General features: G+C 47.8%; 1 protein-coding gene, 2 long non-coding RNA genes and 1 other non-coding gene across 4 annotated transcripts in view; 3 read left to right on the forward strand and 1 right to left on the reverse strand.

Annotated features, from left to right (window-relative positions):
- The window catches only part of LOC119566733, a 7,543-nt gene extending 6,972 nt beyond the window's left edge, over window positions 1-571 (forward strand). The window contains exon 4 of the long non-coding RNA XR_005225995.2: window positions 1-571. This exon is cut by the window's left edge and continues 514 nt beyond it. This is a non-coding gene — a long non-coding RNA (uncharacterized LOC119566733).
- A 22,513-nt stretch (window positions 572-23,084) lies between these two features.
- On the forward strand, window positions 23,085-59,892 carry LOC102929601 (tudor domain-containing protein 7-like). Its single transcript, XM_037902404.2, has 10 exons — window positions 23,085-23,172; window positions 23,739-23,779; window positions 36,329-36,921; window positions 44,527-44,713; window positions 46,545-46,656; window positions 55,410-55,612; window positions 55,732-55,893; window positions 58,311-58,394; window positions 58,855-58,989; window positions 59,740-59,892. The coding sequence occupies exons 1-10, from the start codon at window positions 23,085-23,087 to the stop codon at window positions 59,875-59,877; spliced, it is 1,743 nt and encodes a 580-aa protein (XP_037758332.2). The 3' UTR covers window positions 59,878-59,892.
- Window positions 24,348-27,945, forward strand: LOC122465918. The gene is made up of 2 exons (XR_006291062.1): window positions 24,348-26,204; window positions 27,685-27,945. It is a non-coding gene; the product is annotated as an uncharacterized LOC122465918 (long non-coding RNA).
- On the reverse strand, window positions 25,667-25,748 carry TRNAS-AGA. Its single transcript has one exon. It is a non-coding gene; the product is annotated as a tRNA-Ser (tRNA).
- Window positions 59,893-60,948: the final 1,056 nt, after the last annotated feature.

The raw sequence follows: 60,948 nt of genomic DNA on the forward strand, positions 1-60,948 counted from the left end.
ACCCTATAAATGCCCTGAGTGTGGGAAAAGCTTCAGTCAGCACTCAGGCCTTATTTGATGCAGGAGAATCCACGTGGGAGAGAGACCCTATAAATGCTTGGATGAAAGGAAAAGCTTCAGCCCAGCTCATAACTTCATAAACATCTGAGAATCCTCACCAGACAGAATCTATGAATGCTCTGACTTTGGAAAAAGTTTCATTTGAAGATCAAACCTTGCTTCACATCAGACAGTCCACATAAGAGAGAACCCATAAATGCTTGGATTGTGGGAAAAGCTTCAATAAATGCAGGAAAAGATTCAGTCCGAGTTCACACATTATTCCCTGTCAGGTAATTCAGAGAAGAAGGAGCTTGAATGTGGGGGAAGCTTCACTTGGTGTTCACACGGCATCAAGCATCAGCAGGTCCATAAAGCGAAGAGCCTCTCAGATGTCCTTAGCATGGAAAACGATTCATTTGTTCTCTCAGTGCCCTGACTAGGGCTGGCCATAGTAAAAACTCCATTAATTCCCACTAATTCCCACACACAGCAGTGGCATTTTGTTCCCAAGTATCCAGTTGCCCATGTCTAGGAGCAGGTTCCAGCAGGAGCTGACCCAGAACTGATCAGTGACCCTCTGGTTTTCCCTGGTCTAAGCAAAGCCCAGGCAGAGAAGTCCTGGTCAGCCCCTCTTCCCTGCTGCAGCCCTGGTTGCTGAACTGATGGGCCTTCCTGCCAACCTGCTGGGGGAAGGGAGAGAGAAACTACCTTTGACACTACACCCCATATTTGTCATAATTATGATGCATTTTGTACAAGATGGGTCGTGTAAGGTGTCATTGGAAAAGTTATGTTTTGCTGAATAGGAGTATCCTATTTGTATGCATGTATCAATTTAGTCGCTGAAGTTATGAATATTGACTATGCATCTTTCTTTCAAATGTAGTTACACCTGGGTGACACCCACTATCATAGAATATCAGGGTTGGAAGGGACCTCAGGAGGTCATCTAGTCCCACCCCCTGCTCAAAGCAGGACCAATCCCCAATCAAATCATCCCAGCCAGGGCTTTGTCAAGCCTGACCTTAAAAACTTCCAAGGAAGGAGATTCTACCACCTCCCTAGGTAACGCATTCCAGTGTTTCACCACCCTCCTAGTGAAAAAGTTTTTCCTAATATCCAACCTAAACCTCCCCCACTGCAACTTGAGACCATTACTCCTTGTCCTGTCCTCTTCTACCGCTGAGAATAGTCTAGAACCATCCTCTCTGGAACCACCTCTCAGGTAGTTGAAAGCAGCTATCAAATCCCCCCTCATTCTTCTCTTCCGCAGACTAAACAATCCCAGTTCCCTCAGCCTCTCCTCATAAGTCATGTGTTCCAGCCCCCTAATCATTTTTGTTGCCCTTCGCTGGACTCTCTCCAATTTATCCACGTCCTTCTTGTAGTGTGGGGCCCAGAACTGGACACAGTACTCCAGATGAGGCCTCACCAATGTCGAATAGAGGGGAACGATCACGTCCCTCGATCTGCTCGCTATGCCCCTACTTATACATCCCAAAATGCCATTGGCCTTCTTGGCAACAAGGGCACACTGCTGACTCATATCCAGCTTCTCGTCCACTGTAACCCCTAGGTCTTTTTCCGCAGAACTGCTGCCTAGCCATTCGGTCCCTAGTCTGTAGCTGTGCATTGGGTTCTTCCGTCCTAAGTGCAGGACCCTGCACTTATCCTTATTGAACCGCATCAGATTTCTTTTGGCCCAATCCTCCAATTTGTCTAGGTCCCTCTGTATCCTATCCCTCCCCTCCAGCGTATCTACCACTCCTCCCAGTTTAGTATCATCCGCAAATTTGCTGAGAGTGCAATCCACACCATCCTCCAGATCATTTATGAAGATATTGAACAAAACCGGCCCCAGGACCGACCCCTGGGGCACTCCACTTGACACCGGCTGCCAACTAGACATGGAGCCATTGATCACTACCCGTTGAGCCCGACAATCTAGCCAACTTTCTACCCACCTTATAGTGCATTCATCCAGCCCATACTTCTTTAACTTGCTGACAAGAATACTGTGGGAGACCGTGTCAAAAGCTTTGCTAAAGTCAAGAAACAATACATCCACTGCTTTCCCTTCATCCACAGAATCAGTAATCTCATCATAGAAGGCTATTAGATTAGTCAGGCATGACCTACCCTTGGTGAATCCATGCTGACTGTTCCTGATCACTTTCCTCTCGTGTAAGTGCTTCAGGATTGATTCCTTGAGGACCTGCTCCATGATTTTTCCAGGGACTGAGGTGAGGCTGACTGGCCTGTAGTTCCCAGGATCCTCCTTCTTCCCTTTTTTAAAGATTGGCACTACATTAGCCTTTTTCCAGTCATCTGGGACTTCCCCCGTTTGCCACGAGTTTTCAAAGATAATGGCCAATGGCTCTGCAATCACATCCGCCAATTCCTTTAGCACTCTCGGATGCAACTCGTCCGGCCCCATGGACTTGTGGACGTCCAGCTTTTCTAAATAGTCCCTAACCACCTCTATCTCTACAGAGGGCTGGCCATCTCTTCCCCATTTTGTGATGCCCAGCGCAGCAGTCTGGGAGCTGACCTTGTTAGTGAAAACAGAGGCAAAAAAAGCAGTGAGTACATTAGCTTTTTCCACATCCTCTGTCACTAGGTTGCCTCCCTCATTCAGTAAGGGGCCCACACTTTCCTTGGCTTTCTTCTTGTTGCCAACATACCTGAAGAAACCCTTCTTGTTACTCTTGACATCTCTAGCTAGCTGCAGCTCCAGGTGTGATTTGGCCCTCCTGATTTCATTCCTACATGCCCGAGCAATATTTTTATACTCTTCCCTGGTCATATGTCCAACCTTCCACTTCTTGTAAGCTTCTTTTTTATGTTTAAGATGCTTCCAGTGTAGACAGCTGGTTGCGAAGGCCATCAGGGGAAACAACAGGCCTTAGGAGAATCTTGTCCCCCACCTGGTGACCCTGCTTGAGAATGCTCCAGACAGCCTCTGAGTAATGGAGTCAGCAAGGTAGGCAAGGGCATGTGACCACATGACACGAATCTCCATTTGGGTACCTATGTTTTCCCACAACCTGGTCTGGGAACCGAGTTTGAAGGAAAGAGTTTCTGCCATATGGAACAGCTCTATATGGCAGGGAATGACATCACTGGTTCTTCTTTACTTTCACGTTGCTGAACACCTGAAAGAAGCTCCAAAAGAAAATGATTTGGAGCAGGAGTGGAGCTTGTGCCTTCAGCACCTGCAAGCCTGCTTGTGTCATCAGTCAGGGTGAGCAATTGCTAAATCATACCCAATCTTCCTAGTCTTTTAGACTTCGTTTGCGGTTTTGTTTATTTACTAGGTAATCTGCTTTGGTCTGTTTGATATCACTTCTATTTTTCTGTAGTTAGTAATCTTGTTTCATGTTTTAATCTGAACCAGTGTGCTTTGGAATAAAGTGTCTGGGGAAATGTGCAGCCAGAACCTGGGACAGGAGGATAAGGGGACAGATGGACAAACACGCACAAAATTTTTCTGACCCTTCCCCCAGTCACCAGGTCAGTCTGGGCAGAGTCTGGTGATAATGGTGATGTCATCAGTCCTTGATATGTCTTTCAAGGTGTAACCACAGTGTCTTTGTGGGTGCCAAATTCTGGACAAACTGCTGAGAAATAGGGCAGATTAGGATATACCAAACCAGCAACCAAAGCTAACTTCTGCTTCACCCCACTGGCTACGAGAAGTCATAAAAGCCGTTTCCTTAAGGCAGTCCAGTTTTTATATCACCACCAAAACCACTGGGTTCAGAGAGGAGAGGTTCTTTACAACCAGTCTCATCCAAAAAACAAAAAGGTTCTTCTGATCCCAAAGCTCAAATCACACACCCAGGTCACTATCTACCTTAGCTCTCACCCCAAAATCATGCGGATGCCCATCCCTTAGCACCTAAAATCTAAGGGTTTGTTCATAAAAATCAGGTGAACGGTAAAATTGGTTCACGGAATCAAATACGAGCAGTAACTGTAAAGTTCTTAGCTGAGGCTTGAAGCAGCGGTGGCAGTGTCTGCCCGCCCGCTCCCACTGCCCTGCCCTTTCTGCCTCTGCCCCCCCCCCCCCCCCCCCCCCCCCCCGTCTCCGCGCTCTCTCCTTTGGGGCAGGTCTTGGCTCCTGCGTCGGCTGCAGCTGCAGACCCTAGTATTGGCATCAGAGGCAGCGGGGGGTGCTCAGGCTGCTTGCCGGCTGGCTGGAGGGGCTCCCCTCCCCCTAAAAACCTCCGCTCGTTTGGGGTTGGTAGATCCCCCTTTACAATCCACAGGAGTGAAAGTGTTCCCTTTGTCAGGCCTGCTCTAAAATGCTCAGACTGTCTCTGAACACCCAGCCACTTTCTATTGGACACAACTGCCCAGACCCCCGTCTCCCTCCAGGTCTGTTTGCATTCCCTAGACTGGCTTCCCCACTGGGGACCTCCTGTTTCTGATCAGACCCCTTTGGAGGAAGGGATGAGAAACAGACACTCAAACCTCTCTCCCCTTCCCCCAGTCTCTGCCAGTCCCTGCTCCTTCTCTGGGGGGAACTAAAGTAAAACCAGCCACTGGGGCTGCAAGCAGCCTCCCGCACCAGCATACAGAGATTGAAAGTTGAGGGGCTGGGTTGGAATGTGCTGGGATCTCAGCCTGGGCCCTCGTGGGACAGGTGACCCCATCACACCCAACCATAGGTGCTGACTTCCCCTCTGGCCGGTGAGTGCTCTGCCCCACCCCATTCCACCCCTTCCCCCAAGGCCCCACCCCTGCCCCGACTCTTCCCGCCCTGGCTCTGCCCCAACCTGCCCCCATAAGTCCCCACCCCTCTCCTCCCCCTCTCTCCCAGAGCGACGCACCGCGAAACAGCTGTTTCATGGTGGGCGGGAAGCACTGGGAGGGAGAGGAGCAGGGACACAGTAGGATTGGGGGAGGGGGTGTGGGGGGGAACTGGGCTGTCGGTGGGTGTGGAGCACCCCCTAATTTTTCCCCGTGGGTGCTCCAGCCCCAGAGCACCCACGCAATCAATGCCTATGCACACAACCACACCCAGCAAGGTCTGCATTGATTGTGTCCCGTTCTGTCAGTCCCAGCAGAGAGACCAGGGACTCATTGGGAGACCAGGCTCCTTCCCACCCGCGGATGTGAGGGGAGCTCACACTAGGGGTCCTTCACTGTACAGAGTGTGGGATAAACAGAGAGCTCTAGGGGTTCCTGGTTTAGTGCTAGGTCTCTTGGCCAAGAGGGCAGCTGTTCTTAGCCTGGTGGCTGCTGCTTCTGTTTCCCTGCACAGTCTCCTCAGCTCTCATGGGCTCCTGGCTCTTTGCAGATGGCAGCAGGTGTTCAGGGAACTGGCCCTGGGGCTCCTGCGCTGTACAGTGGATGGGCTAACCAGAGAACTCCAGTCCCCAAGCTCTGAGGCCACTTGTCCAGTCTGGCTGCAGGAGGAGATCTGGAGACAGACGGGGGGGTCTGGGTGAGTCTGGGGAGCAGCCCCCTGGGACCAGCCATGGAACCCCAGCTGTGGTGAGAACGGAACGCTTGCCAGGGATGTGGCTGGTTACAGGGGCTGCCATACGGCTGGGTGCAATGTTGCAGCTATGTAATGCATTGCACTGGGAAATTTGTACATTCTTGCAGCTGGATGGTGTGAGCTGAAATTATTTTCTTTAAGGTGAAGGCTGGCTCTGCTCCCGTTTTGCTGGAGAATCCATGGCTGGAGCTTTGTAGCCACCAGTCACACGCCTTCATTCTGTGGCTGTTTCATGTGGCTGGACACTGCAGCCAGGAGTCTATTGCGACAGAGTGGATCTGAGATCAGATTCAACAGTGATTCTGGGGAGTGGCCGCCTGTGACCAGAACAGGAGCTGCAGCTGCGATGGGAAAGGCATGCTGGCCGGAGATGCTGCTGGGGAAGCAGCCGGTTACTTCCTGAGCAATCGGATACAGTATTGTCACAGATCCTGACTCATACAGGGATGAGATCCATTGTCACAAGTGTGTAAGGCAAACTGGTTCCACGGCTGTAAACTCCCTTCTAACCAGTCAGTCTTCCTGCTGCGTGGCCGCCCAAGGCTGTCAGCGCTGGGGGATGGCTCAGGCAGAGGATCTCTCTGCTGCTGGGGTTTTGCTGGTGAACGTATTGCTTGAGCATTGCAATCATCAGTCAGACACACGGGACAGGCAGTAACTTTTGGCCAACAGAAGTGGCCTCCGGGAGCTGTGAGGAGGAGGCTGGAGAGATGAATCCCTCAGCCCATGTCACTTGCAGCTGACTGTACCAACGGGACCATTCCCAGACTGCTGAGCGGAACAGCGGGACGGGGGAGTGGGGCCACTGTCCAATGACAAGGACAAAACACATGGGCTGGGGTGCAGTGAAACAAGCCAGAAGCATGAGTTCAAATCATCTCTCTGCTACTGAGCCTGTCTGTGTCTGCAGGCCCCTCCCAGCCCGTATGGCTGACCATGACTTCATCTCCACAGCCCTAGAAGGCGATCTAGCATTGGACACCTTGGCAGCCCCTTGTGCTAATGAATTAACAGAGAAGTTGCACAAGGTCAAAATGGGTCTAGAACTAGGGGCTCTAGTGTGGAAGCCCTGGGTCTTAGCTATTCACCCCACTGGCTTTAGTCTCAAAGTGTCAAATATCTGGTCTTTAGCTCTCCTGTTGCCAACCATTACGGCACACCAGGGGTACCAGAAAAGGCGGTTGGGGGGGGGGGCATGGCCCCATCTCTTTTCAGGGTTATGCCCTCCCACTTTTTACTGGCCAAGAGGGGGAGGGGCAGAGAGTGAGTGGGGGATGGGACCTTGTAGGGGAAGAGGTGGTACATGGGTGGGGCCTTCTGGGGAAAGGGCGGCGCAAGGATGGGAGCTTGGGGGAAAGGGGTGGCCCAGGGGCAGCAAGAAAGGGGCAGTGAGAGGGGTGGGACAATGGTTCAGGTGCCAGTGCCCCCCCCCCCACTTTTAGGGAGCTTCCATCGCCCCTGCACCACACCAGAGCCAGCAATAGGAACCCAGAGTCCTGATCCCAAATGTTCTGACTAGCAAACACGTCTAACCCTCTGGCGAAGTCGTTGTCACATCCCTGCTGGTGGCTGGTCCACACATAGCACAGCAATGATTCCCAGAGCTGAAGGCGGGGGGGTGGGATCTGAAGAGACATAATTCAAATCCTGCAGCAGAGCCCGGGAGGGGCACTCTGTAGTTCAGGGTGTGTTGTAATTGTTTCTCTTGTGTTGCTGTTGTCTAATGGTTTGTTTAGTTCACACAATCAGGAAAAACCCTTTAAAATGGGCTCATGGTTTCTGAACATTTTAGTGTAGGTTACGGAGTGATGTGCCGCCAGATGCAGCTGCTCCTCATCTCAGCCATTCAGCACATGCGTGGCTTGGGAGTGCCGCATCCTGGCAGGTTAGAAGATTGGTGGGCACCGTGACCAGCCAGCTCCCTCCAGAGCTCCCTGAACACTTCCTGAGTTACATGGGTACCTGCAGTGAGCCCACAGACAGCCTGGAAAGGAACATGTCACAGGCTGGCCAATGCACCCAGCCGGGTAGCTAAATGGGCCTCTCTCTTTCACATAAACAACAAGGAGTCCAATGGTACTTACCTACATGCCTCCAGCTTCCATCCAGGACACATCACATGATCCATTGTCTACAGCCAAGCCCTAAGATACAACCGCATTTGCTCCAATCCCTCAGACAGAGACAAACACCCAGAAGATCTTTATCAAGCATTCTTACAACTACAATACTCACCTGGGGAAGTGAGGAAACAGATTGACAGAGCCAGACGGGTCCCCAGAAATCACCTGCTATAGGACAGGCCCAACAAAGAAAATAACAGAATGCCACTGGCCATCACATACAGCCCCCAGCTCAAACCTCTCCAGCATGTTATCAACGATCTACAACCTATCCTGGAAAAAGATCCCTCACTCTCCCAGACCGTGGGAGACAGGCCAGTCCCCGCTTACAGACAGCCCCGCAATCTGAAGCAAATACTCACCAGCAACTACATACCACACCACAGAAACACAAACCCAGGAACCAATCCCTGTAGCAAACCTCATTGCGTACTCTGTCCCCATATCTACTCTAGTGACACCATCAGAGGACCCAACCACATCAGCCACACCATCAGAGGCTCGTTCACCTGCGCATCTACCAATGTGATATATGCCATCATGTGCCAGCAATGCCCCTCTGCCATGTACATTGGTCAAACTGGACAGTCCCTCTGGAAAAGAATAAATGGACACAAATCGGACATCAGGAGCGGTAACATACAAAAGCCAGTAGGAGAACACTTCAATCTTCCTGGACATTCGATAACAGATTTGAAAGTAGCCATACTTGAACAAAAAAATTTCAGAAACAGACTTCAAAGAGAAACAGCAGAACTAAAATTCATTTGCAAATTTAACACCATTAATTTGGGCTTGAATAGGGACTGGGAGTGGCTGGTTCATTACAAAAGTAACTTTGCCTCTCCTCAAATTGACACCTCATCTATTGTTGGGAGTGGACCACATCCACCCTGATCGAACTGGCCCTGTCAACACTGGTTCTCCACTTGTGAGGTAACTCCCTTCTCTTCATGTGCTAGTATATTTATGTCTGCATCTGTAATTTTCACTCCATGCATCTGAAGAAGTGGGGTTTTTACCCACGAAAGCTTATGCCCAAATAAATGGGTCAGTCTTTAAGGTGCCACCGGACTCCTTGTTGTTTTTGTGGATACAGACTAACATGGCTAGCCCCTGATACTCTCTTTCACATGTGAGTTAAGCAGTGCCAGGCAGCTCACTGGAAGTCCATTGGCATATGGAGCAAGCAGCAGTATGAGAAGATGCCTTGGGACCAGCACCCCAGGTAGACAAACACGGGGGATGGGGGGCAGAGTTCTGGAATGAGTTCTGGAAATATAAGAAGCAAAAAGACGTTTTGTCCCCCATTTCCTGAGGAAACCCCTGGCCGGGCCTGGGGTGTTCAGGAAAATGTGGATCCTGGTCATGACTGCAAAGACTGAGACCTGGGGAGAAACGCCAGGGAGCTGGAAGCGAAGGGCAGTGGGGAGTGGCCAGGCACAGGACGGCCTCGGTCTGTGGCATTTGCAGCTACTGATTCCAGGGAGACAATTCCCAGAATGCCCAGAGCAGGGCTGAGCCCTGACTTCATGCTGAACTGGGGGTGCTCAGCAGCTGCCAGGATTGGGCCCTAAGGATTTCCCTGTTTCCCAGCCTGGTTACTATGGGCCGAGGCAAAGGCTGTGTCCCTTAGATACTCACAGCTCGTTTCAGTGAAGGCGGGGATGGCTGGTCTCTGGGGGTTTAACCATCCCAATGATCATTAAAACTCCAATAGGTCTTAGTCATTTGTATGTTAAAATGACTGAGAAACCTTCATCAGGCAGTTCCCCAGAGACACCGACAACCTGAGTGTTAACAAACGTCTCTGGCAGGCTGGTCCCCCAAGGCACGGGAAGGTCCCATGAGCTGATCCGATGCTCCCTGAAATCAGTGGAAAGATTCGCAGCCATTTAAATGGCCCCTGGATCCACCCCCCCCCCCCCCCCCAGTGACTCGGTCAGTCACCACCAGCGCCATTCGCTGCACCCCAGTAACCGGGTTCTCTGCAGGTGACGTGCAGGGGGGTGAGGAGGTGACCCCCCCCCCCGGGGCCAGGACACAGGGCTCCAGCGCACTATGGCCTGTCCACCCTAAAGTCAGCCCCTCCCCCAGCCTGTGCACTTGGGGAGCTGGCTGCAGCCCCTCTGCACCGCTGGGATCCCCCTTCCGTGGGGCACTGGGGCTGCTTCCCCTCCAGCAGCGAGTCCGAGCTGCCCCCCACTGCCGTGGCCCCATTGCTGTCGGTAGAGTGCGGGCCCCAGCGGTGTCAGCGTGAGGACACGTACCCAGGCCAGGCCAGCACAGCAATTGGGGGCCCCAGGGCAGAATAGACAAGGGGCCCCCTACGAAACGGGTCCACCTGACATTTGGGCCGCATTGCGCCCATGCTGCTGGCACGTTCCCTCTGTTTTCATCCATGTGTGCAAGGCGTGTTCTGTGCACCCAGGCATGTGCAGATGTGCACCCCAGGAAAACCAAAAACCTCGATGTCACATGTATGTTCAACAAGTTACCGTAGGGCTAATGACTCCAGCCAGGACAGCTGGGCATTTTAGCACTCCCTGCTCAAAGAAGTAAATTTAAGTGTAAGAGAAAAAAATTATGAAATGCGTCGACCAGTCAAAACAGTAAAATTGCACCCTTTGAAAGAATAAAATTACTGAGGATATATGCACATTGCAGGAAGTACCACGTAGTAACAACAACAACAATAATACCGGTATGTGTTGGGAGGTGAATGTGACACAGAGACAGGACAGTGTGTGTGTGGGTGAGAGAGAGAGCGTGACAGACAGGACAGTGTTTGTGAGCGCGTGACTGACACAGAGAGAGAGAGGACAGTGTGTGTGCGTGTGTGACACAGAGACAGGAAAGAGTGTGTGTGTGTGTGTGTGAGAGAGACTGTGAGCTGGCTGCTGGGGCAATCTCAGAAACAGTGCACTGTCTCTTTAAGAAAGGCACCCCGTCTCCCACACCCCATCCAGAGGAGAATGGAGCAGCTCCGCCACTGAGTTCTCCGGCGCCAGGCTGTGTCCCCTCTCCCCTGCTCTGCGGAGATGGGTACAGGGGCAGGGGGACACCCTGACATCAGCACCCCCCAGTAGGGTGACCAGACGTCCCGACGTTATAGGGACAGTCCTGATATTTGGGGCTTTTTTTATACAGGCGCCTATTGCCCCCCACCCTCTGTCCTGATTGTTCACACTTGCTGTCTGGTCCCCCCACCCCCGGCTCTGCACACCTGGCAGGAGAGGCCCAGGCAGGAGCAGCAGGACAGAGCAACGTTGCGGGGAGGGGCACCAGCTGCCTCTGCAGCTAGGAGGCATGTGACTCTCCTATGCGGCAGGGTCCCCCCGGCCCTTTGAAATGGCCCAGGCCCTGGGCAATTGCCCCCTTTGCCCCACCCCCCCTGTCGGCGGGCCTGACCTGAGCTGGGACTCACACCTCCCTGGTGCTGTTGAGACCCTCTATTGAACTAGGCCATTCTTAATGCAAGCAGGGTGCGAAGGAGCTCTCCCCTGACACCCCTAGTGTGAGCTGGGAAACAGGACTTCAGGAGCTGACCTTGTTTGCATGGACACACCCACCCTGCCTCGGCGCTCAGCACGATGGGGCTGCTTTGCCCAAATGGTCACTTTTGGCTGGGGTTGGATCACAAGTCACTCTGTTATTGGGGCAGGGCACTAAAGGGTTGTTATCCTGGTTGTATGAATCAAGGGCAGCAGAACTGTGCTTGGCATAGCCTGATTGAGGGACTTGCCCTCAACTGAACTGCACGCCATTTGATGACTTCATAATTTTTCCTGCTATATGTAATTCATACTTAGGCTCTTCCCTCCCATTAGCCTTAGACCCTCTCATGACCTTAATCTGGCTCTGCTTGTGAAATGCAGAGAACCGTCTGGAGATGCTCTCAGCCCCTCAGCTTTGACTAGTGCTGTCTTGATTCCCATTGCAGCCAGTAGTAGCTGAAATCGTCTAGGATCCTGGTTAGAAGGTTAGATCCAGGTGCAAATGCAGCAGTTCCACTGGGTAGGGAAGCGGCCAGAGCAGAGAGAGTATCCCAGAGCGGGGACACCCTAGTCCCTGTTCTAAGTGACCACAACAAGACTGGAGGTCGAGCCCCCCAGACATCCTGGGCCCAGCTTTACCAGGGTTATGAGGACTCTGCCACACACAAGAGTAGAAGGAGAGTCCTTGAGGTCAGGCAGGCCTCTGGGTAAAGGGAGTGGGAGTGAGGACTCCCATCCTATTGCTAGCCCATTCCACCGGGGTCTGTGCCACAATATCAGGACCACTCGCCCTCTTTGCTTCTCTGCAGCTGCTCCCTCCCTCTCCTTTGCTGTCTCTGCTCCCTTTGACTGTCTCGGCACCTGGCCCCACAGGGCTTCCTTCCAGCTGGAGACTCTGTTTTCTAGGCCTGCTTCTGTGGATGGGAGCCTCTCTCCTGATTCCTAAGAACTCCACAGGAGAAAGGGGCTTCTCCAGGAAATTGCCACTGCTTCTGGGAATCTATGCTGCTCTAGACACCGTCAGAAATCTTTTGGCTCCTCGTGCACAAGGCCACTGGAAAGCTGAGTGCCCATCCAGGGGCTTGAATCCTGGACCCTCAGATTAAGAGCCTGATGCTCTACCAACTGAGCTAGTTGAAAGCATCTACCCTTCTCCCACAAGAGCAAGTAGGCAGGCAGGCAAAAGAGAAGCAAAAAAAAAAAAAGTCCCACCACCCCTTCGTCTTTTTCTCCTCAGCCACTGCCTATCAGCAGGATTCTTCCTCCTCTGCCACCAAATCTCTGCACCTCTACAGTCCGCTGCACCCCAGTCCCCCATGCTCCCTCCCCTGGAGTGGGAGTTCTGTTGGAGGAGAAGGTATTTGGTTTTGTATTTGTATTATGTGTATGTGTAGAGGTTGGTAGGGGCAGTGTGCCGAGAGAGAAGCTGAGCCCTGATTCGGGGCCGGGGCTTCTCTGACTGGGGTCCTATCAAGGGAGGCAGCCAGTCAGGCAGCGGCACAGAAGCCAGCAAACAGAGCTGTAAACAGGGGAGTTTGCAAGGGGAATTTGTCTTGCAGTGCTCGTTGGGGGTTTGGCTTTGCTGTGGGGGGTGGGGTTTGGTGGGGTTTGTGTTTCCCAGATTAACAGGATTTAGTTGGGAAGGCTATGACAGAAACAGAGGCAGCAGTGGTAATGACCCAAGTAGTGGAAGACACAATGAAGATGACTGGATGTGGAAGCTGTGGTATGTACATGATCCCGGAGGGGGGACCTGGAAAGAGTTTCGTCTGCATGAAATGCCGCCGGATAGAGCTGACGGAGGAAAAGATCCGCGGATTGGAGATGCAGGTGGAAAGTCTGGTTGAGTTTAGAAAGGGGTTCGAGCGGATTGTGAAGCAAAGACATGAGGTGGCTAAAGGGAAAAGCTCAGACTTGCAGATGGAAGCAGGACCGAAGAACTCTGAGGGGAGACTGGGTGAGGAAAGTGGTCAGTGGAAGCATGTGACTAAGAGAACCAGGCAGAGGAAAAGACGGGCTAGTGAAGGAGAAATAGAGCTCAAGAACAGGTTTGCAGAGTTGGAAAATGAAGAAGGGGCTCAGCAGGTAATCGCTGACGGTGGAAGGGCAAGGAAGAAGAGAAGAGCGGCTAGTCCTATAGGAAAAGGGGAAGAGTCAATGGAGACTACACCACATATGAGCCCCAGGAGGATACAGGATGGGTTGAAGAGGATTACAAGGGAGAATAGGAATGGAAAGAACTTGCAGCCAGAGGGCACCGGGGATAGACTGGAGAATAGCACCGTCACCAGGAAAAGGCAGGTCTATGTGATTGGGGACTCCTTACTGAGAAGAATGGACAGACCTGTAACCAGAGCTGATCCAGAGAACAGGAGGGTGTGCTGTCTTCCAGGTGCTAAGATACGGGATGTGGACCTGAGGTTGAAGAGGATCCAAAAGGGAGCGGGAAAGAATCCACTGATTGTCCTTCATGTGGGAACAAATGATACTGGTAGATTCTCATGGGAACGTATCAAGGGAGACTATGCCAGCCTGGGGAAGACGCTTTAGGAAATCGAGGCTCAGGTGATCTTTAGGGGGATTCTTTCTGTTCCTAGGGAAGGACAACAAAGGTGTGACAAGATTATGACTATCAACAGGACTGAAGGTAAATAGTCCATTACAATCTACATACCACACAGACTATGCTGACAGCTTGTGCCACACACACTCAAAGAAACTGCAGAACCACCTGATCAACATCCTCTACAGCAAACAGGGAAAGATTAAGAATGAGCTCTCAAAACTGGATACTCTCATAAAAAAACAACCTTCCACACAAACTTCCTCGTGGCTGGACTTTACTAAAACTAGACAAGCCATTTACAACACACACTTTGCTTCTCTACAAAAGAAAAAGGACACTGAACTATCTAAACTACTACATGCCACAAGGGGCCACAGCAATGGTTCCCTTAACCCACCCAGCAATATTGTTAATCTATCCAACTATACTCTTAGCCCAGCAGAAGAATCTCTCCTATCTCGAGGCCTCTCCTTCTACCCCTCCACCCCCACGAACATGATAAAGTTCTGTGGTGACCTAGAATCCTATTTTCAACGTCTCTGACTCAAGGAATATTTCCAACATACCTCTGAACAACATACTAACCCACAGAGAGCTTCCTACCAACACTACAAAAAGAAGGATTCTGGGTGGACTCCTCCTGAAGGTCGAAACAACAGACTGGACTTCTACATAGAGTGTTTCCGCCGACGAGCACGGGCTGAAGTGGTCGAAAAGCAGCATCACTTGGCCCATAACCTCAGCCGTGCAGAACACAACACCATCCACAGCCTCAGAAACAACTCTGACATCATAATCAAAAAGGCTGACAAAGGAGGTGCTGTCGTCATCATGAATAGGTCGGAATATGAACAAGAGGCTGCTCGGCAGCTCTCCAACACCACTTTCTACAAGCCATTACCCTATGATCCCACTGAGGGTTACCAAAAGCAACTACAGCATTTGCTCAAGAAACTCCCTGAAAAAGCACAAGATCAAATCCGCACAGACACACCCCTGGAACCCCGACCTGGGATATTCTATCTACTACCCAAGATCCATAAACCTGGAAATCCTGGGCGCCCCATCATCTCAGGCATTGGCACCCTGACAGCAGGATTGTCTGGCTATGTAGACTCCCTCCTCAGGCCCTACGCTACCAGCACTCCCAGCTACCTTCGAGACACCACTGACTTCCTGAGGAAACTACAATCCATCGGTGATCTTCCTGAAAACACCATCCTGGCCACTGTGGATGGAGAAGCCCTCTACACCAACATGCCACACAAAGATGGAATACAAGCCGTCAGGAACAGTATCCCCGATAATGTCACGGCAAACCTGGTGACTGAACTTTGTGACTTTGTCCTCACCCATAACTAGTTCACATTTGGGGACAATGTATACCTTCAAATCAGCGGCACTGCTATGGGTACCCGCATGGCCCCACAATATGCCAACATTTTTATGGGTGACTTAGAACAACGCTTCCTCAGCTCTCGTCCCCTAACGCCCCTACTCTACTTGCACTATATTGATGAGATCTTCATCATCTGGACCCATGGAAAAGAAGCCCTTGAGGAATTTCACAGTGATTTCAAAAATTTCCATCCCACCATCAACCTCAGCCTGGACCAGTCCACACAAGAGATCCACTTCCTGGACACTATGGTGCTAATAAGCGATGGTCACATAAACACCACCCTATCCCGGGAACCTACTGACCGCTATGCCTACCCACATGCCTCCAGCTTTCATCCAGACCACACCACACTATCCATTGTCTACAGCCGAGCTCTAAGATACAACCGCATTTGCTCCAATCCCTCAGACAGAGACAAACACCTACAGGGTCTCTATCAAGCGTTCTTAAAACTACAATACCCACCTGCTGAAGGGAAGAATACCCAGAAGTCACCTTCTCCAGGACAGGCCCAACAAAGAAAGTAACAGAATGCCACCAGCCGTCACCTTCAGCCCCCAACTAAAACCTCTCCAGCGCATCATCAAGGATCTACAACCTGTCCTGAAGGACGACCCACCACTCTCACAAATCTTGGGAGACAGGCCAGTCCTTGCCTACAGTCAGCCCCCCAACCTGAAGCAAATACTCTCCAGCAACCACACACAACACAATAAAAACACTAGCCCAGGAACCTATCCTTGCAACAAAGCCCATTGCCAACTGTGTCCACATATCTATTCAGGGGACATCATCATAGGGCCTAATCACATCAGCCACACTATCAGAGGCTCATTCACTTGCACATCTACCAATGTAATATATGCCATCACATGCCAGCAATGCCCCTCTCCCATGTACATTGGCCAAACTGGACAGTCTGTACGTAAAAGAATAAATGGACACAAATCAGATGTCAAGAATTATAACATTCAAAAACCAGTTGGAGAACACTTCAATCTCTCTGGTCACTCGATTACAGACCTAAAAGTGGCAATTTTTCAACAAAAAAACTTCAAAAACAGACTCCAAGGAGAGACTGCTGAATTGGAATTAATTTGCAAACTGGATACAATTAACTTAGGCTTTAATAGAGACTGGGAGTGGATGGGTCATTACACAAAGTAAAACTATTTCCCCATGTTTATTCCTCTCTTCCTCCCCCGCTGTTCCTCAGACGTTCTTGTCAACTGCTAGAAATGGCCCACCTTGATTATCACTACAAAAGGCTTCCCCCCCCGCTCTCCTGCTGGTAATAGCTCACCTTAAGTGATCACTCTCGTTACAGTGTGTATGGTAACACCCATTGTTTCATGTTCTCTGTGTATATAAATCTCTCCACTGTATTTTCCACTGAATGCATCCGATGAAGTGAGCTGTAGCTCACGAAAACTTATGCTCAAATAAATTGGTTAGTCTCTAAGGTGCCACAAGTCCTCCTTTTCTTTTTGCGGATACAGACTAACACGGCTGCTACTCTGAAACTTATTGAGGTCAGAACATGTAGGGATAAAGTGAGACAGGCTAAAAGTCAAGTAGAGTTGGACCTTGCAAAGGGAATTAAAACCAACAGTAAAAGGTTCTATAGCCATATAAATAAGAAGAAAACAAAGAAAGAAGAAGTGGGACTGCTAAACACTGAGGATGGAGTGGAGGTTAAGGATAATCTAGGCATGGCCCAATATCTAAACAAATACTTTGCCTCAGTCTTTAATGAGGCTAATGAGGATCTTAGGGATAATGGTAGCATGACAAATGGGAAGGAGGAGATGGAGGTAGATATTACCATATCTGAGGTAGAAGCGAAACTTGAACAGCTTAATGAGACTAAATCGGGGGGCCCAGATAATCTTCATCCAAGAATATTAAAGGAATTGGCACATGAAATTGCAAGCCCATTAACAAGAATTTTTAATGAATCTGTAAACTCAGGGGTTGTACCATATGACTGGAGAATTGCTAACATAGTTCCTAATTTTAAGAAAGGGAAAAAAGTGATCCGGGTAACTACAGGCCTGTTAAAAAGAAAAGGAGTACTTGTGGCACTTCAGAGACTAACCAATTTATTTGAGCATAAGCTTTCGTGAGCTACAGCTCACTTCATCGGATGCATACTGTGGAAAGTACAGAAGATCTTTTTATACACACAAACCATGAAAAAATGGGTGTTTACCACTACAAAAGGTTTTCTCTCCCCCCACCCCACTCTCCTGCTGGTAATAGCTTATATAAAGTGATCACTCTCCTTACAATGTGTATGATAATCAAGGTGGGCCGTTTCCAGCACAAATTCAGGGTTTAACAAGAATGTCAGGGGGGGGGGGGGGTAGGAAAAAACAAGGGGAAATAGGTTACCTTGCATAATGACTTAGCCACTCCCAGTCTCTATTCAAGCCTAAGTTAATTGTATCCAATTTGCAAATGAATTCCAATTCAACAGTCTCTCGCTGGAGTCTGGATTTGAAGTTTTTTTGTTGTAATATCGCAACTTTCATGTCTATAATCGCGTGACCAGAGAGATTGAAGTGTTCTCCGACTGGTTTATGAATGTTATAATTCTTGACATCTGATTTGTGTCCATTTATTCTTTTACGTAGAGACTGTCCAATGTACATGGCAGAGGGGCATTGCTGGCACATGAGGGCATATATCACATTGGTGGATGTGCAGGTGAACGAGCCTCTGATAGTGTGGCTGATGTGATTAGGCCCTATGATGGTGTCCCCTGAATAGATATGTGGGCACAGTTGGCAATGGGCTTTGTTGCAAGGATAGGTTCCTGGGTTAGTGGTTCTGTTGTGTGGTGTGTGGTTGCTGGTGAGTATTTGCTTCAGGTTGGGGAGCTGTCTGTAGGCAAGGACTGGCCCGTCTCCCAAGATTTGTGAGAGTGATGGGTCGTCCTTCAGGATAGGTTGTAGATCCTTGATAAGGCGTTGGAGAGGTTTTAGTTGGGGGCTGAAGGTGACGGCTAGTGGCGTTCTGTTATTTTCTTTCTTGGGCCTGTCCTGTAGTAGGTGACTTCTGGGAACTCTTCTGGCTCTATCAATCTGCTTCTTCACTTCCGCAGGTGGGTATTGTAGTTGTAAGAACGCTTGATAGAGATCTTGTAGGCGTCAGTCTCTGTCTGAGGGGTTGGAGCAAATGCGGTTGTATTGCAGAGCTTGGATGTAGACAATGGATTGTGTGGTGTGTCTGGGTGAAAGCTAGAGGCATGTAGGTAGGAATAGCGGTCAGTAGGTTTCCGGTATAGGGTAGTGTTTATGTGACCATCGTTTATTAGCATTGTAGTGTCCAGGAAGTGGATCTCTTGTGTGGACTGGACCAGGATGAGGTTGATGGTGGGATGGAAATAGTTGAAATCATGGTGGAATTCCTCAAGGGCTTCTTTTCCATGGGTCCAGATGATGAAGATGTCATCAATATAGCGCAAGTAGAGTAGGGACGTTAGGGGATGAGAGCTGAGGAAGCGTTGTTCTAAGTCAGCCATAAAAATGTTGGCATACTGTGTGGCCATGCGGGTACCCATAGCAGTGCCGCTGATTTGAAGGTATACATTGTCCCCAAATGTGAACTAGTTATGGGTAAGGACAAAGTCACAAAGTTCAGGCACCAGGTTAGCCGTGACATTATCGGGGATACTGTTCCTGACGGCTTGTAGTCCATCTTTGTGTGGAATGTTGGTGTAGAGGGCTTCTACATCCACAATGGCCAGGATGGTGTTTTCAGGAAGATCACCGATGGATTGTAGTTTCCTCAGGAAGTCAGTGGTGTCTTGAAGATAGCTGGGAGTGCTGGTAGCGTAGGGCCTGAGGAGGGAGTCTACATAGCCAGACAATCTTGCTGTCAGGGTGCCAATGCCTGAGACGATGGGGCGCCCAGGATTTCCAGGTTTATGGATCTTGGGTAGTAGATAGAATATCCCAGGTCGGGGTTCCAGGGGTGTGTCTGTGCGGATTTGATCTTGTGCTTTTTCAGGGAGTTTCTTGAGCAAATGCTGTAGTTTCTTTTGGTAACTCTCAGTGGGATCAGAGGGTAATGGCTTGTAGAAAGTGGTGTTGGAGAGCTGCCGAGCAGCCTCTTGTTCATATTCCGACCTATTCATGATGACAACAGCACCTCCTTTGTCAGCCTTTTTGATTATGATGTCAGAGTTGTTTCTGAGGCTGAGGATGGCATTGTGTTCTGCACGGCTGAGGTTGTGGAGCAAGTGATGCTGCTTTTCCACAATTTCAGCCCGTGCACGTCGGCGGAAGCACTCTATGTAGAAGTCCAGTCTGCTGTCTCGACCTTCAGGAGGAGTTAGTTTGACATCTGTAGTATGGAAGCTCTTGGAAAAAATTTTGAAGAGAAAGTAGTTAAGGACATTGAGGTCAGTGGTAAATGGGACAAAATAGAACATGGTTTTACAAAACGTAGATCGTGCCAAACCAACCTGATCTCCTTCTTTGAGAAAGTAACAGATTTTTTAGATAAAGGAAACGCAGTGGATCTAATTTACCTAGATTTCAGTAAGGCGTTTGATACGGTGCCACATGGGGAATTATTAGTTAAATTGGAAAAGATGGGGATCAATATGAAAATTGAAAGGTGGATAAGGAATTGGTTAAAAGGGAGACTACAGAGCTGAAAGGTGAACTGTCAGGCTGGAAGGCGGTTACCAGTGGAGTTCCTCAGGAATCGGTTTTGGGACTAGTCTCATTTAATCTTTTTATTACTGACCTCGGCACAAAAAGTGGGAGTGTGCTAATAAAGTTTGTGGATGATACAAAGCTGGGAGGTATTGCCAACTCAGAGAAGGACTGAGATATCATACAGGAGGATCTGGATGACCTTGTAAACTGGAGTAATAGTAATAGGATGAAATTTAATAGTGAGAAGTGTAAGGTCATGCATTTAGGGATTAATAACAAGAATTTTAGTTATAAACTGGGGATGCAACAATTAGAAGTAATGGAGGAGGAGAAGGACCTCGGAGTATTGGTTGATCACAGGATGACTATGAGCCGCCAATGTGATATGGCCGTGAAAAAAGCTAATGCAGCCTTGGGATGCATCAGGCGAGGTATTTCCAGTAGAGATAAGGAGGTGTTAGTACCGTTATACAAGGCACTGGTGAGACTTCCCCTGGAATACTGTGTGCAGTTCTGGTCTCCCATGTTTAAGAAGGATGAATTCAAACTGGAACAGGTACAGAGAAGGGCTACTAGGATGATCCGAGGAATGGAAAACCTGTCTTATGAAAGGAGACTCAAGGAGCTTGGCCTGTTTAGCCTAACCAAAAGAAGGCTGAGGGGAGATATGATTGCTCTCTATAAATATATCAGAGGGATAAATATCAAGTAGGGAGAGGAATTATTTATGCTCAGTACCAATGTGGACACAAGAACAAATGGATATAAACTGGACATCAGGAAGTTTAGACTTGAAATTAGATGAAGGTTTCTAACCATCAAAGGAGTGAAGTTCTGGAACAGCCTTCAACGGAAGCAGTGCGGGCAATAGATCTATCTGGCTTCAAGATTAAACTCGATAAGTTTATGGAGGAGAAGGTATGATGGGATAACATGATTTTGGCAATTAATTGATCTTTAACTATTCATGGTAAATAGGCCCAATGGCCTGTGATGGGATGTTAGATGGGGTGGGATCTGTGTTACTACAGAGAATTCTTTCATGGTATCTGGCTGGTGAATCTTGCCAACAAGCTCAGGGTTCAGCTGATCGCCATATTTGGGGTCGGGAAGGAATTTTCCTCCAGGGCAGATTGGAAGAGGCCCTGGGGGTTTTTCGCCTTCCTCTGCAGCATGGGGCACGGATCACTTGCTGGAGGATTCTCTGCACCTTGAAGTCTTTAAACCACGATTTGAGGACTTCAATAGCTCAGACATAGGTGAGAGGTTTTTCGCAGGAGTGGGTGGGTGAGATTCTGTGGTCTGCGTTGTGCAGGAGGTCAGACTAGATGATCATAATGGTCCCTTCTGACCTTAATATCTATGAATCTATTAAAAGACTCACGCTTGCACAACTGGATACAGGGGAGCTGGGCATATTGAGTTCAGGGCTTTGTCGCAGGCTACTGTAACTCCAAGAAATCCATGGAGATTTGAACTCAGACTGCAGAGTTCAGAGTCCTGACTGTTTGACCAGGGACCAGACTGCATCGTGCTGTTTGGGCACCTATGAGCTGCACCTGGCAGGCTGGCACTCTGCACTCACAGGTGCTCTCCAGTTGCTTCCCCTCTCCGAACCATCTCTCCTCTGCTGTCTGTAGTGTGCGCTCTCTCCCCGCTTGGCTTTATGAGTCCCCATTGCCCTAGAATGTGACTTTCCTGCCTGTTGTTGCCTGATCTTTGGATTGTGTATTAATTATATAGGTTACTTAAGAATCCCCAGTTATCACTTTAAGGATTGACAGGTTCTTCTCCCAAAATCAGACCCTGTATTATTTAACTTATTCTATAGTTGGGAACCCTGATGTGCACAGTTACAACACTCACACTATAGGAACTCTTTTATATTTAATATAGTTTATTAATACATTTAGCACAGTCACAAACACCCCAACTTAACAAGATAGATAGAGAATGTACATCTGCACTTCCATATGCTCACACCATCCCTTGTAGAACAATCTGAAGTGTTAACCATCATCTTCCTCATCACCATTACCTTCCCCATCATCACCAGTGGCATCATTCTGGCCCCTCCCAAGGACTACATCTCCTTCTCCCGCTGCCCCTAGGCTGGGATGCCACTTTTATAATACGTTACACTGACGCCGTTATATTTGATGCATATTCGGTAGGGGATTTTTCCCCTTTTCCTTATTTGCATTTCCACACTTCACTAATTTTGGAGTGTCTTTTCCCTATAGTTTAGTATATTATTGATCTCAACTTATTATCGTAGACGTCAATTTGTCACCCTGGCCGTTTTGTGGTTAGGTGTCACATTTGTTATTTCTGTCCTAACCGGTTATTATGGGTTTTTCCAAGTTGTGGTGTACCTGTTAAGTTTAAAAGGGTATGAACTTAGGAAAGCCCCTCGGCCAGCCTGCTTTAACACATCATATGTGGATCTTATGCTTTAGCTCATCACCATCTATCTGGGTGAAAGGTCCCAGACATATGTATGCAGACTTTGCCTTAGCTCAACAGACAGGATGTGGCCTGTAAGTCCCTTGCGGCGTTACAATCAAACTACTTTAATATAAACCTCTTATAACCTATTATAATAAAACAAATAACCAGACCATAAGGCAATAAGAAATCCATAAGAAAAGATATGTAGGCAAGGAAGCAGGTTAGCCCTATCGGCTACAGCCTAGACTCTGAGTCGCATCAGGTGGGGCCACTGGCTACCAGGCTTCCATGCAAGTGCGCGGGGCCCAGGGCAGGGAGTGTTACTGATTTAGGAACCTCCCTGTGCCAAGAGGGGACCTGGTGACTGGAGCTGCTGTGGTTGTGTGAGAGACCAAAGGGCACCTCCATTCTGGGATGGAGGGGTCTGGCCTGCAGGCACAGTTGCCTTTGCGTTGGGCAGTTTTCTGGCAACCCTGCACAGAAGGGGCTGCAGCTGGCAGCAGCTTAAAGCCCTTCTCTCCCTGCTGCACTAGGCACGGTTTGGATAAATGCAATGTCCATGTTTCATAGAGGCTCTTGGTGCCTTGATCGGAAGAGCAGCGCAGCTGGGAAGCACTGAACTGGCTCCGTGTTTTCTGTTTGCAGGGTCGGCCCCAGGAGATTAGAGAGACAAAGTGGGGGCCAACTTCTGCTGGGGAGAGACAAGCCTTCAGGCTCCACAGAGCTCGTCCTCAGACCCTTGTCTCTCTCCCCAACAGAAGTTGGTCCAATAAAGGATATGACCTCCCCCGCCTTGTGTCTCGGTGTTTTCTGCTCCCACGGGCATGGCTGGCTCAGCAGGCTCAGGGAGTAACATCAGCACCATTGGAGACAGGAGTGGAGCAAACCTCACAATCCGTGTGCTTACTGCAGGTCTGTCCAGCTGCCCCCTCCTCCCTCAGTGTCAGTCATGTGGGGAGCCTGTCTGCCCCCTCCTCAGCTACAGTCCCCTGGGCAGGGCCAGTCAGTTGGGGTGTGTCCCAGCAGCCCCCTGCTCACTCCCACGTGTAGCCCAGATCTGGGTGAACTGGCCCTCTGGTTTGTTTGATCCCTGAGGGGTTTTCTGAGTTCAGAGTGGGACCCGAAGTTTCTCCTCACTTGAGGAAATCCCTGTGAAAACTCACCCTTTCCGAGTGTCTTTTTCACTCCCTTTGCCAGACACATTCCCCATTCTTTCAAGTCCAGCATGAGGAGAGGGGGAGAGAGAGCTGAGGTTTCAGGCTGCTGTGTTATGGCAGATGTCATAAATATAAAGGGAAGGGTAAACCCCTTTAAAATCCCTCCTGGCCAGAGGAAAAATCCTCTCACCTGTAAAGGGTTAAGAAGCTAAAGGTAACCTCGCTGGCACCTGACCAAAATGTCCAATGAGGAGACAAGATACTTTCAAAAGCTGGGAGGAGGGAGAGAAACAAAGGGTCTGGGTCTGTCTGTATGCTGCTTTTGCCAGGGACAGAACAGGAATGGAGTCTTAGAACTTTTAGTAAGTAATCTAGCTAGGTATGTGTTAGATTATGATTTCTTTAAATGGCTGAGAAAAGAACTTGCTGAATAGAATGACTATTCCTGTCTGTGTGTCTTTTTTGTAACTTAAGGTTTTGCCTAGAGGGATTCTCTATGTTTTGAATCTAATTACCCTGTAAGGTATCTACCATCCTGGTTTTACAGAGGTGATTCCTTTACTTCTATTAAAAGTCTTCTTGTAAGAGAACTGAATGCTTTTTCATTGTTCTAAGATCCAAGGGTTTGGGTCTGTGGTCACTTATGCAAATTGGTGAGGATTTTTACCAAACCTTCCCCAGGAAGTGGGGTGCAAGGGTTGGGAGGATTTTTGGGGGAAAGATGTGTCCAAACTACGTTGCCCAGTAAACCCAGTTAAAGTTTGGTGGTGGCAGTGGATATTCCAAGGGAAAAGGATAAAATTAATTTGTACCTTGAGGAAGTTTTAACCTAAGCTGGTAAAAGTAAGTTTAGGAGGTTTTCATGCACGTCCCCACATCTGTACCCTAGAGTTCAGAGTGGGGAAGGAACCTTCACAGCAGAATTGCTGCTATTAATTGCCAGAACCTGCTAATTCTGAGGAACAAGCAGGGGGAAAGGGGCAGAGATACAGAGTCAGGGAGTGAAATGGAGAAAATACAGGAAGAATTTCTAGCAAGGGCAAAGTGTAATTAACAGAATCCAGAATATTCCCTGCACATTGTATTACTCTGGGCCTGATTCTCTTCCGCACTGACGACCCTTTCCCTGTCTCTGGCCGTGTCTAGAGGGCTTTATGCCACTGTCGAGCCCCTTTACAGTGCCGTGAAGGTAACGGTGTTATGTCGTCTTAGTGCAAACAAGAATCAGACTCATACTGGGTGTCCAATGACCCCTCCGCACACCCAGGGTCTGTTTTTGAAAGGCTCTAAGCACCCACAGCTCTAAGTGAAGTCAGTGGGACCTGCTGGTGTCCAGCACTTCTGACAATCAGGTGCCCAGTGCTTGTTCCATGCAGGGCTCTGGAAGCATTTAATACACTCAGTGGCACGGGGGGCACATGTGGCTCTGTTTGGGGAGGCTCACACACAGGTGCCAGAAGCTCTCTAGAAGTTGGGGGGCCACTGGCGCTTAGATCATGGCCCTGCCACCAAGGCCCCACCCCATGTCATTGTCTTCCCCTGAGGCCCCTCCCTCACGCTGGCACTTACTGCCCAATCCCCCGAGGCCCCCCCACTCTTCACTCCTCTCCGCTCCCTCCCCCGACACCCTCCTACCTGCCCCCTGCTCCTCTCTCTCTCTTCCCCCAAGACTCCACTCAGCCCCTGCTTGCTCCTCTCTGCCCCTTTCCTGTAAGGGGGGGCTACCAGGGGAGCCACGGGGCCAGGCCCCCATCTCTTTTTTCTGCCTTAGGTGAGCAGGGGGCAACAGGTCCTTGGGGAAGGAGACAGGGCCGGAAGAGGTGCAGTGGGGAATGGGAAGAGGCAGAGCATAAGTGGTGCCCCCACTTCGCTGGAGCTTCGCTTCCAGCACTGGAAAGGTGACAATGGGCCCACGTGCCTCCAGAGGGGTGACCCGCCCCGCACCCCCAGCAGCTCAGCCTCCCCTGGCCTCTTAGACGTGCTGCCCTTGCTCAGCTCCTTCCACACTCTAGAGAGGCGCAGCACTCGGGGTAGGACTGAGCCATGGGGCACTAGGTGAGTGGCAGAGGCTCCGGGAGCTGAGAGTTTGCCTCGCACCCCTCAGGGACACAGCGTGAGGCACCATCCCAGGCATCTCTATGCAAGGAGCAGAACAGGGTTTACTTGGGGTGCAGAGCATATTGAGAGCATCTCAGAGGTTTGTAGAGATGTATTGCCCTGGTTAGCAAGTGTGGCTAGAACACAGGCCTCGCTGTGAGCAGGATTTGAACCTGTGTAGGGAAACCCTATTGGATTTCTAGTCCAACACTTTAACCAGTCGGCCATCACAGCTTTGAGCCCAGCAATGCTCCAAGGCCAGAGAAACTGGGAAACAATCACAATGCCCAGGCCTGAAGTCATCTGAAATACAGAATTCAAACAGCAAACCTAGCTCTCAAAGCACAGGGGGAATTTGTGGGTCTCGTTGTTTAGCCATGTGGTTAAGCATCAAACCAACCCCCTTCTGTGAGGTCTGAAATTATTGCTCTCCCCACTGTAAAGATAGGGACATGGAGATAGAATTAAACTGGCCAAGGTCACACAGTAAGTTAGAATCCACCAGCTCCCTGCTCTAGCCACCAATGTTCGCACTTTCTCGCTTTTATTAAACTGTTTTTTATTATTGGACTCTTTTCTCTATTTAGAAACAGGACTAAGCCATGACTGGACTGTCAGACTGGAGAATGGGACACAGTTCCCTTTACCTGGACCCTGGATTTCTCATTGCTTCAGAGAAACTTGTTAGTGGTAAAATGAACCACATTCAAATGACTTCAGATTATGAACCGTTTGTTGTTGTTGCCTTGAATAATCCCACAGCCTTTTCCCCTGAGTCAGGAATGATGATTTCTGGGTTCACTCTCATTTGTTTCAGTTTGATGTTAGCATCTATTGCAACTAATTGGTCAGAACCTGTCACTTCCGAAAGTCCCAGATGCGTGTCTCAGTTTCCCCACCTAGCTCCGTTCTCGGTGCCTTTGATTTTCCTCAGAGTCTCCTTCAGAGCACTGGTTTGTTGGCACCAATAACCAAGTCTGATTTCCAGGTCAGCAGACGTGTCCTCCAGTTGCTAGAACTTCCCTTTTTCACATCTAGAAAGAAACCGTTTTTTCCCATTGATCATTATTTACTTTATTGTTGTATTTTACTCTGAATTTCTTCCCAGTGAGAAACGCTGAATTTAGGGGCCAGGAGAATGAATCTCTGTGTATCCAGCCACAGAATAGCTCCAGCTCCAGCAATGGTTGTGCAAGCTTCCCTGAGGTGTCCCGTCAATGTGCTTCAGCCCTGATTTCCTGAGACCAGCTCTGGGGACCGGATGGGAGTCCAGTCCCTATGCGCAATTCACTCCTCGGCCTCCATGCTTTGACCAATAGATTCCAGTGTTCCTGCTGGTCTTTATTCTGTGGACATCTGCCCATTTGCAACTGGACTGAGATCAACTTCCCTCAAACCAGCTCATTCCTTACCAGTCTCTGAATGGTCATCGCGTCATACAGACTTCTCTTCACTCCTGCCTTGGGCAGAAGAGAACCCCAGTGCCCTGGAGGTGACAGGCCCGGACTGTATCCCCAGAGTCCCGCGGGGGGCATCGTCCCTGCCCTAAGGCTGTGGCTGCACTGGGGAGCTTACAGTGACCTCCCAGCACCCATGCAGCTGCCCCCCTGGAAGCTCTCTAGTGTAGCCGGGAGGGAGCTCTCCACCCCCAGCCAGCAGCCATAGACATGTTAGCAGGAGAAACTCTCCCAGCGACATAGCACTGTCCACACCAGCACTTAGGTCGGTGTAACTTGTCTCACTCTGGGGGTGGCTTCTTCACACCCCTGGGCGACATACGTTCTACCGACACAAGGGGGAGTGTAGATGCAGCCTTAGCAGAGAAGCGATTTAGAAAACAGTTTTCATTTTGTAGGAAATGCAGGAACCCCGGGTTTGTAATAAACCAAAGGAGATTCCGACCCCACGAGTCACCTTCACCACTTTGCAGTTGTGCCCTGGGATAGTTGTTTTCTCTCAGCCTGTGCCCACTATCATGCCATGTGAAGGGGAAGGAGCCATGCACCTGTCTAGGGTGCTTCTGACATCCTAGAGGGGAGAGAGGAAAAAAGACCCTCAGTCCCACATGCTACTCACACAGGGAGTGGGAACTTTTGTGGTCATTTCAATAGACTCAAGGGGCTCCAAAAGAGTCAAAGGTGCTCATGTGTCCCTGTCCAACATTAAACAGGTGAAACAAGGCTGGCAGTCTGGGCTACTGGACAGAACAAGCGTTCAGGCTGAAAAGCGAACATCATTTCTCTCAATTTCAGCAAAAAACAAAATTAAACAAACCCCCACAAAAACAGGCACCTGAAAAAGTACTGCCCCTGACTTCACCTTTCCAAGGTCTTCTCCACACGCTCTCCCGCCCCGAGTGAGAATCCTACACCTTGACCAACACACCACAGTCAGACCCGAATGCAGCTCTCCCTCTGCAGGCAGGATGGAGGAGAAAAACACAGGTGAAAAAAACCTCCAAGGTCAGCTGCAAACGGAGACTTGGCAAGGACCTGGTCGAAATTTGAAGCCGGGATCTCTTGCATCCTAAAGGAGACTCACGCCCAAGTCCAACAAATCCTTTGGGAACTCGAAGGAAACCTGCATTCCACAGGAGTTTCCAAAGACAAACGACCAGCCACACACCCAGGCAGAAGGAGCCTGGAAATGGGAAGGTACAGTAGCAAACACACCCTGGGTGATGGCTTGTCTGGGAGCTGCAGCCAGGCCGTCTGGCACCTGAAGTGAGACTCGGACCCTTACAGCAACAAGCCACATTTGGCCATTGCTGAAATTGTCAGGCCTCAGAATTTTGGGCCAGAAACCAACAGCCAAATCGAGCTGTAAAACTGAACCACTTGGAAATGGCACTTCTAGCGTGCCACAATACCGTAGGCAACAGTCTGGGTGCGAGCTGTGGGCTCCCGAGAGATAGAATCCAGTGCCTGCGTCTTCACTTCCCACGGCGAGATATTTTGAGCCCCCAACAATTAGGTAGAAGAGCAGGTAGATGAAAACCCAAAGAAAGTTTCAAGAGTTCTCCTTCCTGGCTGAGCTGGGTGCGCTGTCCAGGTCACGGATGGTCATTCTGGGGAGGGATGTGGGTCTGGTCCAGTTTAGGCGGGTTGTTCTGGGGAAGGATGTGGGTCTCATATATTTGGAGGTTTGGCCCAGAGCCCAGTCTTTTGGGGGCACAGCTGGTGGTCCTGATCCTAGTCTGTCTGCCTCTCTTCTGGCAGAGAAGGTCAAGCAGGTGAGTATGAATAATGATGCTGTACATAAAATGTAATAAAGTTGTGGATGTTTTTCTTTTAAAAATGTTTTAACAGTTTTCAATCTGCCCCAATTTCATCAGGGCCCGGTAATTCCTATGAGAAATGTGAAGGATGAGCTATTGTAACTGTTCCCTCTTCGTGGGAGCAACAGCTGGCTGGTGTTTTGGCTGCTCAGGCTTTTGTTAGCTGGTTTTCCCCTCTGTGTTTTCTTTTGCATGTTTTCTTTCATAATGTATTTGATGTTCCTGTGTGTAACTTTTTGCGCTAAGGCACACAGCTGTACAGGTTTTATTTACAATCGTTACAAGTTGAAGTTGCAGATGGAGGGGGCTCCCAGCAATGGCAGCCTTAAGGGGGTGGGCGGCTAGAAGTTGGGGGACTGGATCAGGACCCCCTACCACTTACTGGTCTCTCTGCCCTGCAGTTTTAGTCCCCCCAGATTAGCCTGATTATCACAACAAAAGTTTTTTTTTCTGCTGCTGCTAACAGCCCACCTTCATCGATTGGTCTCGCTAAGAGTTGGTATGGCAACCCCCGTTTTCTTGTGTTCTCTGTGTATATATATATAGATATCTATATCTATATATCTTCCTACTGTATTTTCCACTGCATGCATCTGATGAAGTGGGCTTTAGCCCATGAAAGCTTATGCTCAAATAAATTGGTTCGTCTCTAAGGTGCCACAAGTCCTCCTCATTATCTTTTCCTGACTGATTGTGCTGGGGGCTCTGCCTGGCTCCAGCGCTCCGGTCCCTCAGCTACCAAGGCCACCTGGGAACCCTGATCGATTCCAGCTTTAAGGAGTGCTGAGATCCATCTGTCTCTCTCTCTCTCTCTCTCTCTCTCTCTCTCTCTCTCTAGGTATAGCCTCCTGACCCTGCCTTATGGGATCAGTTATAGTTTGCTAGCCCTAACTTTTGTAGTCAAATTTAAGTTAGATTTAATCTTGGAACGGTTTTGTTTGTTTGGCTCCCCTCGTAGGGTTACTACCTGGGAATAAATAACTTTCATGGTCAAACTGATTGCTTTCCCCCCCACCCCTCCTCCATGGGTGTTTTGGCTTCTCCATTCACTCTGCAGCAACGCTCCTTGTCCCGAAGCGAAAGATCCCTGCAGCCCCAAAAATCCTGTGGGCTTTGCTCATCAAGTGGGTTACGAGCAGACTGGTTGTGGGGTGAAGGTGGGGACAGGGATGTTCTGAACCTGGGGGCAGAGGAGGGTGGCAGATTAAGGTGTTGCTCAGCCCAGCCCGCTGAGGCCAAGGATATATGAGAGGACCAGCTTTAAATTGCTGTTCAATCCAGCCGACCGAGTCCCGGGACACATAAGGGGTCAGCTTGCGAGTGCTGATTCCCCAGTCCTCTCAGACATGCTACGTTAATGTGTGTGTGTGTGTGTGTCTGTTCATGTTCATCAGATTTGGGGGCTGGAAGACCCCAGCCCTGGGGAACCGAGGTCTTGCAGGATAGCTCCATTGGGAGGGAACTTGCAGAAGGAAGGAGTAGCGCTCCATAGGAAAACACAAGTGACAAAAGCAGTAAATTGACAGAATTGCAGAATCTCCCCCCCCACCCAGAAGAGTAACCCTAATAAATGGGCGTACCCCAAAGTAACGGGCAATTCTGGTAACAGCTCATTTTGGGCTTGTTTGGAAGGGGGATGGACGTCATTCTTGGGACAAGTAATCTGCTATGGCCAAAAATACTTTAGCCCTGTGCGCCCTTCCAGACAAGTCTTATGGACAAATACTTTCGGTCTTCCTGGATAAGTCCCTGAATAATCAAGGATCTTGACCAAAAATGTCGTCACGCCTTAAAAGGAAGAAAGATTGTCGTTGTGGAGACCATGAAACAAGCCCTGCAACTTTTGGACACGTATCCCGACAGTCCACAGGGTGCACGTCAAGGAACGTTCAAAGCGAGACGGGCGTTCTTTTTGGGGAGACTAACCCCCATTGCGCTGACCAAAGAAGGGGGAAGTGGGAGCCTGCAGAGCCATCTAGCGGCCAAAGGAGAAATCGCCGGCTTCTGGACCTGTGTGCGCCCTTGGTTCGGTTCACATGGAAAGCTGCGTAATGCCAGGTTGGGAAAACGGGGTTCTGCTGCACGACATCATCCTCTGGAATGACTCAACCCGACAGGACACCACCTACGATACACTGCGATGAGTGACGCTCTCAAACAGGTCCCCACAGCTCCCCAGCCTCCCCCCACCGGGAGGCAGGTGTGAGAGGATTGTTCTCCCCAACTGACAGAGGGAGAAACGAAGACTGAGAAAGGCAAAGGGCCTTGTCTTACATCACACAACCTGTCGGGATAGAGTTGGGAACAGGACCCGGGTGTCCTGACTTTCAAACCAACCATCAGTCTGGAGTTTCACACACTGAATGATCAGAATAAAGTGACCTGGAATGAGCTACAGACCAACAACCATTCACAGTGATTCTTCAGCAAGTGTTTTAGAAGCACGAGAACACCAGCGAGAACCAGGAACGGCTCAGAGACAATCAGTAGCGAGAAGAAGAACAATTCACCAAGCAGATGATTGGTTCTGGCTTATTTGCTGGGCCTTAAAGAGAACAACAAAGTCCTGAATCTCCTCCCTGCCACGAGACCCCCTGCTCAGCCAATCAGCGTGGAGACTCTGGCGGTGGGCTGAGGGTTCCCCAGATGGCCCAGGGATGGCTCAGGTCACCGGTGAGGATCACTCTCAGAGCACGCTTCCTGTCCCATCTCTTTGGGAGGCCTCCCACCATGAGGGCTACAGAGCAGCCCCCTCCTCACCAGAGGAGGGAGGGAAGCAGGAAAAGGGAAACCAAAAAAGACAAACCCCAAAGACTCGAAGGGACAAAGGCCTAGCTGGAGGAAAACTGTCCCACCTTAACCTCGTGTTTTCCGTGCCTAGAATTTGGCCAGCACCGGGCGGATCAGACTGCCGTGGTACCAAACCTCTCTGGGGCTCTTACCTTCTCCACAGGGACGTCTGTCTTCTCGCTCAATGAGCAGTGGGAAAGGAGAAAACTCCAGAGAGGCTCCACCTCGCGCTCACATACGAGACCCTGAATTCTCTCTCAGTCCTCAAGGAGACACCTCAAGAAGGAGACTCCCTGCAGCAAAGCCCCGGGGGTCTCTGAGATCCCCCTGCCCTGCAGCCTGTCCTCCCTGGCCGTTGTCGTGGCCTCTCTGTGAGGTCACCGCCTCCCAACCTCCTTTCACCAATCAGCTGAGTGCTGCAAAAGGCCCTTGTGATGTCACTGCCAGCCCCACCCCTGCCCTGCAGGGCTCATGTCCTGCCCCGAGCCGGCTCCTCTGCGTGTTTGAGCTGCTCCCCCTGGGTCACCCCCACACACTCAGTAGTCGTGCAAGGGTTCACACAGGCCACACGTGGAACCATCAGAGGATGCTCAATGTGCCGCACTCGGTTTTGCAGAGATTTGGAGACTTGAAGGCCAGAAGAGACTGTTAGATCATCTCATCTGGCCCCCCTACACATCACAGGCCTCCTGTATGGCGCAGTTGCGAGTTTTGGACCAAAGCAGACTCGAGAAAGGCATCTCATCAAGGGATGGAGAAAGCACCACTTCCCTTGGCAGTCTGGAGGAAATTGATGCTATGGGGGGCAGGGAATTGACCCCAAGGCCACACTTGTGAGTCTGTATCATAACACACATGCACAACAGCACTGCGCGAAGTATGTACACGTCACCTTAACTCTGATGTTTCCTAATGTTTAAAGGCCTGGTCTCCAGGGCGTTCTTTGTGCTTCTAGATCTATTTTGGGGAGAGATGCACTAATTTATTTCAGAGTGGTAGCCGTGTTAGTCTGTATCAGCAAAAAGAAACGAGAAGTACTCGTGGCACCTTAGAGACTAAGAAATGTATTTGAGCATAAACTTTCGTGGGCTAAAACCCACTTCATCGGATGCATCCACTGGAAAATACAGCAGGAAGATAATATATACAGAGAGAACATGGAAAAATGGGTGTTGCCATACCAATTCGAACAGACTAATCAATTAAGGTGGGCTATTATCAACAGGAGGAAAAAAACCTTTTGTAGTGATAATCAGGATGGCCTATTTCAAACAGTTGACAGGAAGGTGTGAGTAACAGTAGGGGGGAAATTAGCACAAGGAAATAGCTTTTACTTTGTGTACTAACCCGTCCACTCCCAGTCTTTATTCAAGCCTAAGTTAATTGTATCCAGTTTGCAAATTAGTTCCAATTCAGCAGTCTCTCGTTGGAGTCTGTTTTTGAAGTTTTTTTGTTGAAGAATTGCCACTTTTAGGTCTGTAATCAAGTGACCAAAGAGATTGAAGTGTTCTCCAACTGGTTTTTGAATGTTATAATTCTTGACATCTGATTTGTGTCCATTTATTCTTTTACATAAGTAGTAGTTTTGGGTATGATTATAGTTCAAAAAAATGTTTCTGCCAATGTTCAGGGTTGGACATGCAGGGAGGGGGAGGGGAGTCATAAAACACTTTGTTTGGAAAAGTCACCATCTTGACTTGGGAAACTATTTATTCCATTTATGCACCAAGTTTCATTCCTAAATCTAAGACTTCCTGAAGAAGTTAGAGACTTGTGTAAACTTGTTGAACACAGAGCTTTTATTTCCATTTAGGAAAGGTGTCCTGTAAAGCTGCCTAGGCCCTCTCTAGTTTTTGGAGATAATGTTTTTTTGGATGAAGATTAACTCTGGTTCAAGTGGATTGGACCTTGTGTTCAGACTTGTTACACTAGAGCTGGGGTTCCTCTTTGAGAGGCCCTAAGGCTTCCATTCCAAGGCATGCTTAATGGAGTGTTGCCCTTTGTGTGATGTACAATGGAATTTGGAGTTCCATTCATGCAAAGTTATTCTTAATTCAGCATCTCATTTGGGAGAGAAGTTCTTGAACACTTCGATTAGTGCTTCTCTGTCCTCCTTTTCTTGTATTGTACTGTTAAATTGAATGTGGATCTGCAGAAGTCATTCTCGAATGAGGAAGATTAATTAAATACATGCTTGTGCGAATCCCCATGCCTTCTTTCCCAGCTGGGACTTTGTAATAGATATTTCAATGCGTTGCAGAAACCAGTGACAGCTTAGAGTGTGCTCAGTCTTATACCTGCAGGCCTGAAACCACTGTTCTGCAAAGGGGTGCTCAAGCAACTCCAATTGCCATTGCTTTTATGGATTCTGAGGCCCAAAGGGACTGTTACGGTCCTCTAGTCTGACCTCCTGTATAGCCCAGGCCAGAGAGCGTCCCTACAATAATTCCTAGAGTAGATCTTTTTTTAGAAAGACTTCCTATCTTGATTTACAAATTTATCAGTGATAGAAGATACACCGTTGGTAAACTGTTCCATTGGTTAAAAATTTACACCTTTAGTTCCCTTCTGGATTTGTCTAGCTTCCAACTTCCAGCCACTGGATTGCGTTGTACCTTTCTTTGCTAAAATGAAGAGCCCATTATTAAATAGGGTCTTTTTAGAAGGCTGGCAAAGCCTTCCACTACAGGATGGATCTACAGAGGCAAGGTATTCAAAGAGCCACAGTTACACAGCTGCACACAGTCTCAATTATAGTTGTATAATCAGACTCTTGAATGCTAGAGAGAAGCTATTTACTAGTAACTGTGGAGGGTTTTTTAGTATGTTGCCTCGGCACATCCACACTAAGGGTTCTGCCCTACCTGTAGCACTGCAAGGTAAGCACCTTTGGAGAAGCATTGATGGGCGTATGTGTCTGTATCTGTCTCTCATTCCCAGGCTTCACAGCCCAAAAATGCAGTCCATGAGGTCAGAGTGCCATACTAACGAATCTGGGAGCTTTTGTTGCCCATAGTCAGCAAGTTTCTTGGGCTCTGTCATTCAAACAAAGCCAAATAAAGAAATTTAGATGACTCTACATGAAAAATTCAGCATTCTTGATGGAAGTTTGTTGTTGCATCCACACCACCTTATTCAGATTACAGATGGCCCCTCAAATTTTCTCCAGTTCCTGGTAGTTAAAGATGCCACCATAGCCACTGCCTCAGAAAAGCATGTATAAGGTCCCAAAGCTCTGCACCGCATTCATTTTGAAAGATAGCACCTAATTTTGTTGTGATTTACTCCATCCACCTTCCCTTCCTTCCGGAATCCAGAATGTGAGAAGAGCTCCAAAAAGTGTGAATTCTCCTCATTCTTCCAATAGAAATACAAATCTCCCTGGCACTTCAAGTGTAAAGGAAACAGCCTCTAAGACCACTACCCTTAAAAAGGTGTTCACAGAAATGGGCAAGCCACTTCCGGAGACTTAGCATGCTCCACGAGGGGATCGCTGCTAGAGCCTCTGCATTCGATGGAGGAAGCCTGCAGAGTAACAACACGGTCGCTCAGCCATTATGAATTGAGACTGACTTTCACTGGTGTGTTTTTGTTTTGTTTTGTTAATGGTGGGTTCTTCAAGTGGGAGTCTGTACAAAGTCGCATGTATAGCAGTGGTTACCAGTTCTGTTTTAATCTTTGTTTTAATTTAGTTCTGCTTCAGTCAAATGGGAGTTTTAACAGCTCCTTAAATCCCTCGAGTTAATCTATCCGCATGTGATCTTAGTCTGTTTTCTTTCTCTACAATTCTATCTCATCTCTGCTTCTTCTGAATCTCTTTGTTCACATTTCTATCTCTTCTCTGGCTCTTCTCCCTACATTCCTGGTTTTCCTTGCCCTAAATGCCAGTGTGCTTATTAATAGGATGGCTCTCTGGGCTAGACAGTCCCCTTCCTGCATAGGGCATCTCTGGGCTTCTGAAAATGAGTTCTTCAACAGTCCCACAGGTAGGGCCTCCCCTCTGTGGCAGCAGTCAGTCTCCAGAGAGGAGCCTCACCAGAGGGCTCCAATCTCTCTAAAAATGCACTGCCAGATCCCTCATCAATGGGGACTTGGCACATTTTAATATTCTTCCCCTGTGGAGGGGCTTGGGGCCTCATACAAAGTGGAGTCCATTCTTCATTAATGGACAAATTTCAGAGACCCTGGAGCTGCCTGGGAATGCTTTGAGGAGGTTTTGAGGCTCCTACTCTAGATTTGGTACGCCTCCAAAGTGCACTTGTTGATTTAGTTAAAGTCAGTCCAAGAACCGAGCTAATCTTGAGCAGAGGAGCATATCTCATGCTTGAGTTGGTCCTCTGCCAAAACTGCCAACGAGGAGGTCAGATCAGTGCTGATTTCACTGTCATGCAAAATAATGGGCTCTCGGGTCCAAGGCTGGGAAAATCAGTTTTGGAGTAGATTGGATTATGTTCTGCCCATCAAAGGGGTAGAAGAGGAAACTTGCCTTTAAGCACCTCCTAATGTAGTAAGTAGATCCAGTGTCCACTTGGGGAAGGCTGTGTGTCCCGCTTTCCTGCTCAATGCCCCCTGTAAAGGGAAAAGGAGATGTTAAGGGAAATCATTGCAGAATATAGCTCATGCTTAAATCCCTGTAGATGTCTTCCTAAGATTGTCTGTCTAAAATGCATAGTTGTTCATTCTTAAAATATTTTGGTTCGATTACTTACAAATGGTCAATGTCTCACTGTGCTTTCCTTTTTTCAAGGTGGAAAAAGTGTGCACTGGTGGGTATACAGATGTACTCCTTTATCCTGCTAAGAAAATGCAACACTTAGTGACGAGTGGCATAGACCATGAAGGAACATCTCAGAACCTTACTTCTTCAAAAGCAGATCCTTTCTTAAAGCCAGTTATGGAGACCAGATCAGCTTCTCTGAATAGTGACTTCAAACAGAAAGTTGCAGAAATTTTGTTTAAGTATTCCAATGGTCTTTGGGCTAACGCACTTCCCAAGGTGTATGAAGACACATACAAAGTAAAATTTCCTGAGGATGCTCTGAATAATCTTGACTTATTATCTGATATATGCACTGTCAACCAGATAAGTGACAGCCCTAAAAAGGCAATCCTCTATGCTAAACCACCAAAATACATTGATGAGAATCTGAATGCCACTGATCGTGTCCATATCCCTGAAGATCTGAAGATAACGGTTGAGCAAGAGTGCTCTCAGTTAATGGAAAAGACCAAAGAGCAGGGTCCAGAAAATATAATGGTCCCTCCTTTAATCATTCCGGCGGAAGCATCTCCATCTGTATTGGTGGTAGAACTGAACAACACGAATGAAGTTGTTATTAGGCAAGTCTTTATTTCACACTTTCTTCACTTTTTCTAAAATCCAGGGATCATTCTGCACAATCAACTTTCTCACTACTTTGCTCACAAAAAGCTATTTTACAAAAGAAAACAGACCAATAGAAAACTCCACTAACAGACTGTAATAGTTACTAAAAATACTAACACATTTAAAATACTATAAAAATATTTAGTTTGCGATTGCAAAATTGAACAGAAATGAGCTCAGTGAAGATTCATTGAACGAATCCCAGCGTAAGCTTTAGAGCGAGAAGCAGAGAAGGGCTGAGACTATTCAGCTGTCATTGGAAAGTAGGGTTTTTAAATTGTCCTCTTCTTCACCATACTGTTCAGATGTCACCTTCCTATTATAGCTGACTCTTAAAACTATGACTCTTTATCCTTTAGTCGAGGTGTATTTCTTCCAATATAAAGGAAAACTGCAGTGTAATGGAAACGTGAGAACAATGACTGTGCACTAAAATGTGCACTGTAATATCGCAGTGATCGACTAGTGCTTTGAACTGTTTGCATGTTCGTTTGTGGGTTAGTCCACCAAGGACCAACTTTAAAATAGCTCCGCTGCTTTAGAAAGGGCGGCTGCTGCTGCTATGCTCCCCTATCTAAAGTGGCTGCTTTGTGTCGGGGAATCCCACGGCAGGTTTTCTAGTCGTCTTCACGCTGTGATAGAATGTAGAAAACGTAATCTCTGTGAAATACAGATACAGCCGCCACTCGGCCAACTTTTCATCCAAAAAAGCTGAGTTACAAACCCTTGAAAATTACTTTACATAGCACCTCAGAATGAACTGAGCAGATACTCGCTAGAGTGGTGTATCAACACTCCTCTCATGGCTAAGTCCGTTTCTGCGGAGTTTAAGCTTACATTTCATAATTTTTTTTCCTAGTAATCATCAAAAGCCCCAATCAGGATCTGGGCCCTATTGTGCTAAGCACTCTACAAATACTTTGGGGGGAAGGACTGTTTCTCAAGAGCTTACTAATTATGCAAGGTATGATGAGCAATAGGAGGAAAGATGGGTGTGGGAGACATTTAAATAGACTACCTTTATGCATGATTTGGTTCCAAATCCCTTTATACATTTTTAGTATTTAGCAGAAATTGGTATAATTGATCGTGTGTGTGTATATTATATGATCAATTATACCAATTTCTGCTAAATTTCAAAAGTAAATTTCCAATCCTTTTAGTTAAAGAGAAAATTAAGTGCCTCAAAACAGTGGTGTTGGTCTGTAGAAAGATGGATACTGTTCTAAATGAGTGTTGACTCTAAAGCCTAATGATGATTAACCCATTATGCTGCTAATTCTATCAGAAACAGCCATCTATTTTGGGTTTATGGGCAAAATGTGACTAGAGGACCAACACTTTCCTTTCTCAGTCTGAGCCTTAACACCATTCACATTGTCCTTTACCTCAAGCAAGTTCTTACTCTGTTGTATTTAAGTGCTACAATTGCCGGGGGTGGTTGTAATTTTATCTTGAACTCGGCTCTAAACCCAGTAAACTAGTCTGTGCCAAAACTTTTAACCAAGATGGTATACCAGACTTTCTCTGAATGGAAAAAATCACCGATCAACATAAAGAAAAGGCCACTTGAGTTTGTGACTGAGCCTAGGTTATTAAAAAATGGCAATACACTTCTTACACGGGGGAATTGAAAATACACGGAGCCCTGGAAGAGTTCAGTTATTCAGATAAATTAATTTAAAAAACGAAGGTACTGGTAAATCTGAACTGGTGGCCGCACCTGTGGGATGATTTTTTGCGGGGGAAATGGCCAGTGGAAGCAAGGACTTGTTATTGTACGCTAGAACGTTAATCGACCCATGCAGATTGCATGCTTCGCATCAGTAAGGGGCGGTGCACAGTCTCTTTCTCCCCACCGCTTTGTGTTCTGTCAGATCTGGAACCATGCTGAACACTTTTTATTTTTCATTTTGACAACATTAATAATTGATTGTACACTTAGCGTGTCGCTTACGCTTTTACCTGTTGGAGATTAACTCTTCAAAGTGGATGGATTCCGACATGAAGAATTACATTTTGGGAGCTGCTTACGTTTAAAAAGTCTACACTGTATGGACTGGGTCTAGCGTGGGGTTTTTCCTCCAGAGACAGAGTTGTGCCATTTTTGTCACTTTGCCAATGCCAGTTTCAGCAGGCATTTCATACTTAGCACCATGCACTTTGGCTCCGTGCGTTTCACACTTCCACATGGGTGTCCGATTTGCTGCATCAGCTCAGATCAATGATCCCTTTTCTTAGGTTCCTTCTATGGAGTCCACATGGGAAGAGCAAGGAAAAATTCCTGCTCAACAAGGAGCAGGACAGAACACTTCGGTGTTTGAGAGCATTAGGGAGGCTTCAACACTGCTTAATCGCTGCTTCTGTGAACACAGGCTTTCCAAGAGCATCAGAATAATGCATTCTGAGATTAACACAATTTCTGCTTGTCACACACGCTGACATCCACACCACCCACTTACTCCTCTTCTCGATAAGGACTGCTTGATGACCCTGATTATCAATGTAGTTTTCTGCACTCAAAATTTGAAAGCATTGTCTTGGATTATATGCCCTGTATCCTCTGCCAAGTTGTTCTGGGGTGTAGGCTCATCCATCACATATCTGTTCCAGTTCTTAAAAGTTACATTTCTAGTACAGCTTATGTAGCCCTGCATATTCCCAACCTGAAACAGAAATATCTATAGCTAATCTTATTCCATTGCCTGTACATACTACAGAACCTCCCCTGAAGGCTCAGGTTGTGAATGAGCAGCTCAGTCTCCTGTCAGTTGAACTTGCCTATGGTTTGTCAGAGGAACATTCCCTATGTCTGACACAGAGAAGGTGAAGGAGAATGTTATATAATCTACTTGAGTGATGACCGTTTTGCTTCTGATCTCAGATGTGAGTGACCTCCATTCCAAAATTGGCTTCATTGGAGTATGTAATGTGGATTAAACTTAAGGTATTGTTGAAGTGGGATGCTCTCAATACATTTCAGATCCTATCTGAGCTGACCAAAGTTCTGTCCCAGTTGCTGTTAGATGTTGCTAAGGCTGCTTGTTCTGAATTCAATATCTATTTGAGTAGCTCTTCTAGATTTAAGATTTCATAGCCATTGTGACAATCATGAGATTCAGTAAAAACAACGAGGAGTCCTTGTGGCACCTTAGAGACTAAGAAATGTATTTGGGCATAAGCTTTTGTGGGCTAAAACCCACTTCTTCAGATGCATGGAGTGGAAAACACAGTAGGAAGATATACATACACAGTACATGAAAAGATGGGAGTTGCCTTACCAAACAGGGGTCAGGTCTAACAAGACAATTCAATTAAAGTGGGCTATTATCAACAGGAGGAAAAATCCCTTTTGTGTAGTGGTAATCAGGGTGGCCCATTTCAAACAGTTGACAAGAATGTGTGAGTAACAGTAGGGAGAAAGTAGCATGGGGAAATTAGTTTTTAGTTTTTGTAGTGACTCATCCACTCCCAGCCTTTATTCAAGCCTAATTTGATGGTGTCCAGTTTGCAAATTAATTCCAGTTCTGCAATTTCTCATTGGAGTCTGTTTTTGAAGTTTTTTTGTTGAAGAATTGCCACCTTTAAGTCTGTTGTTGAGTGTCCAGGGAGGTTGAAGTGTTCTCCGACTGGTTTTTGAATGTTATAATTCTTGACGTCTGATTTGTGTCCATTTGTTCTTTTGCGTAGAGACTGTCCAGTTTGGCCAGTGTACATGGCAGAGGGGCATTGCTGGCACATGATGGCATAGATCACATTGGTAGATGTGCAGGAGAACGAACCCATGATGGTGTGGCTGATGCGGTTAGGTCCTATGATGGTGTCAGAGTCCTATGATATGTGGACAGAGTTGGCAACAGGGTTTGTTGCGGGGATAGGTTCCTGGTTTCATGTTTTTATTGTGTGGTGTGTAGTTGCTGGTGAGTATTTGCTACAGGTTGGGGGGCTGTCTGTAAGCGAGGACTGGCCTGTCTCCCAGGGTCTGTGAGACTGAAGGATCATCCTTCAGGATAGGTTGTAGATCCTTGATGATGCGCTGGAGAGGTTTTAGTTGAGGAATGAAGGCGACAGCTAGTGGCATTCTGTTGTTGGGCCTGTCCTGTAGTAGGTGACTTCTGGGTACTCTTCTGGCTCTGTCAATCTGTTTCTTCCCTTCAGCAGGTGGGTACTGTAGTTTTAAGAATGCTTGATAGAGATCCGGTAGGTGTTTGTCTCTGTCTGAGGGATTGGAGCAAATGCGGTTGTATCTTAGAGCTTGGCTGTAGACAATGGATCATGTGGTGTGGTCTGGATGAAAGCTGGAGGCATGTAGATAAGTGTAGTGGTCAGTAGGTTTCCAGTATAGGGTGGTGTTTATGTGACAGTCGCTTATTTGCACTGTAGTGTCCAGGAAGTGGATCTCTTGTGTGGACTGGTCCAGGCTGAGGTTGATGGTGGAATGGAAATTGTTGAAATCCCGGTGGAATTCCTCAATGGCCTCCTTCCCATGGGTCCAGATGATGAAGATGTCATCAACGTAGCCCAAATAGAGTAGGGGTGTTAAAGGACGAGAGCTGAGGAAGCGTTGTTCTAAGTCAACCATAAACATTTTGGCATGCTGTGGGGCCATGTGAGTACCATAGCGGTGTCGCTGACTTGAAGATATACATTGTCCCCAAATGCGAAATAGTTGTGGGTGAGGACAAAGTCACAAAGTTCAGCCACCAGGTTTGCCGTGACATTATCGGGGATACTGTTCCTGACGGCTTGTCCATCTTTGTGTGCAATGTTGGTGTAGAGGGCTTCTACATCGGAGAGATCTCTTCTGTCTGCTTAGAGCGTCTTCATCAGAAGCATTACAGTAGCACACCTGCATTGGTGCAGTTGCGCCGCCGTAAATGATGTAGTGTAGGCTGTAAATGATGTGTGCGTAGGGAGAGATTATACCCTTGTCCTGGTATGACTGTTGTTTAGGACAAGCAGAGCTCATCTTGCTCCTGGTGATGCATGAGATCCGTTTTACGGGTATGAAGTAAGGTGAAAAAGCCCAGCTGGGTTTGAATTCTGAGGGAGAACACCACGTCTCTTGCTAGATATTGCAACAGTCTTGACCTAGACTATTGATCTCCTCCATTTCTATCCCCTTCAAAAGATGAAGCATAGAAGCTCGAATGCAGTGGTGGAAGTTGCCCTCTGAATTTAATCCATCTTGTCATGAAGGATTAATGGAATCTCACATTGGTGATCATGGGAGATAGAGGTTTCATTCTACTCCCCAGTGATATCTGGGAGGTAAATGAATGAAGTGGTTTCATGAGGTAGACATCCCGCTGAGTCCAAGCTGCCTGACCTTGGAAATGGTGTGAAATATTTCTCTTTGTGGGCAAGATAATTCACTTTTCAGAGCTAGATAGACTTGCTCCTTGATTTCAGGTCTTTGCCATGGGAAGAAGAAAGTGCTTTGGATAGTTTGCTCTCTAAGAGGGAGAAATTATGCAATTCTGCATCTGCCCCAATGGGATATTCACCATTCCATGATGTCGTCTGTCCTGCTGGAGGAGTATGAAGTCACTAGGGAAGCTACAATGCTGTCATTGGCTGCAATGCTATCAATGTGATCAGATTCCTCTTCTATTTGCTTGGACCATGACTGTTTCTCTGCTGTTCCTTTGTTTAGCGTAGATTGGTGCTTGGATGATACCCTGCTGTCTGAGATTTAACCAGGGTAGAATAGAAGTTGAAGCAGTTGGATGGGGATTTTAAGATATTCAGCTTTGCACTGTTAGAAACAGTCCTAGTGAGCATGATTTTGTAGGTAGAATGCAAGTGAAGTGGTTAAAGTGCTTGATAAACTTCATCATGGGGCTCTTGCCACCAGAGGCAGGTTGGTATGCGCATATATTTACAGGTATAGAGCCTACAATGTAGGTACGTGTTTGTGATTTAACTCTTTCCAGCAGGATAGCTAGTTAGTAACTTCTGTTGTTTTCCCTTAGGAAAAAACTCACTCATTGAAGCTAAAGCTTCCTGATTACTCGAGTTGATTCTCTTTATATGTAGACAGATGTGTTTAAATTCTATTAGTTTACTATTTTGGAAGGAACACAGCAGGGGCACACTGCTATCGTGAATGTTTAAAAAATTGAGCTGCATTTTCAGTTTTCAAATGAAGCGAATTTCATGTTTGAAATGAACTCGAGCTAAAAATGCAATAATTCCTGTTTTCATGGCTTGATATGTAATGGGCTCTCTTTACAAAGGTGAATTACATGGAATACAAAGCAAATACTTTGTAATATATAACATGTAGATGGACACCCTGGCATACAGTGGAGGGTTGTGATTCTGCCATCTAAGTAAATGTCATGTAAAGATCTCTTTGAAAGAATCAGGAAAAGGAAATGTCTCTCCTGGGTATAAACTTAATTTGATACTTCACCAGCTTTGAGAGAAGAAAATCATTTAATGCCCTGTTAATAGGATGTTTGACTATTGCCAGAAACTAGTTAAGCAAGGATGTCCTGCGTGATCATATGGCATAATTTTTAATAGTTATTTAAATGAAATTGGCACTCTTCCACCCTTGGTTTGGGTTTATAGAAAACTTTGTCTTTAGAGCTGGGCTGCTGTAGCAGTCTGTCTACTAGACTGCAGCACTGCATTTTGCCACTGACAAGTGAAAGGAAGCAGTGTGACAGCTGATGGCACAGGAACAGCTGGACTAGCACGTGAATAGTAATGAGTAAAGGATTAGAGTTAAACACAGTTAAAGAAAATAACTTCACTTTTTCCACAAGTCACAGCCAAGGGAAATGGATGGAGCGGGAATCAGGGAGATCAGAATCTGAGACGGTTGAAGAATGGATTGTTCTGGGAAAGAAATTGTCTAGGGATGCAGGAGGACAGCAGCCTAGTATCAGGGATCAAGTCTGGAGATCCAGGAGAGAGACTGCAGCAGATGATCTGCTGCCTAAAGCTTTAGGTTGATGTCGAAAGCGGCTCTAGTTTCCCTAAGCTTCAGGTGGGGAAACTTCCTTTGCACAAAGTTTAACTCTAGTTATATCAGTGTGATTTCACCAATGTTTCCATGAATGTGGAGGGTCACAATCCCTTAAAGTTTCAAATATAACAAGTTCCAATTTCCTGGTTGCATCATATCTGACTTCAGACACCACTCGGCTTATAAAAGCAAACATGTCTTCACTACCAGAAGTGCTAGGGACTTTCACTGTAGAAGTTCAGGTTCTAAAGAGTACAGTAAGGTCCCTTATGGTATTGGACTGAGCCACGAGAAATTTTCTTTTTGGACACTTACAATCGAGTCCAATTTGTGTCACAAACAGTTATATTGCGTCTCTCATTAGATCCTTACCTAGCTTCAGACAGTACTCCTAATGCTTCGCTTCTCTAAGAACTATAACTCTGTTTCTGTAGCCTCATTTTTTGAGAAGGAAAGTTCAGATGCTGATGTGACTAAATACCTACAGGTATGCTTTTCTGTTTCAGTTTTTGCATCTGCTCAAATTTTCTGTTGCTGTACTTACCCCTTTGGTGGATTTGTTTCCCGTGACATACTCTAGGTACGTGGGCAAAGACTATTCTGCTGCTCAAGAACTAATGGAAGATGAGATGAAAGAATATTATAGTCAGAATCCGACAGTATTGCTGATGCAGTCTGTAAGCATTGGACAACTTGTCGCTGTACATGCCGAGGAAGATGCCTGGTTGCGTGCTCAGATCATTTCAGTGGAAGACAATCGAATAAAGGCAAGCAACTCTTTCTTTTTGACACTTTTTGTGAAAAAGAATTAGTGTAAATAATAATAATACAGGTAATAGCTGTGCCTTTATCACAGAAGAATCACTCTGCAGTACTCAGCAACAAATTGCTTTTGCTCTTCATTACATGAAAAACAAAGTGTGGTTTTTAAAATAATTACAGCATTGCTGCTAAAGTAAATGGTCTGTTGCCTTTTTCCTTATTTTTATTTCAGGCTTTTCTGTGTTCATTGGTATCTCTAATATACTAATGTATCCTGTGCATCAGTATGAAACGTGGAAGTAGTATCTCCATCTTCCAGATATAGACTGTAAATGCCAGTAGAGAACTAGAATGCTGATCTCCTGAGTCAAGTCCTAGTGCAGTTACCACAAGTCCATCCTTACTGTGTCTTTGCAGCTTGTTAACACGAGTGCTTAGGCTCACTTACGCTGAGTGGGTATTCCTGTTGTTGTACTCAGCATGCTGGTTACTAAAATACCTTGAACAAAATGATTAAACTTTTCACACTGCTGCAGTTTCTCTTCTTGTTCTGTGTTCTCTAGAGTCAGAGTTGTATTTTGGGGGGCTTTACTTTTAGAGCATTAGAACATGACTGAAGTGGAAGAGTTTTTAAGAAAAATTTCAAGTCCTTCGTGTCTAGTGTCACTATGTAGTTATACTAAGTAACCTTAAATTGTAGGTTTTTATTTTTTGCAGTCTCTGCTTCCCTAGTGAGCATGACAAACTTCCACTAAGATCTGCTAAACACACTTCTAATACAACTCCCTTTCACAAATTAGTCAAGTGGACACATGCAGTTTTAAGTATCTGTTCCAAAACTGTGAGTTCTCATTCAGCTGGGAAGTCATGAGGTGGGGGAATCTGTCCAGTATTCGAAGGCTCTAGCGTTAGCTGCAGAAAAACTGCCAGGACAATAGCAGCTAACGTCCCGCTGATTTCTCTCCAGATTTCAGCTAACTGCACTTGGTTGCACAGTAGGGGGGCCAGTGGTGCATGGCAAGAAGAGCCTGCTTTCTGAAGTATCTCTTCAACAAGAAATCTGGAAGTCTGGCTTTCTGGAGTGTCTGGCTTGCACATCAGATTTTCAGAAAGGCTTCTAAATCGCTCTCCCTGAGCCTGGTGATCTTCAAGACGTTAGCATGGTGCAGTGCATAGTTCAGAAAAACAAGAGACCATCTGTGTAAGCTGATACAAAGCAGCACTGTAGCTTCTTCTGTTCCAACCACCATCAGCCATTTGCTCCCACTGACTAAACAATTTACTTATCGAGATGGTATGAAGTCTGCAGTTTTCTGAAACCATGTAATCATCAGAACTGAGAATCAAAAAGGTTCCGTTCTCATTATAAAAACAAAAAGGAAATACCTAGAACTGCACTGAAATACTATTAAAGGGTCTGGCTTAAACCCACAAAAGCCAAAAAATTCAGAATTACCACTTTACTGCCATCTTCTGTACCATTCTGAGGCAATAGGTACTCGGAAGCACTGTCATTTTGTACCCTTTGAAGTGTTGGTGTTCCAAGGAACAGCTAACGCTGAGCTTGCAGTGATTTCAGGAAAGAGAAGAAGGGTGTGGAGCACTTTCTAAACTTTTTTTTTATTGACATTAAATTAGTTTGAAGAATTTTCATATAATGGTATTGCAAAGTATATACCGTGTTAATGAGAAACAGATTTGTATTAACAGCTGGCTGTATAAAAATGTGATCACTAAATAATAAGTCCACCAAGTGTGTGTATTCTGGATAAATCATTCAAATAGTACTAACATACTTGTAATATGAAAAATAAATGTTTCTCTTTCAATTATTAGGTGTGCTATGTTGATTATGGCTTCAGTGAGATTATTGAAAACAACAAAGTGTACAAACTAGGTAGATGCTTCTATTCGCTTCCATTCCAAGCTGCGAAATGTAGACTAGCAGGTAAGAGGAACTTTTTTGAGAGAATTATTAAATATCTAGTACCATAATTTTGCATGTAACTTACCAGAGGTTGGGGCAGGAAAAGAGCCCTTACCCCCCAAACCTTACTGCCTACTTCAGAGAAACCTGGGAAATGAAGGTAAGAAATAGGGAGGAATGGAGTTAAAATAAAAACATTAATTTGATCTGTTATTTTGGTTAGATTATTAAAGCTGGGTCTGTTTTCAAAAGGCTTTTGTTTTACCAGAAGAAAATAATGTATTTTCTTGATTCTCGAGGGATCTTGAATGTATATTTCATGGTAGAATCTTGATTTAAGACTAGGAAGAGATCAGCTGAAGTTTCTCTGGTTTTCTTAGTATTTATTTTATCTTTTAATGGAGAAAGCTAGTTACTCTCATCCTCCCTCCCTCTTTCCGTCATTCCTTTTATTACACTTGCTTGTTGCATCTTATTTATGTTGCTGGGCAGGTCTTCCAGACCCTCCAAGTTTGGAGCCCCATTATACAAGGCACTGTATGGACCAGAGGTGGGCCACGTCCCCTCTCCTGCTGTTCCCCCTCACCCGCGGCCATGCCGCCGGCGCAATGCTCTGGGCTGCCGGGCAGCACAGCTGCAGAGCCGCAGCCTGACCCGGTGCTCTGGGCGGCATGGCTGTCCCGGCACCAGTGCTCCAGGCAGCTCGGTAAGGGGGCAGGGAGCAGGGGGTTTGGATAAAGGGCAGGGGAGTTCGAGGTGGTGGTCAGGGGGCGGGGGAAGGGGTGATTGGATGGGGCAGGGGTTCCGGGGGGCAGTCAGGAAGGAGATGGAGAGGGGGGGTTGGATGGAACAGGGGTCCTGGGGGAGGCAGTCAGGAATGAGAGGAGGGGTTGGTTGGGGCGGCAGCCAGTCTGGGGGTGGTCAGGGGACAGGGAGCAGGGGGTAGTGGATGGGGCAGGAGTCCTGGGCATAGGGACCGTCAGGGAACAGGGAGGGTGGGTCGGAGGGTTGGTCCTGCTTCGCTGTTCTCCGCTCTCCCTAGCGTCTACCTAATAGTTGATAGTTCTAGGTGTTTGAGTTATAGTGGGGTTGAGGGGGGGTCTTTCTTCTCCTTCCCGATTCTTCTCTTGAGTTCATGCCCGAGGCTCCGGGATTCAAGCCCTGCGGTTCCTGCTCTAAGCCCAGGCCAACGGGCGACCCCCATGACTCTTGCCCGAAGTGTCTGAGGGAGTCTCGAGCAGAGAAGTGCAGGATCTGCAAAGGGTTTTGTCCACGGACTGAGGAGGAGTGGAACTTCCGTTCAAAGCAGCTCCTCAGGGAGGCAGCTCGTAGCCCTCAGCCTCCTGGGGCGCGCCAGGATCCAGCGCCGAGCGCCTCGGTGCACAACGCCCCAGCGGCAGCAGCTGGAGCAGCACCGCGGTTGGACTCTGGTTGAGACCCGCGGCACCGGTGCTCCTTGGTACCGCAACCGACATTATCGGCCCGGCCCCGCTCCCATTCTCCTGGCCAGAAGCGGCACCGGAAAAGGGTGGCCCACCTCCACAGAGAGCAGCCTCCCTGGAACCACCCGGGGAGACGCATCCCGCAGGGGAGCCTCTAGGGGCACAGCCTACGGCTTCGGCACCGTTGACTCCGGCCCTGAGGGGAGAGTCTGGTGCCCCTGGACTCCCCGACTTGCAGCGCGGTTGAGATCCAGTTTCCATTTCCCCTGGATACTTTTGCGGCTGCAAGGGATCTTATTGCCATGACGGCATCGGCATCCCCTCAGCCACATGCCAAGGCACCAGGGCCTGTACGAACAGCACCGTTCCGGGGCAAGCCAGCCCTTCTCCACCCTTGGGTTGAGCTGCAGCACCGTTCCTGTTCTCGGCACGGTTCCCGCTCCTGCCGCCACTCACAGTCCCGGCGCCAGGCATACTTGCAGCACCGCTTGGACTCCCATCGCCAGTCCCGATTGCGGCACCGCTCTATCTGCCAGTTGTCGTCGAGGAGTAGATCCGGACCCGACGCCGCTCTTAACGCTGGTCGTCATTTCGGCCCAGATCCAGGCACCATTCCAGGTCTCGGTACTGGTCCAGGCCCCGGCACCGCTCCCCAGCATTGCGGCACCATTCCTCATCGACGTGACCCGCACAGAGCCACTCGGCACCACCGTGGCCCTCACGTTCTGCTTCTCGTTCTTTGGGATCGGAGGCGGGGTCGTGTTTCTTGGACCTTCGCCATTTGGACCACAACCGCCTGGAGTCAGGGGCTGGGCCTTGGCAGGCGCAGGAGCAGGGTCCCGCTCAAGGGCTCACTCAGTGGCCATTCTCATTCTACCACCAGGCCCAGGGTGCTCCATCTGGGGTTTCTCTCCGAGCCACGAGTGCCAGAGGCTACCGCCAGTCTGCCCTCCCCGGAGGGCATGGAGACTGTGGCAGCTTCTCTCCCCGCTACAGGACCTCCTCCAATGCAGATTCCTGGTCCAGGCCCTGAGGTCGCTGGCACAGGACAGCTGGCCCCGGCTCCGCAAGATTCCCTAAATGACCCTCTTTCCCCCGTGGCCGCCTCATCCTCACCTGACAAGGCAGTGACAGGCACTGCAGTCTCAGGTCCCCCTCCAATAGACCTCCGTGCCCACCAGGACCTCCTGCGCAGGGTGGCGCGGAATATGAACCTGCAGGCGGAGGAGGTGGTAGAGGTGGAGGACCCCGCGGTGGATATTCTGCCTGCGGAAGCTCCATCAAGGGTGGCCTTACCCCTTATGTGGACCATCCAAAGCACCGCCAGGACAATCTGGCAGACACCTACGTCCATCCCCCCCCCCCCCCGACTTCTGAGGGAGTGGAGTGGAAATACTTTTGTCCCCTCGAAGGGGTATGATTATCTCTTCACCCACCCACAGCCCTGTTCGCTCGTGGTGGCGTCAGTGAACGAAAAAGAATGGCTTGGGCAGTAGGCCCCAGCACCCAAATCAAAGGATGCCAAGGGCCTTGATTTGTTTGGGCACAAAGTTTATTCCTCGGGGGGACTTCAGCTCAGAATCACTAATCAGCAGGCGCTCCTGATCCGTTACAATTTTAACTCCTGGAACTCCATGCTGAGGTTTAAGGAGTTAGTACCTCCTGAGTCCAGAGAGGAGTTTGGGGCTTTGGCGGAAGAGGGCAAAACAGTGGCACAGACCTCTTTGCAGGCCTCGCTGGACGCTGTGAACTCCGCCACACGTACTTTGTCCTCGGGGATCACAGTGATCCCCATCTCCTGGCTGCACGCCTCCGGCCTGCCACCGGAACTTCAGTAAACACTGCAGGACCTCCCCTTTGATGGAGCAGGCCTGTTCTCATAAAAGACCAATTCAAGGCTACAAAGCCTTAAGGACTCAAGGGCGTTAATGAAGTCCCTGGGCATGCACACACTGGCTACCCAGCGGAAACCCTTCAAACCCCAGCAGCCACAACAACGCTCCTATCCTCCTCCTCAGCCGAAGCAGGCTTTCTATAGGAGGCAGGGGCGTAATGGTAGGAGGAAGCCCTCCAACCCCCACTCTGGGCAAGGCCAGGGCCCGTCCGAGCCTTCGTCAGGCTCAAAACAGGCCTTTTGAAGGGCCGCCCTAGGACAGTGTACCTGACCTCATTCAGGATCCTACCCCACCTTTCTTGAATAGTTTATCCCATTTCCGCCATGCTTGGTCTCACATAACCACGGACCACTGGGTCCTCTGCATGGTGGAAGCGGGATACTCTCTCTAATTTCCTCCCCCCCCACCTTCCTCCCACCCTTCTTCCCCGTCCCTCTTCAGGGACCCTTCTCATGAGCAATTTCTTATTCAGGAATTTCAGATGCTCCTCGCCAAGGGGACAATTGAGGAGGTTCTGAGGGAGCTAAGGGGCAGGGGTTTTACTCCCGATCCTTCCTTATCCCCAAGGCAAAGGGTGGGCTTTGGCCCATTCTGGACCTGCGCGGTCTCAACAATTACATGGTAAAGTTGAAGTTCCACATGGTCTCGTTGGGTACCATTATACCTTCCCTGGAGACTGGTATGCCGCCCTCGACATGAAGGACGCATATTTCCACATAGGGATTCACCCGGCACACAGAAGCTTCCTCCGCTTTGCGGTCAACTGCAAACACTATCCGTTCACGGCCCTTCCCTTCGGTCTTCCACAGCCCCTCGAGTGTTCACCAAATGTATGGCGGTCGTGGCGGCCTTCCTTCATGACGGCGGGTGCAGATTTACCCTTACCTCGATGACTGGCTTATCCGGGAACGCACCAAAGAACAGGTGCAGTCCCACCTCTGCTTGGTCACGGACACGTTTCGTCGGTTAGGCTTCCTTCTCAACGTGGCAAAGTCGACACTAGAACCGACCCAGAGAATAGAATTTATCGGGGCGGTTCTTGACTCCGTGCAGGCACAAGCCCTCCTGCCGGACGCTAGTTTCCAGGCTATAGTGGGCCTCGTCCAGAGCCTTCAAAGCTTCCCAAACTCGTCGGCAAGAAGTTGCCTGAGTCTTCTTGGCCACATGGCCTCCTGCGCATACGTGACCAGGTACACCAGACTTTGACTCTACCCATTAGAAGTCTGGCTAGCATCAGTCTATCGCCCAGGTCGAGACAGCCTGAACTTGGTGGTCACCATCCCAGAGCGGGTCTTGGCCTCCCTCCGCTGGTGGCTAAATCCCCAGGTAGCATACAAAGGAGTCCCTTTTCACAGCCTGCAGCCCTTCTTGTCTCTGGTCACAAATGTGTCAGCCCTGGGATGGGGCGCCCACCTCAGGGACACAGGACCTATGGCCCCCGTCCATGCTCTCCCTTCATATCAACATCCGGGAGCTGATGGTGGTGCGCCTTGCCTGTCAAGCCTTCCAGGAGCAGCTGCAGGGTCACTGTGTGGCAGTCCTCACAGATAGCACCACGGCCATGTTCTACATCAACAAACAAGGGGGCCCCACTCCATCCCCTTTGTCAGGAGGCCGTTCGACTGTGGGAATTCTGCATTGCCCTCTCCATTCACCTGGTGGCGTCCTTTCTACCTGGGGTCCAGAACACGCTGGCGGACCACCCGAGCAGGTCCTTCCGCTCCCATGGGTGGTCACTTTTGACCAGAGGTCATCTACCCCATCTTCTGAAGGTGGGGGTTTCCCCAGGTCGACCCGTTGGCCTCCCGCAGTAATTGGAAATGCCTGGTGTTCTGCTCCCTCTAAGGCCGCTCCCTGGGCTCTCTCACAGATGCCTTCTTGCTCCCGTGGATGGGTTGACTATTTTACGCCTTTCCCCTGGTGCATAGGGTCTTGCTCAGAGTGCGCAGGGACAGGGCGCGAGTGATTCTGGTGGCTCCGGCGTGGCCCAACAGCACTGGTTCACTGTGCTATTGGAGCTCTCTGTGGATGGTCCAGTCCCGTTGCCTCTTCTTCCCAACCTGATGACTCAGGGTCACGGTCGCCTCTGCCATCCCGACCTACGATCTCTCCGCCTCACGGCATGGATGCTGCGTGGCTAAACCCTTCAGAATGTCTCTGTTCGGAGTCTGTACAGCAAGTACTGATGGGCAGCAGGAAGCCCACCACTCGGGCCACATACATGGCTCAGTGGAAGCAGTTTTCATGCTGGTGTACTCAGCGCAACACCCCCCTCTCCAGGCGTCCGTGCCTCTCATTTTAGAGCATCTCCTGGACCTAAAACAGCAGGGCCTGGCGGCATCCTCTGTCAGAGTTCACCTGGCGGCCATCTCGGCTTTTCACCAAGGTGCGAATGGCCGCTCTGTCTTTGCCAATCCCATGGTTGGCAGGTTCCTCAAGGGCCTGGACCGTCTCTACCCACAGGTTCGACAGCCAGTCCCCCCATGGGACCCTAACCTGGTCTTCTCCAGACTCATGGGGCCCCCGTTCGAGCCACTGGCCACCTGTTTCCTCCTCTACCTCTCCTGGAAAACGGCTTTCCTTGTTGCTATCACATCGGTGCGGCATGTCTCCGAGCTCAGAGCCCTTACCTCAGAACCACCCTACACGGTCTTTCATAAAGATAAGGTGCAGCTTCGGCCTCATCAGTCCTTCCTTCCCAAGGTGGTATCGGCCTTCCATGTCAGCCAGGACATTTTTCTACCAGATTTTTATGCAAAATGGCACGACAGTCACCAGCAACAGCGGCTGCATTCCCTCAATGTCCTTAGGGCCCTTGCCTTCTACATTGAGCAGATGAAGCCATTCAGGAAGACGACCCAGCTCTTCGTTGCGGTGGCAGACTGGATGAAGAGCCTCCCGGTCTCCTCTCAGCAGGTCTCTTCATGGATCACGTCCTGCATCCGCACTTGCTATGATCTGGCCGGTGTACCGACCCTGCCCCTCACTGCTCTCTCCACAATAGCCCAGGCCTCATCGGCAGCTTGTCTGCCCCAGGTGCTGATCCAGGAGATCGGCAGTTTTCTGAAGGCAAGATTCAGCATAGGCCACACTGAAAGTTCCTTTTGAACGTGATCTTGGATTTCCATATGAATCAGTCTATCTACCCGCCATTGTCCTTCCCAAAGGTGCATATGCACTAGAACAAACAAAGACTCCACCTCTTTGACATTCATTGATGGTTAGCTTTGTAGCTCGATAGGAGAAAGCCCTTTCAAGTTTCTGTCTCAATCTTTGTTTCTCGCAGAGTGTGACAGGGTCAACCAATCACAGCTCATCGACTTTTGAAATGGATAATGCATTATGGTGCTGCTGGTAATGCCTCCTGATAAGCTCGTAACACACTCGACTAGAGCACATTCAACGTCAGCAGCTTTGTGGTTCATGTCCCAGTTATGGGCAATTGCAGGGCAGCAACATGGTCTTCTGTTCATACGTTCACCAGACCATATGCACAGTCTGCTGCATCAAGGGAGGACACAAATGTAGGGAAAGCAGTCCTTCAGTCCGTCTTCCGATGAGGTTCCAGGCCCCACTGCCTGGGGTAACAGCTTGGGAGACACCAACAGTGTAATGGACACATGGAAGTCCTCGAAGAAAGAACGGTTACTTTACCTTCTCATAACTGTTCTTTGAGATGTGTTGGATATGTCCATTCATGACCTACCCTCCTCTTCCAACACATCAGTCTACCATTGACTTCTTGTGCAAAGGAACTAGGGGAGGGTTCTGCACTCCAGAGCATGTGCAGTTTGTATGGGGGTGTGGCCACCCTTCTACATATCGCTAGGGAGAACTCTTGCGCACCAGTACACTGCAGGCATATGTGCCTGCAATGTATCTAGAGCAGCGTTGGAGAAGGTAAGTAACCATTTTTTCTGTTGCATGAAAAGTTTGGAGGTTTTGACACTTGTTCTTGTTCCAGTGTGTTGGAAAAAGCCCAAGACTCCTTGAATTTAAGGGATGGAGGATAGGGGGGCAAAGAGAGGCTGGGAGTGGCCTCTATCCCCCCAAATGGCCAATAGCATGGTTTAGGCAGACTAGGGACTGGAACCTGGGTTTTCCACATCCATATGAGTGCCGTAACCATTGGGCTATATGCTGTTCTGGGATAGGGGATCTTTTTCTTTTGTCCACAAATTCCACCCTGGACCCGAGAAACCTTTCTAATTAACGTTCCGTTGAAACAATACGTATCTGAAACATTTTAGTTTCAACAAAAAAAAAATAAATCTTTTGTTGGAAATATTCCTGATCAGCTCTTCTAGGTGATGGTCTGCATCTTTAGTCACTTATTTACGTGTGTAAATGCGACCTGAAGTGACTTGCCCATATGCTCGGGTTCAGCTGATCGCCATATTTGGGGTCGGGAAGGAATTTTCCTCCAGGGCAGATTGGAAGAGGCCCTGGAGGTTTTTGCCTTCCTCTGTAGCATGGGGAACAGGCCACTTGCTGGAGGATTCTCTGCTCCTTGAAGTCTTTAAACCATGATTTGAGGACTTCAGTAGCTCAGACATAGGTGAGAGATTTTTTGCAGGAGTGGGTGGGTGAGATTCTGTGGCCTGCGTTGTGCAGGAGGTCAGACTAGACGGTCATAATGGTCCCTTCTGACCTTAGTATCTATGAATCTATGACCTAGGTCATGCATGCCTGTGGCAGACCTCGGAATTTAATCAGGTATGAATCCCAGTCCAGTTGCCTTCACCACAAGATCACCTCGTGCCTCTCGCCAGATCTTAAATTACATTGTAAACTCTTCACAGCAGCGACCTGTGGTGTGGCAGTGGCTCTGCCTATGCTTCATTTCTGCTCTCCCAGTGCTCCACCTGGCCTCCAACGCCTTCCAGGTTGTGGGGACTTAGCCTTCCAGCGAGGTCACGTAAGAGTTCCACCCCTTCCAGGATACCCAAAGGCCCAAGTAAATGCACAGAATGTAAACTCTTCCCTTCCTTAGGGATGCTGTGATAGACAGCAGCCCGCCCTGGTTCCTGGCCTTAGCCAGTCTTGTCTCCCGCAGTGAGAGCTCCAGGTCTGTTTTCCCTTTTTATAGAGCAATTAAAACTTAGAACCTACTGTAACTTGCATTCATGATCTTTCTATAGGAAAATGGCCATGAGTGACCATGGAGAATATTTGTACTTTGCCATATTGCTTTCCTTTACAAATCCCCTTTATTAGTCTTGAAAGTGTATGATACAGAAACATTTAGGGGGGAAAAAATTACACTAAAGAAGAATGTTGCAGAAAACTAGGGGGAGGTCTGTTTACGAATACAGTCCATCTCCTGTTGTGTTCCGATTCTTGGAGCTGAGCTCCCAGTCGCTGGCACAGATACTATACTTCCCTGTGGGAAGTTTCAAGGAAAATGTGTGGAAATGCTGAACTGCTTGTTTCACAGGGCTGGAAGTCTTCTGTGATGATCCTGTTCTAGTGAAAGTTGTTGAGTCACAAACCTGTGGCAAGATATTTGCTGTGGAAATACTGGAAAAGAGTGATATTCCGCTTGTTGTTCTGTATGACACCTCAGGAGAGGATGATATAAATATCAACGTCACCTGTCTGAAGGCCTTATGTGACAAATCGCTTGAACTACACCTTCAGGTACTGTTTTATTTATGAGGTAATATTTGTTCATTTAAAATTCTGAAGTGTTCCATCATGGGGAAGGAGCACAATACCAGAAACTTGTTAAACGTCTTCCTTCAAATATTTTGTTGCAGGCAGATGCTTTATATACAAATGTTAGAGTCACCAACGTTTGCTCTGACGGAACCCTATATTGCCAGGTGCCATCGAAGGGCCTAGCCAAACTCTGCGAGATCTTGCAAAAGTTGGAAGACTACTTCCATTACAAGGTGTGTAAGGAGAAGGGAGATGCTGAGGTAATTTTTTTTACTGTCTTACACTCCCTGCATCTCAGCTTAACTCTTTACAGAGGCTCCGAGCAGGAATTCTGGCTTTCAGGACGTTTCAGAAAGCATTAGTATTAAACAGGGCGGTTATCTAAAACCCTGAATGTAGCTGTTAGTAACTGTTCCCAGCCAGCTTCAGAATACCATACAATTTCTTCGTAAAACCTTTATTAAACACAAAAACTATTGTAAATAGTTTTTGGAATACTTAGGAATAATTTCTTAAACAAAAGCTAGTAAACTGGATGTAGTAAATTTCCTGTTCTTTCTCATACAGACTTCCCCACTTTGTTGCTATTCTATATTTCAATGCAAGGTTTCAACATGACGTTTACACTTCTCTGTACGTTGGTGCACACAAACACGCTAATGTTTTTTCAGGTGATTTTTTTTTTTAGTCTTTATAGAGTGACCATGATTTATATAGGGTGTCGTCTGCACTCTTCTGAGCTTGAAAATGGAAAAACCTGAGTTGCAGCCCAACTCTTTGGAGCCTTGTCAGCAAACAAAAGTCTGGGGACCCTAGCAGCGTTCCAACCCTCAAGTTAATAGTTGACTGGCTCACTTGTTGGTGAGACAGAACTCTGTAGTCTGAATCCATACAGCTTTTGGGATCAGCATATCCACTATCCATTCCCTGGATCTCTAAGACTCTCATTCTGTAGAGCACGAGCTTTTCCCCATGAGCCAAGTCAGGTAAGCGTATACAAACCATCACCTCACTGAGCTCTGCCCCGTTCTCTCTTTAGCTGGGGCAAGATTGCAGTTTAACTCAATTAGCTAATAGCTAAATGTAGGTTCCATCGTCTCTGTAGCCACTAGGTGTGACACATTCTCCCTTCCCAGATCCTCCCTCTAGGTCTGTAAAACACACTACCGTGGAGTCAAACATTATTTAATAGACTGCTTCCTTAATAAGGAAAGCTGGACTAGCACTCACCTGTGTCCTAAGTGGGACAGGGATAGGAACCCAGCCCTTGCAGCAGACATGTCTTGGTCCTGTATGGGTCAGCCATTAAGTCCACAGGGCTATCTTTAACTCCTGTATTTATAACCTTTCCCTTCAGAATCTGGCTACATTCTCAGATGATAAATAGCATGGGACCTTCAAGCCTGCTTGCCCTAAATGAAAACCTCTCCTACAACTTCTTAAAAAAAGTTACTGAGCACGTGTAGCAACTGCCACACCCTATTTCTGAATGTTCCTGGCCCTCTCTTAGTGAGTCCCTCTGCCCTGCAGTTTGCAGATGTGCAGGCAGAGACTTCAAACGGAAACCTGTGATTCCTTTCTTTGTGCCAAAAAGTCAACTACACTATAAAGCATGTGGGTTGCATCTGTTTTCAAATCTCATTTCCATCTCAGCCCATTACAGGAGAGCTTTCATCATCATCATCCCTTTTGGCTCCAGGATATTGGAGATGCTTGACATTCTAATACACAGCTTGATGAATGTTTCAGTTTTAGTCTCCTTGCTAAAGCTTTTGCAAGCCATCTCTTGTAGGAGTCTCTGCTCTTGGTCTGTCACTTTTATGCTTCTCTGGATAAGAACGGTTTACACCCGACCCAATAGGTTTCCTCCTCATATAAACAATCAAGATGCTCTCCCCCACCCCCCAAGAGATCCCCTTGTGCCTCTCATTCTTGCCTGACTTTTCTGATGGGCAAGGCTTTTGTAGAGGTGAGGTGCAAGCCCACCGTGGCCCTTGCAAGACCCACATGCCACATCAAAGTAAAAAGCAGTGCAGTTAAGCAGACCAGTTTTTAAACCTTTTTCAGCTTTGCCTATCAAGGTTTAGGACAGCTCTGGTGTTCATTCTCTCCTTGGAAATATAACCTTGAATATTTTTTTTAAAATCCCTTAGGACAGATCCAAAGTGATAAACAGAAACTATTTAAGTATCAGAGGGGTGTCCGTGTTAGTGTGTGTCTACAAAAACAATGAGGAGTCCGGTGGCACCTTAAAGACTAACCGATTTATTTGGGCATAAGCTTTCGTGGGTGAAAAAACCCACTTCAGATGCATGGAGTGAAAATTTACAGACACAGGTATAAATATATATTGGCACATGAAGAGAAGGGAGTTACCTTACAAGTGGAGAACCAATGTTGAAGGCCAATTCAGTCAGGGTGGATGTGGTCCACTCCCAATAATTGAGGAGGAGGTGTCAGTACCCAGAGAGGGAAAATTGCTTTTGTAGTGAGCCAGCCACTCCCAGTCCCTATTGAAGCCCAAATTGATGGTGTTATGTTTGCAAATGAATTGTAGCTCAGCAGTTTCTCTTTGAAGTCTGCTTCAGGAATACTCAAGAACAGATTTAAAAGTAGCCATTCTTCAAAAAAAATTTCAAAAACAGCGTTATTATTTACCCTTGTTTCTTTATCGCAGCAGGCACCTGAATGTTTCGTCTCATTACCTTTCTGTGGCAAAATCTGCGTGTTCCATTGTAAAGGAAAATGGGCTCGTGTGGAGGTAAGAAACAGGTGGTTAGTTGGTTGTTTTTTTTCACCACTGAACTAACTTCCCTGTGTCAACTGAAAATTGCTGCTCTTCTTCGATTTCCCACATAGCATCTGCTATTTTTGCAGATCTGGGGGTTGGCTAAAATCTGGATCATTGAATTCTTTGACACTGATTTTGGCATGTGTATCATTTTACATTGGCTACTTACTCAAATAGTAAACACACATAAGACATCTTTTACTTGAGCTGATGGAATGGGAAATAGATCCCTGTAGGTCTATCTTACAGTTTTTGTGTTGTCATTTAACATATTTCATTTCAACAAGCATAGCATCATAACATGGAAAATAAAATGCACTGGCAACATATTTTCTTCCGTTTCCTTAAACTGTGTATTTGCTTTTTAAAGGTACTGTGTTGCTCTCTTGCTAGTATCAAGTTATCCTTACCACTCGCATTCTCATTTCAGATAACGAGCGTTCACAGTAGTCGTGCACTAGATGTGCAGTTCATGGATACTGGAACAGTTGCCTCTGTAAAAGTATCGGAGCTTCGAGATATTCCGTCACAGTTCCTGAGGGAAATAATCACCCTACCGCCCCAGGTACAAACATCATTTTTAAGTAAAGCTGATGGCCTCTATACCTCTCTTGGCCATGTCTTAGTCTTGATCATTTTCGATGTGTGCTCTGCAGTGATTTGTGGTCTTAAAACATTTTAAGATCGCCTGTTCTGCACTACGGTTCCTTTTCGTTTGCGCCAGCAATGTCCACAGGAGGCCGTCAGCAGTTCACACCCCTGTAGTCCAAAGTCCATGTTAACGTCGTCCTCTTTCAAACTGGGCTACGTTAACGTGAACTTATGGACCTTTTAATTTGCTCCAGCAGCATCCACTCAGGGCAGTTAACACACAACACTTTGGTGCCCTCTGCAGGTCTACACACTCCCCCCCCTCCCCCCCACCTACCTTGTGGACCACACTTGAGCACAGTGTAGATGGAGCCTTAGAAGTAACGTTAGGTTGTGCACTCTAACTCTTTATAGTGCACAGTTTTAAATAAATACGGATTACGTTCTTGTGTGCGAACAGTAGAAGGCTGTGATGGTAGTCTTACTGTATGGGTAAAGGGACTCCATTCTGCAGACCACCGCATTCTTAGTGGTTGAAGTAACTTACAGCATAATAGGCTCCTTCTTTCACTCTTTTAATATCATATATCTTTTAATCCATCTGAGTTAAAGCTTGTAATAAACTACCTAGTTTCTGTGCAGGTAAACTTCAATAGTATAACATACTCTGTTGAAGAGTGCCATGTAATTAAATTGTACCATTAACGTACTCCATGTCTTTTAGGCTATGAAGTGCTGTTTAGCAGATCTTCCCCGTAACATTGGCATGTGGACTCCAGATGCTGTATTGTGGCTGAGAGATACAGTATTAAATTGTCCTGATTGCAGCATTAAGGTAAATGTAAATATCTCAAACGTTTGAAATTCAATAAAATATGGAATAGCGGGTTGAAATGTGAATGAAGAGTTATAATAAAATGTCATCATGAAGTTACAGGAACTTGGTACCTTCACCCTCCACCAGACATTCAGGTTTTGATACAAAAAACAAAATTCTTTCAGACTTAAAAACGTTTACCTAAATTAGTTTTGTTTGAAAAGCTATTATACTAGACAATTTACAGCTTTGTAGCCTCCCCTAACATTTGTATTCTGTATGAATCCATCATTTTTGACACATTTGATACAAAGCATATTTGCTTGCATTTCCCAGCAAACACTTTTTATACAATTCTTGGATCTGCATTTAAAGAAGACACAGAATTTTCCCCCTTCCAAGTTCTCCTGTGGTAGCTCGGTATAATTCCTTCTTACCAGCAAATGAGGGCAAGAAAAAAGCAAAACTCTTGTTGTGCCTCCTTATAAAAAATGAAGTGGGTGGATGACCCTGCTCAGTTATTTTCCTGTCTCCGGCAGGTGGAGGCAACTCTTCCAGCTGGCTAGGAGAGGAATCTTTTAGTTTTCTGTTCTTATTTGCTTTTATTTCTATATGACAAGTCACTACCCGCAAGCCAGGCTGTGACTCTGCTGCGCGCCAGCTTGCTGCTCAGTAACGTCCGATGTGGACGCTGCTACAGCGCAGTGAAAGTTCCACTAAGCCACGCTCTGGGATTTTCACTGCGCTGTAGCAGTGTCCACACCAGTTGTTACGGCATGGCAAACCAGTGCCATAGATTCGCACCCTGGCTTGCAGTGTAGTAACTAGCCAAGGAAATAGGCCCTAACACAATGTAGTTTAATTTAGTACAGTCCATTTGCAGACTCATTTTTTTGGAGTATGCTGAGTAGATGTCAGCCATTTATAGTGTGACCTGCTTACCTAATTGTCTGGGAGCACCCTTCAAAGGGAAACAGGTGTTCAGAGTCTGCTATAATTAGTACATTACAGGGGATCTTCTGAAAAATCTTGCCCCTAATTTCATTACAGGGTACCACTATGAGTGCGCCTTTTGAGAAGCACACTTTGTAGCTTTCCCTTTTCTTGTCTGCTTTA

The sequence above is a fragment of the Chelonia mydas genome, chromosome 5, assembly GCF_015237465.2.
Source record: "Chelonia mydas isolate rCheMyd1 chromosome 5, rCheMyd1.pri.v2, whole genome shotgun sequence".
NCBI classification, from domain to species: domain Eukaryota; kingdom Metazoa; phylum Chordata; order Testudines; family Cheloniidae; genus Chelonia; species Chelonia mydas.

Bases quoted from the DNA above. Each gene is read 5' to 3' on its own strand.
- LOC102929601 (XM_037902404.2), top strand. From the start codon at position 23,085: ATGGCTGGCTCAGCAGGCTCAGGGAGTAACATCAGCACCATTGGAGAC. The intron at 44,714-46,544 runs GCAAGCAACTCT...TTCAATTATTAG, and splicing joins TGGAAGACAATCGAATAAAG to GTGTGCTATGTTGATTATGG. The intron at 55,613-55,731 runs GTACTGTTTTAT...ATTTTGTTGCAG, and splicing joins CGCTTGAACTACACCTTCAG to GCAGATGCTTTATATACAAA.